Raw genomic sequence first — 72,089 nt, 5'->3', positions numbered from 1 at the left:
GTAGAAGAGCTTTTGGTGATTACAACCTGTTGGTGGGTCGTAATATTTCCTGATTAGATGTGTCCTGTAAGTGAGTCCACACTGTGTATATTTTTGTTTAACAATATATTTTTTGAGATATCCAAACATGATATGGTGCATGGCGCAGTCTGGGAATGTGATTTTGATTGCGCACTCCTTGTTGGAGTCCACTTTTGCGAGCCCCCAAGCGTTGGGGCTCGTCGGTTGTTTTTTTGCGACTTGTAATCATGTTTGGGTCACGCTCGTATGTGCGAGCGACCTCCTATAGTAGTGTGCTATTTTAGTGAAGCCGTGGAGTGCAACTTTAGTTTTCAGGCGACATCCGGTTTTGGCTTGGCCTGGATTATCCCTTTGACAGACAGACATTTTCTATTTGGAAAACCAATGACTTGACGACACATATTTTTGGTGTTTCGAAGAATGACCATGATTTTTAACTTGCTTTTTTTTTTGAAAAGTGTACATGAGCGTTTTCTGAGACGAGTCTAAGTTTCGACCAAGTTTTAATGTTATTATTATTTTTTGCTTATTTGGGAGCTAAAGGTGCTTTGGGCTTGATCTTACTTGTAATAGGGCCTCGTGTTTTAGCAACACGGTCTTAAGTCCTTTCCTATTCAGTGTTTTGTGAAATCTGGGCCTTGGGCTGCATTTTCAGCGCCCAAGCTCAGGCGTTAAAAATTTCGGCGCCCAGAGGTGGGCGCTGAAAGTTCTTTCCTGGTAATATTTGATTCTCGGATTCCTAAACACGTTTCCGAATGGGATCAGGATGTTATTGGGTGCGTTCAGCTATATATAGGGGCTAGATACGTCCTTATTTTCCACCACTCTCAAATTCTTTCTCTCTTTTTGCTGTGCTCTAATTATTTACTGCTTTTGCCATGTCGACCCCTACTTTCTCACTCCAACGGACTGTTAGGCGTTGGCTACGAGCCCTTACTCCCACAGAAAAAGCTTTGTTAAAAGAATACCACTTAGAGCCACTTTTAGGCTTACAACAAATTAATATTGATTATAATTTTCTGCATGCTGCCCTAAACTTTTGGGACTCCGATCATCATGTTTTTTCCTTTCGGGGCAATGAAATATGTCTTTTGCCTGATGAATTTGCTGCGATCCTTGGTTATCCTACTAATGCTACTCCTGTTACCCCTGGCACTATTGAAGAGGGTAAAACAACCATAAGGGCTTTCCTAGGGCTAGATGATAACATGTTTGCTGAACTTGTTGTAGACGATAAGGTTAACTTGGCAAAACTCGTAAAACATCATTTTAGGCCTAGTAAGAATATGACCGAACAAAAATTGAACATTCGAGCCCTTGTATTTTGCTTGTTGAATCATTATTTGCTGTCGAATAATAATGGTGAGTTCGGTGACATAAGGCTGATCCCCTTGATTAGCCAGATGGAAAGTTGTTATTCTATTATGCCGTTGGTTGTTGCTGAGACTTTGCTGAGTGCGGATGAGCTAAAGAAGGATGCCAAATCCGAAATTTTTAAGGGAAGCCCCCTATTACTGCAGGTAATCTATTTTTTCTTTGCGCACACATACGCCACTTTTATATATTTCTTTTTGCCTGGGGCTGAGTTTCAGCGCCCAGGGCTGGGCGCTGGAATATTCGGCGCCTGGTCCTGGGCGTTGAAACTGCGCCCCAGGAACCCTTTTTTTTCTTTCTTTTCATTCTTTTGATTCGATCGTACCTGTTTTTGCAGATTTGGCTTGCGGAACGGCTTAGACTTTTGGAAGCTCCTGCCGATCCTAAACATTATCGCCCTATAGCTTTGGGTAACCGAAAATACTTGCACCAAGGCCAAGACGAGGCTGAATGGACCTCCTTTTTTACTTATGGCATTTGTTCTATTAAGTGGGTGGTACCATGGTGGGGTTTGACTACTATGACAGGGGGGTCTGATGTATCGGTTTATGTTTCTTTGTTGGGGCTATCTTGTCCCATTTATGTTTTCCCTTACCGAGTTATGCGTCAATATGGTTTAAGGCAGACTATCCCCTTTTCTGATACGGTACCACCTAAGGTAGCGGCCTTTTCACAAACACGGGTCTTAGCGTGGGCTAGGTATTATGATGGTCTCACGCGTTGGGCCGTAGCTACAAATGGCTTTGTGGGTCTTTCTGCAAACTATAAGTTGTGGATGAGTTCCGATGACAAAGATGTGAGGACCGAGGCTCGAAATGGGGAGCCGGCTGAGCTTTTGATACCTCGTATTCGTGTTAAGTATGAGGGTCCTGATTCTGCCAGACCTCGTACCTATAGTTTTAAGACTGTGAAAGCTCGTCCTGATCGAAAGCGAAAGGAAGTTCCTCCCCGTTCCAGTGTCAGGCCTAAAAAGATGCCTAACATGAAGGGGCCTGCTGTTGTTAAAAGAAATGCAAGCTCTCGCGGAGATCGTCGCCGGAACAATGTATGGGTTAGGAAGGCTCAGCCGCCTGTAGAAACAGTGGCTAGTCCAGTTGATGATAGTAGTCCTTCTCCCACCATTGCCTATGCCTTCGAGGTTGAGCGGGCTATAATCGAGAATGTTTCTGAAGCCTTGACATCTTTGGAAGTTAGTGTCCAGGAGCCGGCTCTTATGGAGATTGATATTGGGGCAGCGCAGAAGACTATGGGGGTGGATCCTGCGAACATTGCTCTCTACAAGACTTTATTTGATGATCCGGAAGAACTAGAGTAGTGTAGTTCTTGCTAGGGTGTAGGTGCCCCTTTATTTATTTCAGTTGTGTTTGTTTTTTATTCCTAGCACTTTCTTTTCCTTCTTATTATATTTTAATAAAGGCGTATTTTTAGTTTCCATTTAATTTTGTTTATATGTCTAACACTTTACACAAAGAATATAATTTTTTTTATTATTATTTGGACCGAATCCTTGGTAAGGATTGCCTACGTATCTTGTCAGAATCAAGTCTCGCGTAGTTCTAGCTTTAGAATAAGTTCTAGTATGCCAGATTTCGGTAGTTATGTCCTGAAGTGGAAACATATTACTTAATCGGTCAAATGAGTGAAGTATTTGCCATTTATTTTCATATGCCGTTTTTTATAGGTTGCGTAAAATTCGACCAATTTGTTGGTAAACCTATTTGGATACGTATTGTACCCCCCAAGTGTTCGTTGTTTTTCCGTTGTGTGCGGATAAAATGACGAGCACTTTCGAAAAAGAAAACTTTTGGCAGGCAGAGAGTTTCAACGCCCAGGCTGGGGCGTCAGAAATTTCGGCGCCCAGCCCTGGGCGCTGAAAATGACTTGGGCGGTCAATTTTGACGCTTTGCTTCACATGTTCTTGCGTTTATTCCTATTTCGTTTTTTTTGTGCCTTGATATTTTTCTTTGTAGTTAAAGTTAATTTTGAGGTTATTTTGGAGGCTTTTTTTACTGTTAGCGTGAAACGCATTTTTGTCCAGATTAATTTTTTCTATTGGTGACTCAAAACAGTTTTGAAAATGGAGTTAGGGTGCGGAACTTATGAAGATCTTTGTGTAGGCTTTGGAGGTAGGTTGGTAGTGAAGGGTATGATGTAATCTATGTTTTATGAATCTGTTTTTTTGGTAACATTTGCATTGTTTTGAATTTTTGATTTCCTTTGATTTTAGGTTGCATGGATTGGTTCTGACACTGGTTGGCTTTTTAGGTTTTGGGGATGTGAATGGGATAGTATGGTTTATTTTGTGGGTTTCGAGAATGGCATTATTTCAAAACCGAGTGGGTTTTGTTTGTTGGGCCTATAGTGGGCCGCTTCTTTATTAATTTTTTTTATTTTTTTATTTTGCAAGTACATTTGGTGTTTATTTAGTGTTAGAATAAAAAATTTAGGAGAAATATTACGCCTTTATTGATTCGGAAAGTAAGGAAAACACACTGAAATAAAACTGACCCATATTCTAAAGGGCCTTAGGACCATCTAAAGTCTTTATTATTTTTTCTATCAATCTTAAAGAACTACTAGGCGCTTTTTACTAATGGTGCTCTATGTGGCTCAAGCCTGGGGTTTAGTCTCATAAAACTTCGGTCCTTCACCGGTACTCATCTTGAATTCCATTCCTTTTGCGTTGACCCACTGATATGTCTTCACCCATCCGTTCTCGACCTCTTCTAGTGTTGATGCAGGAGAGATTAACCGGGTTGGATCGAAACTTTTATCTTGTAAAGCTAGGGTAGTCATCGCAGTCTCGTTCTCCATAGGACTCGATTCGTTAAACAATGTCCACAGAGCCTGGTTGTCCAATATTTCAGCTGTTTTAGCCTTGGCGAGGTGGGGTGCCTCATCCAAGGTGTGGCAGTCATGGAAAATTTCAAATCCGGGTTTTAGCAAGCCATCCTGAACGAAGGGTTCAGGGAAATCACAGCATGGGTGTTCTTCTCCTTCCCGAACGAACATCCCGTTAAGGGTCCTTTGATATGGGGGAAGGAGGGTGGTTTGTTTGGTTTTGTTAAGGCGTAGCCTAGATAGGCGGTCAGCAATTATCTTCCTCCGTTGGTTCATAACCTAAGCCAAAGGGAGTAGATTTGTTGGGAAAATGATGGAATGTGTATTCCTTCTTCCTTATGCCCAATGGGGTTCCTGGGAAATAACCTTGAGCTAACAGCATTCTAGGGATGACTCGGGATGCATGCGGGTCTAGGAATGCTGGATCATAATCTTTGATGAACTGGATTGTTTCTTCCATTTGAAACCCGTAAAGGTCGTCTGCAGTTTCGGCCGTTCCGAACATAGTGCAACTGACGTCAAGAGGAGGGGCGCGGATTTCTAGTATTACCCCGTTATGGTTAAGTTTAACCATTTGGTGCAAGGTCGAAGCCACACCTCCTAAGTCATGGAGCCAAGGTCGCCCCAAGAGGAGGTTGAAAGTGGGCTTGATGTCGATTATTTGAAACTCGGTGGTGCGTGCCATAGGCCCAGTTTGTATGGTAAGGTTGATTTTTCCCAATATAGGCCTTCGGGAGTTATCATAAGCTCGTACCCCTTGTGAGGAGGTTTGGAAGTCATCGCTTCCTAGCCCCAAGCAATGGGCGGTTCGCAATGGGCAGATATTAACTGCCGAACCATTATCTACGAGCGCTAGGGGGATGTTTTGTCCTTTGCACCCAACCACTAGGTAAAGGGCTTTATTGTGAGCACCCCCCTCTTTGGGTAAGTCTTTATCAGTGAAAACTATGGCCTTTTCTCCGGCATTTCTCGTGACATGGCTAACCAATGAGTCAAGTGTGATATCTGTAGGTACCGAGATGAGGTCAAGTGAGCGAATAAGCTTTTCGCGATGTTCCTTTGAAGTACACATAAGATCCCAGATGGTAATCTCAGCCTTGGTTCTTTTTAGTTGTTTCAGGAGAGGATTTTCAATGACTTCCGCGACGGTGGCGTGCCGCCCATTCTCAGGAGTTTGTCTGACAGGGATGTCGTCCATAGGAGGCGGGTGAATATCCGGTTGGTATATCCTTCCGGATCGGGTGAGGTTGTCGACCTCGGGCTCCTGAGGGGTGGTGTCAATGAGAGCATACCCGAGCCAAGTTTCAGTGAAGAGGTCCTGGCCCGAGACTTGAGATAGGTAAATATCTTCAGCATCATCGTTCCACACACCGCACACTTCCCCCTCGATTCGATCCATAGGTACCACAGCGAGTGGTGCACCTTGAGGTGTAATATACACCGTGGGGTCGAAATTCTCTAGTTGGTCGAGAGAGATGTGACAAGAGCCGAGTGGGCTCTTGTTGTTGTTGGGTTTGCCAACGTTAGGGAGAGGTATTACTTCATCCTCTATCATGTCCTGGATCGTATGTTTTAGATTCCAGCAGTTTTCAGTGTCATGCCCATTTCCTTGATGGAATTTGCAGTAAGTACCTTCGACCCAATATTTGTTTTTGACAGGAGGGTCACGGGTGGGGCCTATAGGTCTCAACTTTCCTTGATTGGTTAGTCTTTCAAAGGCTTGTACCAAAGTTGACCCGAGTGGGGCAAACTTTCGGTCTCGGACCCATCTTACAGGGTATCTTCGGGCGGGAGCCTCTTCTACAGCATGGACTTCTTGGGCTTGGGATGTGTTACCCCGATTATAGGTGTTGGTCTTATATGTAAGTCTGCTCTGTATGGTTTTGGCGAGGTCGTCCTCGATTTTTATTCCCACATCATAAACTCTTTTGAAAGTGTCGAGTCCCAGGTACCTAAGGTGTTGTCTGTAAGCTGGGTCCAGATTGTCAATGAATTTTTGGACCAATTCTGTTTCGGGAGGCCTATTGATTAGCTGGGCCGCCTGGTCCCTCCATCTAGCAAAGTAGGTTGTGAAACCCTAATTTTTCTTTTGGAAGAGAACTTCCAGCTCGCGCATGCTGACTTGAAAGTCCATGTTCGACGAGTATTGCTTGATGAAGACATTGACAAAGTCTTCCCAAGTGGGGAAGAGCTTAGGACCCTGGTGATAGTACCATTTGAGCGGCACAGGTTCCAAGGATAAAGGAAAGGCAGGTAAGTACATGGACTTGTCCACGCCTTTCAAGTTCATGGTATTCACAAAGCTCAGTAGATGATCACGGGGGTTATCCGTGGCCTTGAACTTTGGTAAGTCAGATGAACTGAACTTTTCTGGTAGTTTGCCAGGAAAAGGTTCAGGATCGAGGGAGAAGTATTTGCTCCCCATGGTTTGCTGTAGGACCATTTTTTCAATCCTCTTCTCGTTTTCGAGATCATTTTTAGCTTGCGCAGCCGCTAAAGCTTCATTTTCCATTTTCAGTTGGCCCATAATTTGGGTCATTTGGACCATCTGGTCTCGTAAATCTTCGATGGACATGTTTGAAGGTGCGAATCGAGATTGGGGAAGCGGAGATCCTTGAAATGAGGGACGACGGACGGAGCTTGGAGTTACTAAACCTAATGTTGGTGATGTATCTTCGAGACGCACTAGCCGTTGATTCCCTGATCGGCACCAAGTGGCAGGACCAGTCCTAGGCATAAGATAAGCTAAAGGTTAGGTTCCCAAAGTTTCAAGCATTACTTAGTCTAGACTTCGACTCTCTAAATTGGTTTCTTTTTTTCGCTCTTAATTTCTTCTGTCGGTACACTCTTTGGTTTTTTTTTGATTTTGGTCATTCTTTGAAACACCTGCCCGTGTGACGTTCATAGTTGTTAGCATGTTCGGCTTTGGTGCCGAGCATTGCCGTCGTAGGAGGCCTAACAACGACACAAAGAGTTATTAATTTTTCGCTAGTCGCTTTTGAAATCGAGTGCTTTTCTTACGCCCTCGTAGCAATTCTCTTTTTTTATGAACATTTTTGCTACGTATTTTCCTTTCGCTCAGGCACCGAGGCTGCTGCGCCTGACCAGAAGGCCAAGCAGCAACTTCAGTGCCCAGCGAGGGGCGTGAGAATTTCTGGCGCCCAGCCAAGGGCGTTGAAAATGCGTCCCTGGCTGGTTCTCGTTTTTCTGTCTTTTGTTTATGCGACTTCGACTTGTGTGCTTGCCTAATAACGTCCTTTACGCGTAACAGAGTTTTGTGGGATTCGTTACACGCCATCCCGAGCGTCGCTTATTTTGTGGCGATCACTCGGGTTTGCGGAACACGTGTTTCGGTATAACTCTTTGGCCAATTAGTCTATGAATGTTTGGGCAGTTTTTAAGGTCGTTGGTTTTCTAGGATAGTTTGTCACACACAATCACATATTTCGCTACACATAACTACATTACAAACATGGATTTGAAAATTAAATACGCCATGTAGTTTATGATAGGCTTCTATGGGTAGTTTATTTGTGCCTGGCTTGGTACCGCTTCTATCGTAGATCCAACACATGCCCCGGTCGAGGTAGTGTCTTCAACAGACGAATTTCGCTCAAGAGGCCAACCCGCAAGTGCAAGCCAAGGGGGCATGCAGGCGAGAGGGACCTAATGAGCGAGCGATTGGGTTCGGGATAGGTGTACTACTTGCACAAGTACCGAGTGGGAAACATGCGCGGCGTATGCACCCCCCTATTGGCGAAAAAAGGTATCCTTAGTCCCAACTCCCGAGGGAGCCGAGATTCGTTATGATGTTCTGCCCGTTCACATTAATATGCTGATTTTCAGGTCGTCCCAACTTGATGGGGAAATAAACGCGGGGTAGGATCGTTTCACCCTTCGGCTATTTTGATTACCTACCCTTCACTTTCCCCAGTGGAGTCGCCACTGTGAGGGGGTCGAAAAAGCGCGAGGCTAATGCGTGACCTTGTCCCTCGTGGGTGTGACGATTCTTTTTATTCAATCAAGTGTAATTGGATTTCCTGTGAGTATACACCCAATTGACTAGTAATATAGGAGTCGCCATTCAGTTTTTAACGACAATGAGAAAAACTGACAAAACCCGGTTATCGTGACATAAAGGGAGTGCAATTATGTTTCACCACGACGGCCGTAGGTTCCCTTGTGATCCCTGGTGTGGGGATCTCTCAATATACACCCGCAAGATAGAGATTGAGGGTTCGGGGGACTGTAACTACCGAGAGGAGTAATTCGCTCATCGATAACTCCAGAGGCATGATATCCTTACTAGCTCAGCATAAATAATTGAAGGGACATGCGTTAACTATTAAACTAATCTGAATTGATTTTAGCAATATGCAACATATAATACTAATTCGATCGTGATTATCTGATTTAAATAGCATTAAGGGACCTAGCATGATAATCCGATTTCCCAAAAATATTATATTTGTTAGGCGTGATAGAACAATCATATTAGGTTAGTTTAACAGTTCATAAAAAGGGCGAGGAAAGCAGTTAAATCATCAAAAAGGGACACATTACGACGCACTCTTGAGAGATGCGTCACGGTTCTCAGAAAACTAACCACTTTGACTTTGCTATTTCTCCTTTTTATTTAACGAATCTCAATTATGGGACAGGATACGTTCTGTTCGATTTATGGATCGATTGCGACAGAACGCGTGAACAGTTTCGCAGCGAGAGGCTTAGGCTAAGGGGTTTAGAGTCAATACTCAGAATATATTATGTGTTGTTGTGTGTTGTTTCACGTCGAAACTAGGGGTCTATTTATAGGGAAGAGTTCGTGGAAAGATAGAATTGCAGAGTTCTAATCCACAAAGAATTAGGAAAAGAGACGTACCCAGGTATTTTCAGCGCCCAGGCCTGGGCGCCGAAGATTTCGGCGCCCAGAGCCAGGCGTTGAAAATAGGGTCTGGGCAGTTTTGTTTAGTCAGATTCGGATTCCTAAAATCCGTAGAGTTTGAGATTAATTCGAGTCTTTTAGCGCGTATCAATTTTGTGACGGAATGCGTCTGGGCCCGTTACGAACTCTAGGCTCGTTAGGATTTTAATTAATACGTAACTCTTATTTCCGAATCCTATTAGGAATAGGATTCTCGCAGTTTTCTATCTCATTTAGGATTTATGTTGGGATGCAACACCTAATTCTGACAGGTTTCTATCTTTTATGATTTGCCACTTTTAGAAGCTACCTTTTACGGCAGTTACTATTTTTAGCAGGTTTCCATAAATAGCAGGTTTCGGGTGAAATGAAATGGGGAATCGAGATTCGTTTATTTTATAGGAGATGCGTTGTCAAGTGGAGTTTTTATGCTTTCATCATCGAACCTTTCCCTTGCGGGAACGGGGACAAAAGTAGGGGTCTACATTAGGGTTCCTGCAGAAACGTTTGAAGTGCCCTTTCTTTCCACAATTGTAACAAACAATTTCAGAAATATCCTTCTTTTCCCTTTTTGTTCGGGTTAGAAGAATTAGGATTATTAATTATTTGCCTTTCTCTTACCCTTCTGATTCTTCTGACTAATATAATTCACTTTAGAACTAGAAGCAACATTCAGATCCTTCTCACGAATACGAGTTTCCTCTTTAATTCGTAAGTGTTTCTGAATCTGTTCCAAAGTAAATTCCTCAGAAGTATGCAACAACATTTTCCTGTAATCATTCCAGGATGGTGGTAACTTAGCAATAATCCCTTCCACAATCAGTTTCTCATGAATGGTTATCATCAGATCTTTAAACTTAGAAATCAATATAAGAAATTCATGCACTTGATCAAGAATAGAAGTGCCATCAACCATAGAAAATTCAAAGAATTTAAAAGTAATATACTTATATGCCCCTTGTTTTTCAGCATCATACTTAAACTCCAGGGATTTCCACATCTCTTTTGCAGACTGAATTGGAGTGTAGAGATCATATAAATGATCAGAGAGGGAATTCAGAATATAACCTCTACACAGCATCTCATCTTAAGTGCGCTTCTTACGATCCACAACCATCCCTTCCGTGTCCTTGTCTGACGGTTCTGGTAACGGCCCCAACTTCGGATCCAGAACATAGAAAATCTTCAAAGCAGAATGCAAGAACGAAATCTTCTCCTTCCAACGCAGAAAGTTGATTTCATCAAAACGATCTAGTTTCACAGTATCATTACCGAAGATCTTCATCGTGCTCTCCAGAATATTATCCTAAGATTGTTAAATACTATACTTTGAATGATAAAAAACGTAAATACAGAAAACTAGATTAGGACGAGATAATCTCTGTCCTTAGGATAATATTAGCCCCCACTATATTGCTGATGGGATTCAAAGCTAATCTACCCCCAGGATTCCCTAATCACGAATGGAATACAACAAATTAAACCATTCTCCATGAACATGTATTTTGGAAGAAACTGACATTGTGAGAGATGTAAAGAACGTAATTAACATTAACCTAATGCATTGGATTAAATCGGAAAACCAATATGACAGTTACTAAATAACTGCCCTTGGTATTATCCTATTTAAATAATTAATTAATTAATACCTAAATATTAATTAATTAATAACCGCAAAAACAATTAACGTTAAGTATGTCATTAAATGGACCGTGCGCGTGCCACGTGCAAAGTGCTAAGTCTTGATTAATAATATGTAGCTATATTACTAACCCAATACTAGCAAACCAAGCCCAATGCTCCACTAGGCCCAATAACCCATGTCATCTCATATTCAATATATGAGTGACATGAGTATATTTAAAGACAACCAAAACATCATTTCTCTTCCATGTGGGAGAATACTCCTACTCACACAAGTTGAAGACTAATATCTAACAATGTCATCTAAACATCTATGATTTTGCTTTTAAAATATTAGGTTTAGATTAAACATCTATGCCACATTTCTATGGTTTTGCTTTTTAAGTGGATGCCTCTCGGCGATATATATTAGTTGGCCCGGTTGACTAGGTATGTAAATGGGTCAGGTTCGGATGGGGTGGAGCATTATTCGTATCCATCTGCTCCACCCATTCTATCCGTCGCCCAATTTACCCATTGTCCACGTTTTGTCCAGCCATCACCCATGACAACAATTCAGTTGGCCTGGCTGCTTTCTTTGGAGTATACCTTAAGGTTGGGGGAGTGGGGATGGGGATCCATGACTGTAGGGATCGAAGCTCGCAACAAAAAAAAGGATGTTTATTTCCGTTTAATAACTTATCCAATAAATTATAAGGAGGTGATAGAGCGTGTGAAAAGATTTGAACATATATAATAATAGTATATAAAATGACAAACGTCGCAACATGTGATATTTAAGCTGTGTTACAATGACGACATAATATGCTTATGTGTCATGACTTAAATTGGAAATTAAAATATTTAACTTATATAACTTATTATACATGTTATAAAAAATGTAGGAAAATCTTAATATTCTAATTTGTTTCCTTCTTTGTATCGACTGCATTATTTACAAATTTTCATAGTAAAAATATTGCATTGATAGTAAAAATATTCTGAAGACGCATAGTCTACGTGGCGCATATATGTATCAATTAAACTCTGACACGTAAGATTGAGACATATAAACGTTGTCGCAACTTACGACCTTTATTATCATCTTAATAGTATTATATTCAATTTCATGATCTAATGTACATTACAAATCCAAGGGGCTTTATTTATTGAAAAGCATACAGTAAACACGAAATAAGTTGCATAATAGAAAAAGTCTTAGGTGCCCCTTAGACTAAATTTCAGACAATCGAGTAATTAATTAGCGACGACACGATCGAAGTTGGCATCAACGAGAGCCGCATTATTGCCAATGTACCTAAGTTCAGCAGAGGCTGAAGCACTTGTGTCTTTGTCTAAGAATTCACTGTAGGTGTCTGATTTATTCATTTTTGTTTGAATATCACTCCACTCCATTTTCATCAGCTTGCTAGGGTCACCAGCTTCCACATACACCTACAAACAATACACACATTTGTTAACCATATTGTCCACTTAACAAAACCGTAGGAGGTTCCACCTTAAAACCATATGGAAATAAGGAGAGTTTCCCCTTTGCCTTATTAAATGATTAACTCTCTACTCTTTTATCAATGTGGGACTTTCACACGTGTTATTTCATGGGTCAGATCTTAAGAAATTGGTATTTCTTTTACCTTGTTAGTTGCATGGGAATCGTCAGGTCTGTCCCAAGCTAAGAGATATCCAAGACCTGGAACCATCTTATCAATGGTACCATATATGACTGCACCCTTGGAGCCTACAACTACTTGAAGCGGTCCTTCCGAATAAGCTCCTTTATGCACGAACGACCCACCAGCTTCTCCACCTATCATCTTAGTAGGGGTGGCATTGGCCATGAATTTTCCTTGAATGTCATGGGTTTTCATATGCATTATTGGTCGAACCTGGATATTCTCCATACAACATATTACTACAGCCAAGTCATGTTCCTCATCCTTTGCACTCTTGTTGTTGTTTACCACATTTTGTGCTTTCTGCATCGCCTTTTCGATCGCTGCTTTTTGCTTCTCATTGAATTTTCCATTCACCAGAGCTTGTTGCAGTGAAGCCATTGTTACGCTTAGCTTAATTGACTGCTGCTAGAAAATCAACATAAACAAAAAAATTAGTCAAGATCGATAACACTTCTACGACCTAGAAATTTAACATCATTGTCCATTGATTATTTTACCTAAAAGTATTGCAATTGATAATTACGCCGCATAAAATACGGAATTTTGAAAAAAAAAACAATTCTATCAAAAATGGAAAATAGTATTTCAAGAGTAGAAAACAATTTTATTTCATTTACCAAGAGTTCCTTCCCTACTCCTTACATAGTTACGTATATTTTTTTCTCCCCTCCCGACCACCCATATATAATATCCCATGCACTTGCATTTCTTCGCTCCGATTCACAACTTTTTTTAAAAAAAAATCAAATAATATAACAATTGAAAACTAATTAACAATTGTGTTTTCTCTTAAAAGTTATTTAACGTGAAAATCATGAAACCAAACGGCCACAACTCAGAGGATAGAAAAAAAGTATATGTACCTTGAGTAGAAGTAGTTAAAAGACGTTTATGGTTTGCAATGCACGGAGAACATTGGTTTCACCAAGTTTGTATTTATTGATGGAGTTTAGGCCGAAGAGTTGTGTACTCTTATGCATTCATACATTTCTTAGAATAAACGAATAAGAAATCATGCATAGTTAAAGCATAATCTTCTTTTACAAGCTAGATAGAATCAAGACCAAAATAATCCGTGGAACAAAACACCATAGAAAGTGACAAATAAAAATATCAGTAAATGTCAATTAACTTAGTTGGAAAATCATGAAATAATATCCAAAACCTTGAGATTAAATCTCGTTTACATCGTCAATAAATTAAGAACTACCGACAAATTAAAGAAAATGAATTACTACTACGTGGTAGTACGATTTCATATCCAATTGTGTGTTCTAACTCTAAAAATATATATTCTTATTTCTTGGTGTCTAATAAAACGGAGATAGTACTGCGACTCTACGAGTATAAGAGGCCCCAATATAATACGGATAATGAATTACTAAATACGTAAGAGTAATAAACTAATAATTCAAAACCTTAGCATTTGTCAAAAAAAAAAATCATATCCAATGTGTTCTTACTTTGAACACACATATAAACGTTTATCTATCTATTACTATATACTAAAAGTGACACCATGAATGACACGTGTCAATTTCTGATGCGATTTTTTCCCATCAAAAAGTTTTATTTTTTCCTTTATTTCTCTAAGTTACTAAAATTACTAAAACAAGGTACACCAAAATATAAAACAAATATTGCAATGTTTCATAATTAATTAAAAAGTTGACAACTCTTAATGCATTTAATTAATTCTTAATGCATTTAAATTGGTCATAACTTTTTTCCTTTATTTTCCTCTTAAAATCCTTGAAATGGGTATAATTATTAATATTTGACTTGAAAATAAGATTTCAGCGACCTTGTATAAATCTACGGTTGAAAATTCTTATTGCATTTACATTGGTCATAATTACAATGTGAATAGATAAAATTGTGAACCGCCAATAAAAAAGGAAATAATTTATAGAATCGTGAACTTCCAAGTAAAAGGAAACGATTATGGAGAATCGTAATATATGATGCAGATTATAGAAATTACCTATTAAATAAAATATTTTACAAATATTATTTACATACAAAATAAAATTTATTCATATTTAACCATAATTAAGATTTTCAACGACTTTACATAAATAATAGGTTATCAATTCTAATTGCACTTGAAATGGTCATAATTACAATAGATTTGATAGAATCGTAAATTGCCAAAAAAAATAATGTAATCATGAACTGTCAGAAAAGAAAAAGGAAACAACAATGGAGAGTAGTAATCAAAGATGTTATGGAAATTACTTATTAAATAAAATAATATACAAAAATTATATACATACAAAATAAAAATAAAAAACAAATCTTTGATAAACATCCGAAAATTCTGCTACACCTATATTACTTTCAACTACATTCTTCAATTAATGTATGTCAAAAATCTATTACCCCCTCTGTTCCGGAATACTTACATCGTTTTCCTTATAAAGTCATCTCGGATTACTTACACTATTTCTATAAATGGTAAACTTTTATTAATATTATATCAACTACTCCCTTCACATGTTATTTTGTGGTCTCGTTCACCCTACCCCTTACCCCCTTACCCCCTTTAAAATGTTGACACATACCCCCTATATATATTAAAAAATTTCTCAATATCAACTACTATCTATTTAATAAATAAGTCAATTACTTTGTATTAAACTATGTGCCGGTCAAACCGGTTCAAGTATTTCGGGACGGAGGGAGTACATTATCTAAATCAGACACCAGAAATGACACGTGCCACTTCTTGATGAAAAATTTACCCACCAAAACTTTTTTTTATTCATTTATTTATTTCAATAACTTTTTATGGAAAAGACTCAGTATATTTAACTAAAACTTAATCTTTTGAAAATCTATCAAAAATCTTTCGTACTTAATACTGATGTATTTTCGAACAATTCTCTGTTAGTCAACTACTAATTTATAATTAATGGTCAAATTATAATTTTATAACAAGCACGAGGCCTAATCTAGTAAGAGTAAATTCTTAAGTAGAACGAAGGTAATACTACAAGTATAAGAGGCCCCAATATAATACGGAATACTTAATTGTACTAATCTGATATTTCTCCTATTTGCCAGTAGATGTCAAAATCAACCCAACTCATCTTTTAAAGAGGCAACTAGTGTGTGGTTCGGACGATGCCCCGATTACTACATTGATGAGTTAAATTTATATATATTTTTCTTGAGCACAACAAAACATGTGTATTCCATATTGTGAAAAATATTCATTAAATTCGTCAACTACACAAACACGCTACATTATTTATCATGCCAAATAATGTTTCAATTAGATCATCTTAATTACAGTTTGTATAATTTGTTTTGTAGTGGAAAGCACCAAATTAGATACATGAATGTCATTTATATAGTTGATATTTATGAGACTTATGACATCTTTTTTCATGGTGGTCTTAATGCTTTATCTATTATTTTTATTCCAAATAGTCATAGGAAATAAAGTCACATAAAAATTTAGTGGTTTTATACTTCATGTTAATATTTATTTATAAATTAAAGTGAAAAGATAAATCAAATTGATGGTTGGTTAAGATGGTATTGAGTGTTATCATCCACGCTTAAGATCTAATGTTTGAAGCTCCTTATTCACAACGTTTTTTAATATATCACTACAAAAATTTATATCTTTAATGACAATTTAATTACGACGGGTCAAAAATTCTGTCGTAAAAACCTTTTGCGAAGGGGCTAACATACAAACAAAGATAGGAACAACCGCTGTAAATGTATTTTACGGAACAACGGGATTTTTCATTAACAACGGCCCCTTTTATGACGGGTTCGCGACAGAAAATCCCGTCATTAATCAACGATTATTGGCATTTAGCGACTGGATTTTCCGTCATTAATGATACAATTTCTTGTAGTGTATTACTGTATTAGTATAGATTGAACAATATTGTGGAGTTAATACTAGGTCAAAAGTTAAGAATGACAAAACAATTAAAATATTTCATCAAAAGAATAAAAAGAAAAAAAGAACACAATGTTCTTGATATGACATCTCAAAGAAAAATTTTCTTAATTGATACGAAGCACCAACCATTTTTTTGGGTCGAGTAATTATTGAGTAACAATATATTGAAAAGGAAATAATTCTCACAAAATCATAATTTTAATTTTATGTTATTTTAAATGGTAGAGTAATGTACAATATTGCACATGGTGTGTGGGTTCAAGCCCCAACCACGTATCCTACTACCTATATTACACTTGTGTATTGGTGTATTCTCATTGTTGGTGTTGTATTAGTCATAGTTATAACTTGTAACAAACATATCACTTTTGATCAGAGCCACTTCATTGTTTATTGTTAGGATTATTCATTGGTTAGGGTCGCATTATTCTTGAGTAAGCTAGGTTAATTTAGTTCTCGGATAAAGTCACTTATATCTTTGGTCGGGTTCACTTTTATCTTTGGTTTGGGTCACTTTTTACCTTGAGTAAGTTTTATTTTTCACTTTTTACGCGTTATGTTGGAAGTATAGTAAAATACCATAGATTGGGGGCACAAAAACTTTTCAGAAAGGACGATCTACGATAATATATTGTGTGGCAGTCCAAAAGAAGAAGGTTATGTGCACCTGTTCTGTTCTTTTAGTTACCCTTATTGATGTTATTAGTTTTCCTTATATTAGTTATAAGTTACCATATTTTCAAGGCTATTAGCTCAATGGTAGAGCAATGCACAATATTGCACATGGTGTGTGGGTTCAAGCCCTACATAGCCTACTGCCTTGTGTATTACACTTGTGTATTGGTGTATTCTCATTGTTGGTGTTGTATTGGTCATAATTATAACTTGTAACAAACATATTACTCTTGATCAGGGTCACTTTATTGTTTATTGTTAGTTTCACATTTTTAATTGGTTAGGTTCGTATTTATCCTTGAGTAAGGTAACTTTAGTTCTCGATTAAAGTCACTTAATCTTTGGTCGGGTTCACTCTAATTTTTGATTTGAGCCACTTTTTACCTTAAGTGAATTTTATTTTTCACCTCTTACACGCTAGATTAGATATACAGTAAAATGTTGTAGATCGTGAGCACACAAAAGTTTTTTTAATTCACAATGGCGTTACAAATTACTCCGTACAAACAAAGGATGATGGATAGAACCGATGATTTAGAGGACACGTACTCCCAATTTTTTCTTATGCCAATAAAATCTCATTGGTATAAATTTTAATTGAAAAAATGATATTTATGTTTTTCGTAATTTTGTGTGCTTTCGGTGTAAAATAATTTATTGTAGGTTTGGATAACTTTTACTCAATTTTTAGTAATTTTTAAATGTTATGATTAACTTTTATACTATGAAATTATACCACTACAAGAATTTGTATTTTTAACGACAATCTAATTACGACGGGTTAAAAATCCCGTCGCAAAAGCCTTTTGCGACGGGGCTAATAACCAAACAATGACGGGAATAACCGTCGCAAATGTCTTTTACGACGGATTTACGACGAATTTACGACGGATTTCTATTAACGACGGCCCTCTTTTATGACGGGTTCGCGACAGGAAATCCCGTCGTTAATCAACGATTATTGGCCTTTCGCGACGGGATTTCCCGTCGTTAATAGTAAAATTTCTTGTAATTACATTTTCGATGAATACGGTTTTTAAAGTGCTACACGTTTGCTCTTATACAATATAAGTGATTTTTGAGGGATGGTTTTTATAAATAAGAAAAAATTATCACAACAAATAAGTAAATTTTACACTATATCTCGGTAACTTTTAAAAACTTCAAAAAATTTATATTTACCTTACAATATTTATTGTAGTAAGACGCTCGACCATAGGGAAAGGAATGATTCGTTGGTACTCCCTCCGTCCCTTAATTCTCGCACCGGTTTGACCGGTGCGGAGTTTAAGACACTTGAATTGACTTACTCCGTATTAATTTAATGGGTGTTAGTTGATAGTGGAGTATTTTTTTAATATAGTTAGTGGGAAATGTGTAAGATGTGGGTAGTGGTGAGTGAGGGGTGTGAATTTTTAAATGATTTTTTGTAGGGAGTAGGAGTGTAGGTGGGTTAATAGGTAAGTGTGAGAAATAATATAATATTGGTAAAAATTTCCACTTATAAACCCAAATATGATGGTGCAGGGGTGTGCACAGTGCTCTTGGTGCACTGGTGTCCAAACGACATGCAATAAATATAAAACGCGGATATCTTGTTGAATCCGGAGAAGAAAAGAACAAACGTTGTTTTTTTGATAAAAAAAAAAAAAAAAACAAACGTTGTTCTTTTGTTAAAAAAAAGAACAATGACTACTCTGTCCCTTTTTTTTCGTTCTTTTGTTTTTCACTCCATTTTTCTGATATATATACCTTTTTTTTTTATAATTTTCGAATCAGAATTTGTGAAGAGGAGAGAGAAAAACTATGGAAAGGAGAGAGAAACTGTGAAGAGGAGAGAGAAAGTAATGAAAAATTCTCAGATATTGGTTGATTTTTCTACTTCAATATCAAATTCTATTGATTCTTCTTCTTCAAATTTGAATTCCTCTGCTGATAATCCGATTTGTGAAGGTAATTGTTCAATTTTTTTAAAACGAATTACTTATTTATGATGATTTTGATTTCCATGTTCATTATTTTCATCATTTCAATTTATTTTGATTTTTTTGATCATTTCGATTTCTGCATTTCTCAATAACCTTGATTAATGTATTTTGATTCTATATTTTGATAATTTTGATGATTAATGTATCTTGATTATATATTTCTGATGATTTTGATAATTTTGATGATTAATGTATCTTGATTATATATTTCTGATGATTTTGATTTCTGTTCTTTTTTCGATTTTATATGTTCTTTTAGTCTTATCTTTTGTTCTTTTATATATTGGTTCTCATATATGTATTAAGAGATTGTAATAATACAGAAAATAATTATTGAACATGTTGTTCTTTTTTGCTTTAGCTTGTTGTTCTTTGTTCTTTTTTGCTTTAGCTTGTTGTTCTTTTGATATTACACACTTCAGATCAAATTGTTCTTTTACCATTTTTGTTGTTCTTTTATCTTTTTTGTTGTTCTTTTTTCACATGGTTAAAATAAGTGTTCTACATGATATGTTCTTTTCTGCTATTTTTAATGTTCTTTTTCTTTACTTTATTATGTTCTTTTATGCTCTATTGTTGTTCGTTTTTTTATTGGTAATGTTGTTTTACATGGTTAAAATAAGTGTTCTACATGATATGTTCTTTTCTGTATTTATAATGTTCTTTTTCTTTATTTATAATGTTCTTTTAGGTTCATCCTCTTTTTGTTCTTTTGAGGAATTGCTCTGTTTATTCAGCCTCTCTTCTTGTTCTTTCAGCTGTTTTTGAAGATTTAACATCATTTGTTGCTGGTCAAGTAAAAGCTTCCTTTGCTCTTCAATACTGTACTTTTTGAAAAAAGAACAAACATAAAAGAACATTAAGATTTATATCTAATAAACATAAAAGAACAGAACAACAAAACCCAAAAAAAAAACAAACAAACAAGTGCATTGTTCTTATCATGAACATGACTTGTATTTCTTCTCCTTCCCCCTCTTTTTATTATTTTTTTTATTTTTATTTTTCATTTTCTATATATATAATATTTCTCCTATTGGATTCATAACTTCTCATTTTAGAAACACATTCTTGAGAGAGAAAGAGGAGAGCTTTTAGTTTCTCCCAACAAAACAGAGATTTTATGAGAGAGAAAGTTCAAAACAAATTTTCTCCTCCTTTCTCTGAAATGTGATTTTAATTGGATTACGTTTACAAAAAACTAGTTTATTAAGCGAAATACTATTTCAATTTCGCTATTTTTTGAATTTTATTATTCATTCAAAGAGGTTTATGAAAGAAATAATGCCCTTGGTCCAAGTATGCATTCTATGTTAAGTCTAATAAATGCGGTTCAGTATTAATTAACAAGTTAATAATTCAGTGAGATCAAGTGAGCTGAATGCCTAGCTAGAGGCCGCTTCAGTTCAAGTGGAATTAATGATATTAATCCACAGCTTACTCTTGACTGAACCCGTAGGGTCACACAAATAGTACGTAAACGGATCAAGTATTTAATGGCATTAAATACTCCATCTATGAATATTCGGAACCGACGGATCTTGGTTTCAGTGGGAGATAAGATCGTCACAGGCAAGAAATGAATACTCCGGAAACGATGATATTGCCGGAAACGGAAATATGGATCGTATCGGAAATATGAATATTATCCAAGTCGTAGATGTTGCCGGAAACGGAAACATGGTACGTATCGGAAAATATTATTGGAAATGGAAATATTACCAGAATCGGAAATATTGCCGGAAACGGAAATATTGTCAGAATCGGAAATATTACCGGAATCGGAAAATAATTCCGGAAACGGAAATATTAAATATTTGTTCGAAACGGAAATTAATTCCGGAATCGGAAATATTAAATATTGTTCGTATCGGAAATAAATTCCGAAACTGGAAATTTAATCGGAAGCGTGTCGTACGAATTAGCATCGGACGAGGCCTGCCGGACGAAGGCCCAGCACGAAGCCGGGCCATCGCCCAGCAAGCACGCGCGCGCCACAAGCCCAGCCAAGGCAGCGCCCAGGCCTACCACAAGGCAGGCCCAGCGCGCGCCAAGGGCACGGATGCGTGGGCCGCGCTGCGTGGGCTGCTGCTCGCACGCGCATGGGCAGCCCTTGTGGCTGCCGTGTGTGTGTGAGTTTGTACTCATGCGTGATTCCTAAATCTACAAGAGTCAGTGTATGATTAAATTTCTATTCCTAATTGGATAAATTAATTAAATAGAATTCATGTAGGATTCTAATTTCAATTAATTCGTATCCTACTAGGATTACAATTCCTTTTCCATAACTCTATAAATAAAGGCCTAGGGGTCATAATTTATACACAAGTTTCAAAGTATTCAAAAGTGAGTTTTTTGAGAGAAAATTAAAACACACATCTTGCTCATAAAGTGCCGAAATTTTCTAGTACCTTAAGGGCGATTCTAGTTGGTCAATCTTAAGGCGGATCCGGACGTGCTGTGGACTATCTACGGAGGGACGACACTTGGAGTCCTAAAGACTTGTTCTTGTTCGGTTCGGGCGCAGCTAGGGAGGGCACGCAACAAAGAGTATGCATCTAAATTATGCTATATGATTATGTGTAAATAATATGTTGTCCTGGGTTAATGGTTGTTTCCGCATGATCTATGTAATGTCATATGTATCATAACCTAACAGTGGTATCACGAGCCCCTTATTATTTTCATAATCTAAATTGCATGAACATGGTTAAATATTACAAATTTGCAAGAATTAAAAGGGGTGATTAATTTTCGTAATTGTTAATTAATTGCAAATTGCGTTTATTTAATTATACGTACGCAGTTTTTCGGCAGTTTCTTCGTTACTCATCCGAATTGAGTGATTTTTGTGTCAATTCCGCATGTAAAAGGCATTCTAAAATTTTGACAAAAATAGTATTTTTCTGCCGAACCCAGAATTCTCAAATTCGAAGCCTAACTATGACTTTTCGAAGGTTTTAGTTTTTCGAATGCAAAATTTCGTAAATTTAAGATGTTAAATTAAATATTTGCGATTCTTGTTGATAAATCTTGAATTTTTGATTGACCTACTGCATATGTTTAACAAGTTTGAATGCCTAGTCTTGTTAATTATGCAATCTAATTTGTAATTATGATTAATTTGTTGAAAATTAGAATAATTTAGAATTAATTTGATTTTCATAATTAATTGTAATTTAATTAGAAACCTATGATTAAAAACCACCATAAAAATTGTAAATTTACGATAAATTTTAAATTTTTATGACCTAGACTTGAATCCATAACAATCGGAAATCAATTGGATAATAAATTTTCGATTTTTCGCCCTAAAATTATGAAATTAATAATATTTATTAATTTGTCATTAATTTTAAATATAAATTTTAAATTTTTATGCGATTCGTTCATATAACTTGCACGCACGAAGCAATGGACGCTTCGTGTTACCCTTAAGGGGTGTTGTATAATGCGGGCATGCGACGACGAGCAAGGGAGCTCGTCGCCCGTGCGGCACGAATGCAATGAGCAAGGGCGTAGTGCACGAGCACAAGGCAGCAGCCCTGCCTTGTGTCGTGTGCCACGAGCAATGAACGAATGGGCATGGGCGAAGGGCGAGCCAAGGCAGTCGCGTGTGGGCAGCAAGCGAGCTGCGCCACAGCGCGCGCTGCCTCGCACAAGAGCGCGCAGCCTCGCGCGCAGCGAGCGCAAGCTCGCGTGCCACGAGCGCTGCGCCCAGCATCACTCGCGCGCACAGCGCGCGATGTCGCGCGCCCAGCGAGCGATGGCTCGCGCCAGCGAGCGATGGCTCGCGCCAGCGAGCGATGGCTCGCGCCAGCGAGCGATGGCTCGCGCCAGCGAGCGATGGCTCGCGCCAGCGAGCGATGGCTCGCGCGCACAGCGAGCGATGTCGCGCGCCCAGCAAGCGATGTCGCGCGCCCAGCGAGCGATGTCGCGCGCCCAGCGAGCGATGGCTCGCGCGCCCAGCGAGCGATGTCGCGCGCCCAGCGAGCGATGTCGCGCGCCCAGCGAGCGATGTCGCGCGCGCGCACTGCGAGCGATAGCTCGCGTGCGATGAGCGCTGGCGCGCGCAGCGAGCACGATGTGTGCGGAGGCTTGCGATAGGGAAGCAGCAGCTATGCGACGAGCGCATGGGCTGCGCGCACATGGCCAGCAATGGCTGTGTGCGTACGGTCCATGGGCGTGCAACGCGTAGGGTGTTTGCGTTACGATTAGATCGTTTTGAATGTTTAATTTGATAATTTCAGTTCACGTAATTTTAATTAATTTTAAAATTAATAATTTGAATTATTTTCTTGGATTTTAATTTTGAATATTATAATTATAATAAATGTTATTTATTCTAATTATTTTACTAAAATTAAAATCATGAATTAATTTAAATACGACTGAAATTAAATTAAATTTTTGGATTCAATTATAAATTGATATGAGCTTTAAATTTTAATTAAATTTGTATGTTTCCGGTTGGACTAGAAATACATTTTTATGTTTAAAATTGGTAAAGCATATGAATTTATTGGTTTAAGTGGGAGCGCTTTTTAGTCATAAACTCTTGATTAGGTCTACAAATCCTTAAGGTTAAAACAACTTGATTAGAATTAATAAGGACTGAATAATTGGTAGATTATTGGTGCCCTTGATTAATTGCTGCAAATGTTTACGTGATGCATAATGTGTTTTACTAACCAGCTATGTGGGCCATTCATGATAATGAATGGGTGAATGGTATATATTGTATATGTACTGTTTTGCAGGTTATGAAGTGACTAGTATGGCCCAAATAGGATAGAAAATATGGTCTGCGTACCATTAATTTGAATGTAATTGGTCTAAAGTACCAAAGTTATTTTTCAATTCAAATATGGTCTGCGAACCATCAAATAGTTGTAATTAGTTATAGCTTATCCTATTTGAAGAAAATGGTGCCTCCCACGGAGATTTTCAAGACGGACTTTGAAGTCAAAGCTTCAAGATGAAGTCGGGCCATACTAGATCACAAATATCTTATGCATGTTTTAAGTTATTTATTGCTTTAAATATGTCTTAAAATGCATGAGATCAAAAGCTTGATTATGTTGCATGATTAAGGATTTTAGTTCACTTAAAATCTAACCAACATAGTAAGAGCCTTAAGTTCCAAACTTAAAAATTGAGTTAAAAGGTGCCATGCCAAAATATACACTTGCTTGGATATCCTTTACATCAATCTAGTAATAGTTTTCGCTCAGCGAGGTGTTACTTATTGGTCCTAAAGGGGCAAGGTACACAAATAATTGTGAGTACATGTTAGTTTTGGTGAAACTCAACGATATAAGTAAGGAGTCCTTTTATGTCGTGGAAAATTCGATAGGTTTACCTAATAAGTTCTTAGACGTACCTATCAACCAAGAATAGTTTCTAGACTATTAGCAAAAGGCTTTTGCTTACCTAAGATGTTCTAGGATTAAGTCGACAAACTGTGCTTAGTTCTTCAATGATTTTAGGATCTTGGAATTATTTTATTCACACCTGCCGGAACACATAACTTGAATAAAATGCTTAATAAACATTGAATTATGCATGTATGCTAGAATTTAAGTTTATTAAGAGAAACTGTGAATGGTTATTTATTTGTTTATTCTTTTCAATTGTAGTTTTTAATATGGCAAACAACAATTCATTCAACATTCGATCAATTCTCGAAAAGGAGAAGTTGAACGGGAAAAACTTCCTTGACTGGCAAAGGAACTTGCAAATAGTTCTTATGCAGGAAGAAAAGGAGTATGTCCTAGATGAGGCGATGCCCGAAGCTCCTGGCGACGGGGTCACTCAGGCTGCCCTCAATCGTTGGATTGATGCCAACAAGGATGTGAAATGTCTAATGCTCGCCACCATGAGTGCGGATCTGCAGAAAACGTTCATCAACTCAGATGCTTTCACAATCATCAGTGAGTTGAAGAACATGTTCCAAGATCTGGCTCGAGTCGAAAGATTCGAGACTCATAGGCAAATTCTTGAGACCAAGCTTAAGAAAGGCGAGCCCGTAAGTCCACATGTTCTCAAAATGATTGGACTCATTGAGAATATGAGTCGGCTGGATCAGCAATTTTCTCAGGAAATGGCTATAGACACCATCCTCCATTCTCTTCATAGCGGGTATGATCAGTTCAAACTGAACTACAGTATGAATAGTCTGGACAAAACGCTCACTGAGCTTCACGGTATGCTGAAGACCGCTGAAAAGACGCTCAAAAGTGATAAGCAGGATGTGCTTATGGTGCGTGGGGGCAAGTTCAAGAAATCTGGAAAGAAGAGGAATGCTAAGAAAGGTGGCAACAAGGCCAGCCCAACTAAGCAAACTGGCGCCAAATCTGCAAAGAGGAAGGTCAGTCAACCCACTTCTGAATCCGAATGCTTCTACTGCAAGAAGAAGGGGCATTGGAAGAGAGATTGCTTGAAGCTAAAGGAAGATCAGAAGAACGGAACAGTCGTTCCATCTTCAGGTATTTTCGTTATAGACTGTATACTTGCTAATTCAACTTCTTGGGTATTAGATACAGGTTGTGGCTCACACTTATGTTCCAATCCACAGGGACTAAGAAGAAGTAGAAAGTTAAGCAAGGGTGAAGTCGACCTACGAGTGGGAAATGGAGCACGGATTGCTGCATTAGCCGTAGGAACTTACTATTTGTCGTTGCCCTCCGGGCTAGTTTTGGAACTGGAAGAATGTTTCCATGTTCCAAGTCTTACTAAAAACATCATTTCAGTTTCTTGCTTAGATGCTAAGGGATTTTCCTTTATAATAAAAGACAATAGTTGTTCGTTTTATTTTAAAGAGATGTTTTATGGATCTGCTAGATTAGTCAATGGACTTTATTTATTAGATCACGACAAACAAGTATATAACATAAATACCAAAAAGGCCAAAAAGGATGATTCAGATCTCACCTATCTGTGGCATTGTCGATTAGGCCATATAAACTTGAAACGCTTAGAAAGACTTCAAAGGGAAGGAATTCTAGAACCATTTGACTTAGAGGATTATGGTAAATGCGAATCATGTTTACTTGGCAAAATGACAAAGCAACCTTTCTCCAAAGTTGGAGAAAGAGCAAATGAACTATTGGGTTTAATCCATACAGATGTATGTGGACCAATGAGTACAAATGCTAGAGGTGGTTTCAGCTACTTTATCACTATCACTGATGACTTCAGTAGGTATGGTTATGTCTACCTAATGAAGCATAAGTCTGAATCCTTTGACAAATTCAAGGAATTTCAGAGTGAAGTAGAGAATCAATTAGGCAAGAAGATTAAGGCACTGCGGTCTGATAGAGGCGGTGAATATCTGAGCTATGAATTTGATGACCATCTGAAAGAATGTGGAATTCTATCAGAATTGACTCCTCCTGGAACACCACAATGGAACGGTGTGTCAGAACGGAGGAACAGAACCTTGCTAGACATGGTCAGGTCAATGATGGGTCAGGCCGAACTTCCATTAGAATTTTGGGGACATGCACTAAATACAGCTGCACTCACTATAAATAGAGCTCCGTCTAAAGCTGTCGAAAAGACTCCATACGAATTATGGTTTGGAAAGCCTCCAAATATGTCTTTTCTTAAGATTTGGGGATGTGAAGTTTACGTCAAACGATTAATTTCAGACAAACTACATCCAAAATCTGACAAATGTATCCTTGTGGGCTATCCAAAGGAAACAAAGGGGTATTACTTCTACAATACATCTGAGAACAAAGTGTTTGTTGCTCGAGATGGTGTCTTTTTGGAGAAGGATCACATTTCCAAAATGACAAGTGGGAGAAAAGTAGACCTCGAAGAAATTCGAGTCGAACAACAAACTCTAGAGAATGCTCAAGATGACATTCAGGATGAAACTCAGAGATCTTTAGAAGAATCTGGTGAGAATCATGGTCAATCTAGAAATGTTACCCCGCGTAGATCGCAAAGATATAGATCTCAACCGGAAAGGTACTTAGGTATTTTGACGAACGAGAGCTATGACGTTCTATTACTTGAAAGTGATGAACCTGCGACTTACAAGCAAGCTATGACGAGCCCTAGCTCCAAGCAGTGGCAAGAAGCCATGCAATCTGAATTAGACTCCATGTCTGAAAACCAAGTATGGGATTTGGTCGATTTGCCAGATGGCTACCAAGCCATTGGAAGCAAATGGGTTTTCAAACTGAAAAAGGACAAGGATGGGAAACTTGAAGTTTTCAAAGCTAGATTGGTTGCAAAAGGTTACAGGCAAGTCCACGGTGTGGATTACGATGAAACCTTTTCACCAGTTGCAATGCTAAAGTCTATTCGAATAATGTTAGCAATCGCTGCATATTACGATTACGAAATATGGCAGATGGATGTCAAAACTGCTTTCTTAAACGGCGTTTTAACGGAAACTGTGTTTATGACACAGCCTGAAGGTTTTGAGGATCCAAAGAATGCTAAAAAGGTATGCAAGCTAAAGAAGTCAATCTACGGATTGAAGCAGGCATCCAGGAGCTGGAATATACGTTTTGATGAAGCAGTCAGTGACTTTGGTTTCATCAAGAACGCGGACGAATCTTGTGTATACAAGAAGGTCAGTGGGAGCAAAATTGCTTTCCTAGTATTATATGTCGACGACATATTGCTTATCGGAAATGACATTCCTATGTTGAACTCTGTCAAGATTTGGCTTGGGAAATGTTTTTCGATGAAGGATCTAGGAGAAGCACAGTACATATTGGGCATCAAGATTTACAGAGATAGATCTAAAAAGATGATTGGACTTAGTCAAAGCACTTATATCAATAAGGTGCTTGATAGGTTCAAGATGGCGGACTCCAAGCGAGGCTACCTACCCATGTCTCATGGAATGACTCTAAGCAAGACTCAGTGCCCAAAAACACTTGATGAGCGTAGACGAATGAATGGGATCCCATATGCATCATTGATTGGTTCAATAATGTATGCTATGATATGTACACGCCCGGATGTTGCGTACGCACTCAGTGCTACGAGCAGATACCAGTCAGACCCAGGAGAGGCGCATTGGACTGCTGCCAAGAACATTCTGAAGTACCTGAAAAGGCACAAAGATGACTTCCTGGTCTATGGTGGAGATGATGAATTAATTGTTAAAGGCTATACGGACGCAAGTTTCCAAACCGACAAAGATGATTTCAGATCACAGTCTGGGTTTGTCTTCTGCCTCAACGGAGGAGCAGTAAGCTGGAAAAGTGCTAAGCAAAGCACCATTGCGGATTCTACAACTGAAGCGGAGTACATTGCTGCACATGAAGTAGCAAAGGAAGCTATATGGCTAAGGAAGTTCATAGGAGAACTTGGTGTAGTCCCCTCCATTAAAGGACCAATAGCCCTGTATTGTGATAATAACGGAGCTATTGCACAGGCAAAAGAGCCTAGACACCACCAGAAAGTCAAGCATGTACTTCGTAGATTTCACCTTCTACGAGAGTTCGTTGAAAGAAAAGAAGTCGAGATAAGCAAAATTGGAACTGATGACAACATATCAGATCCATTAACTAAACCTCTGCCGCAAGCGAAGCACAACTCGCACACTGCAGCTATGGGAATCAAGCATATTGGAGAATGGCTTTGATGTCTCTGTTTAATGTTTTAAAGTTTTAGAGTTTAAATCTTTGTAAAACATTATTGGTTAATCATTCACAATAAATGAAAGGAATTCATTTTTCCATTTAATTTGTGGTTTATTAAATGATGAGTCCCTTCAACTTGACGATATATTCAAGATAGACTGTCAGGACCAGTCCTGTGACTAAGAAATGTCTATCAAGTGAACTTGAATGTCAAAGGTTGAAAATGGTCCCTAATCGGAGTTTTCTATAAAATTGGACGCATAGAAAACGTTAGACGATTAGAATGCAAGATGACTAGTAGTTCTGTTTCTTGAACTATGTGGACATGGCAATGTCATAATCATTTGCATAGATACTTACTTTGGGAAGACTAGTATCGGACAAGACCTATGAAACTTTACTGTAAGAGATGAAAGTCTGTCATAAGTAAATTTCATTAAATTATTAGACACTAAATCCTCAATACCTGAGTGATTTGAGATTACTTGTTTGAGAACTGGTTGCTTTGACGTTGACCAACCGTCGCACCGTAAAAGGAGGCTATAAAGGCAACGCTCAGGTAATCACCTATCAAACGAAGTCTAATCTCAAGATCGCAAGATTGGGATTGTCCTCCCATAAATCGGGATGAGATGCTTAAAAGTTGTACAAGGCCACTCGGAGAGCTAGAAACTGTGAAATGCATGGCCGTGCTCGGATGAATCATAGGCTATGATTATCTGTTTATTTGATCAGTTGAACTCTGAAACCGAGGAACACCTCTGGACATAATAAGGATGACAACTCTTACCTTATGTTCAAGAGCAAGCATCGAGCGACAAAGGAATTAGGAAATGCACACTTGTCCCTAAGGACAAGTGGGAGACTGAAGGAAATAATGCCCTTGGTCCAAGTATGCATTCTATGTTAAGTCTAATAAATGCGGTTCAGTATTAATTAACAAGTTAATAATTCAGTGAGATCAAGTGAGCTGAATGCCTAGCTAGAGGCCGCTTCAGTTCAAGTGGAATTAATGATATTAATCCACAGCTTACTCTTGACTGAACCCGTAGGGTCACACAAATAGTACGTAAACGGATCAAGTATTTAATGGCATTAAATACTCCATCTATGAATATTCGGAACCGACGGATCTTGGTTTCAGTGGGAGCTAAGATCGTCACAGGCAAGAAATGAATACTCCGGAAACGATGATATTGCCGGAAACGGAAATATGGATCGTATCGGAAATATGAATATTATCCAAGTCGTAGATGTTGCCGGAAACGGAAACATGGTACGTATCGGAAAATATTATTGGAAATGGAAATATTACCAGAATCGGAAATATTGCCGGAAACGGAAATATTGTCAGAATCGGAAATATTACCGGAATCGGAAAATAATTCCGGAAACGGAAATATTAAATATTTGTTCGAAACGGAAATTAATTCCGGAATCGGAAATATTAAATATTGTTCGTATCGGAAATAAATTCCGAAACTGGAAATTTAATCGGAAGCGTGTCGTACGAATTAGCATCGGACGAGGCCTGCCGGACGAAGGCCCAGCACGAAGCCGGGCCATCGCCCAGCAAGCACGCGCGCGCCACAAGCCCAGCCAAGGCAGCGCCCAGGCCTACCACAAGGCAGGCCCAGCGCGCGCCAAGGGCACGGATGCGTGGGCCGCGCTGCGTGGGCTGCTGCTCGCACGCGCATGGGCAGCCCTTGTGGCTGCCGTGTGTGTGTGAGTTTGTACTCATGCGTGATTCCTAAATCTACAAGAGTCAGTGTATGATTAAATTTCTATTCCTAATTGGATAAATTAATTAAATAGAATTCATGTAGGATTCTAATTTCAATTAATTCGTATCCTACTAGGATTACGATTCCTTTTCCATAACTCTATAAATAAAGGCCTAGGGGTCATAATTTATACACAAGTTTCAAAGTATTCAAAAGTGAGTTTTTTGAGAGAAAATTAAAACACACATCTTGCTCATAAAGTGCCGAAATTTTCTAGTACCTTAAGGGCGATTCTAGTTGGTCAATCTTAAGGCGGATCCGGACGTGCTGTGGACTATCTACGGAGGGACGACACTTGGAGTCCTAAAGACTTGTTCTTGTTCGGTTCGGGCGCAGCTAGGGAGGGCACGCAACAAAGAGTATGCATCTAAATTATGCTATATGATTATGTGTAAATAATATGTTGTCCTGGGTTAATGGTTGTTTCCGCATGATCTATGTAATGTCATATGTATCATAACCTAACAGTTTATGCTGTTGATGAAGGTGCATCGGGTGATTAAGGTAAATTTTCTCGTTCTTAATTCTATGTTCTTTTTAAAATTTAATGTTCTTTTCTTATAACTTTCTATTTCTGTGGCATCAAAACACTGTGTTCTTTTTTAGAATCAGCAATTGTTCTTTTTACATATTTATAGTGTTGTTTTCAGATATCTTTTGATAAATAAAATAACGGAATTAGAACATAAATTGGTTGAAAAAGAACATTTTCAGAACTTAAAAGAACAAGAAAAAATATAGATCTGGTTTTAAAGTTCATCAAAGGTTCGTCGCTTTATTTTTTAATTAGAACATAAATTGGTTGGAAAAGAACATTTCCAGAACTTAAAAGAACAAGAAAAATTATAAATCTGGTTTTAAAGTTCATCAAAGGTTCGTCGTTTTATTTTTTAATTAGAACATACTGTAAATTGGTTGGAAAAGAACATTCACAGAACTTAAAAGAACAAGAAAAAATATAACTGCTTTTTATATTTGTACCTTTTGTCTGATTTGTCAATATTAGTGTTCTTTTTGTTAGTGTTCTTTTTGTTAATGTTCTTTTTGTTAATGTTCTTTTTTTTTACGGTTTTTATTTTTGTTGCGTTTTATTGTTATTTATGTGCGTTTTGGGACAGGTGCACCAAGAGCACCATGCACACCCCTGCACAATCTGAGCGTTGCTTATAAAAGCGGTGCAAGTATTAAGGGAATACCAAAAAGAAAAGCGGTACAAGTATTAAGGGACGAAGAGAGTAATATAGTCTTAATGTTCTTGCTAAAAAAATAATAATTATGTCCTTCTCATAATGTTCGTATTTGCCCTCACAACAAGGGCAAGGGGGACAAAAGATTATTCTACCTAATTTATTTTATGGAAAAAGATTTGATGCTCTTGTTTCCATTTTTTTCTATTTCAAGTATAATATTCTTGCTTCCACTTGCACCCTAGAGTATCTCATCCGTCTACAACTTACGGAGTACTTCTAAGTTGTTATTCGCACGTGGGCTAACTCGCAAAAGGGGATGAATTAAAGGAGTCCGGATCCTCTAGAGTTTTAATAAAACTTTACAAGGTAGAGTTGTATCTAAACCATACATTTTTAAATCAATGACTCATATTGATGAGAAAAAATAGGGGGAGTTTTGGAAAGATAATATAAAAACTATTGATTTTTTATTCAATGGTTGATATGCTCAAACTCTACCTTATTTTAGAACTCTAGAGGATCCAAAACCGAATTAAAGGAGGATTAGAGGAGGAAGTCTTAATCTATACTAGGTATACTATTAAAATGGTTTACTAATATTCTGCATTTTTATTTAGTACCAAATCACATAGTTTGGTACAAGAAAAGTAGTTGTATTTTCTCATGCGATAACAAACAACATAGTTTGGTAACGTAATTTTATTTTTATTTGGTTCCAAACAACATAGCTTGGTACACACAAATCAAAGATAAATGTTATTTTTCGTGGGGTAGACTTGAACTTTACATTTAGCCCTTAATATACTAACTGAAGTTACTATTTAACCCTTAGTATACCATTTTAATGGTTTACCCAGTATAGATTCAGAAAACCTAGGATTAAAGGCATGAGTTTTAAGTTTTCACTATCGAGTACGAACAAGCGTCTCTTTTGATTTAACTTTTTGCACAATGTACACCTATTTGTAAACTTTTTGCACAATGTACACCTATTTGTAAACTTTTTGCCCAATATAAACCTATTTGTAAACTTTTTTGCACCAAATATCCAAACTGATTTTAAACTGCAGAATTTGAATCTAACGGCTAGTTTGCATTTTTAATTTTCCTAGCAATGAAGTAGAGAAGTTTGTAACAAATTTTCAGCAATAAACAAGGATTATATTCCATAAAAAACTGATTAATTTGCATAGTAGCTTTACAAAAACTATTGCCATTGATATGTACATTTGAAAGTCTATAAACGCTCTTGCATATTCACAATGCAGTCAGTAAGTAAGCAAATAATAATACCTAACATTTTGAGATCCTAACATTGAAATCAAGCTATCATTCGGATAACACTTGACCTCCTTGCTTCAAGAGGAAAAGCTGATATTTACAGCAAAAACAACTCATAAATCATGCATTAAAAAACAACAAAATTAAACTGAAACCATACACACAAGATATTATCTCAACACCTCATCAAAGGATTCAAATATGTCTATGGTAGGTTGATGAATGGTGTAAATGACTATTCTCCCAATGTTTACAGTATTTCTGACAAACCTCATGACAATAACAGTTGCCCTTGCATCGAGACCAGAAGTAGGCTCATCCATGAACAATATGGAAGGGTTAGCAACCAACTCTACTGCTATGGTACTTGGTAAGCCTTTTTCTCCGCTATGGTAGGCCTTTTTCTCTGCTCTACTGACATACCGGCCATTTACATTTGGGAGTCCTACTAGCGCGTCTTTTATTGGAAAAAGCTCTATTAATTCCATGATTTCATCCACAAAATTCTAAGGAAAACAAAAAATATTAAAACATTTAAATCTCAAAGTAGGAAAATGTGGCAATACTTGGTACACAAAGAAGAAAAGGAGAAGTACATGCTTAGCCTCAGAGCTAATATCCTACGATAACCGTAGTGATGCAGAAAAGATGATTGATTTATAAACAATCATGACGGCAACATGAAAATAAGTAGTCAGCACCCAAATACTAACTTCAATACTCGAAAAAATAATCCCAGGGAGCAATGTTAGAAACGAGTATGCCCATGAGGGGAAAATTTTGAAACTTTGCTAATGGTCATGGTTAGAATAGCATATCCTGAAACAATGAGTGTTACTAGTCCAACGAAGAGAGCCCCCATATGAACTACCCCATTTTGGATTGTTTCATGATGTTTTCTATCTTTTTAGAAAGAACTTGCAACAATAAATACAAGAATCGCGAGCTGCATTAAATCCACCCCGGAATAAGGAACATAACACCCCCAAGAAATCAAAGCTCAGTCACCTCCCCCTCCACCAACAACAACCACAAGAAGAACAAGATCAAACCGCTCTCAAAACCCTAATTTCTCCCTTCGAAATCGTCGTCGAATTCTCCCACCATGACCATGCCATTGCTCGCGTCAACAACGGAAGTTTCGGGTGTTGTCCCTCCTCCGTCATTTCCGCCAAACAATGGTGGTATTTCCGCTTCTTCCGCCAACCCGCTTTGTTTTACTTCTCTATCCTCCACACCCGTATCGACTCCTCCCTCCATCTTCTCCTCCCCTTAATCAACGCCTCTCGCCTTGACGAAATCTCACTCGTCGACAACAACAATGGAGGAGATAGAGAGTTGACCAGGTCACCAATGCCATCGACGGTGCAACCGAGGAAGTCAAACCCTGGGTCGAGGTTGGACGACAGTAGCGGGGGGCGAAGATAGTTACAGCGGTGAGGAGTGGTGTTGGTTCAGTGGAAGGAGAGATAAAGTTTGGGTGGGTTGAGTGGGAGGAGAGAGAAAGTTTGCAGATGAATGGGGATTTAAGGCACACAAGGAAAAAAAACGTAAAATCCTGTTAATGGAGAACTAACGGACGTTAAGTCCAAGTTTATGAACAGTACGGGAAAATAGGGGTATATCTATACTAATATATTAAAAGGCTGTTGGTCCCTGAGTTTTGATGATGACAAGCTTAAATGGTGCTTACGTTTTACATCCTAGAATTGGCAGATCAGAATAAGCTGATTACCTTAAGCTAGTACAAATGCAAGTGAGGAAGCTTCGAAGGAAGGAATTCAAGTCAAACATCTCCTGGACGCAGCATCAAATAAATGTAACAAGACAAGAAGATTCAAGTATGGAAGAAAGGTCTAAGCTTCTATGAAGGCTTAGGAAGTAATTGATTAAATACGCAAAGGTATAAGACTATTATCTCGATCATGCTGCTAAGTCTGGGAACAGTGGTTTTAAAGAGTCATCACCTAAGTTCTTAGAGTTAGCATAATTCACTAGGTTTAAGACCAAATGATTATCTGTATTAAAAGAAGTTTTAATATGATTAAATTAATTCGGTAATAATTAAAGATAATCTTTGGAAAGAGTTCGAGGAGGATTAAAATGTTTAGGTATATGGTAAGTAGAATCCGAATAGGTGTAAAACCTGTTTAAAGATTAAATAGTTTCCTAATGGAATTCTATCTTTAAGAGAGTCCTAATTTGATTAGAATTGGGAGTCTAGGATTCTAGGGTAAATCACAGAATCACTATAAATATACCAAAAGATCATCTCGTACTTTTTTATCAGACTCATAAGCATCAACCGGAGCTTTCACGTATCACCTTTAAAGTCTTTATTTTTAAGAGTCTGTTCCTGTTCCCAGTTAGAGCAGTATTGGTTGGTAGGTCTTGTATCTTCGTATTTGCTTTAGTGTTATTTATTTTGTATTTCATTAAAGTTGAATTGATGTATGTTAAGCCTGAGTCAGGCTTACTAGAGCAAGAGTGAAAGATCTCAAGAGAGATCTGTGAGTTGGAACAATTGAGGGATTGTTTCATAGGGAGAAGGGAACAACGTGGGGTTGTTCCTAGTCATCTGTAATCTGAGGTGTTTTACAGATTGTGGCCCGAGTAGATTAGACTTGTAAAGAAACTGAGTTGTTTTGCCTAATTAGTAGAAGTGTTTAAGTCCCCAAAGGGGCCGTGGTTTTTTCCTCTCTATTGGGCCTAGAGAGTTTTCCACGCTAAATTGTGCTTGCTCTATTTTGCTGTTTCTGTTCCTTATCGCGTATAATTTATAAAACTGCAAAAAATCAATTCACCCCCCCTCTTGTGAAACTCCACGAAACTAACAATTGGTATCAGAGCCAGAACCCTTTACTGCAGGTAACTCTGACGGGAAAAACTATTCTGGAACAATGAATACTACGGAGAAACTGAAAGAGGGGTACTCTACCCAAAGACCACCCATGTTTAGTGGAAATTACTACTCCTACTAGAGGAATAGGATGGAAATTTTCATCAAGGCTGAAAACTACCAAGTTTGGAGAGTCATTGAAATCGGAGACTTCCAAGTCACCGAATTGACCACCTCTGGAGAAACTGTTCCTAAACCGATAACAGAATTTGACAAAGCAGACTACGAGAAACTTGAGCTTAATGCCATGGCTGTAAAGATCCTTCACTGTGGGCTCGGTCCAAACGAGCATAATCGAGTAATGGGTTGCAAAAATGCAAAACAAATTTGGGATCTGCTCCAAGTTACCCATGAAGGAACAAACGAAGTCAAAAGATCAAAAATTGATCTCCTGATGCACCAATATGAATTATTCTCAATGAAGACTTCTGAATCAATTCAGGACATGATAACTCGATTCACAAATATCATCAATGAACTGAATTCTTTGGGAAAAATCATAACTCCTGAGGAACAAGTAAGAAAGGTACTAAGAAGTCTTCCTTAAGACCCTTGGATGGCCAAGGTTACTTCCCTACAGGAAACTAAGGACTTTATAAAGTTCAACCTGGAACAACTGGCTGGATCTCTCTTAACCCATGAGCTACAACTGAATGCTAGAACCTCTGAGAACCCAAGGAACAAAGCACTGGCTCTAAAAACTGAAAATGATGAAAACTCAGAGGAAGATGAGGAAACTGCTTTATTTGCCAGAAGGTTCAGAAGAATGTTTAGGAACTACAAAGAGGGAGATCATCGAGGCAAACCAAATAGAAAATTCTCCAAAACTGATAGTGGATGTCACAAGTGTGGGAACTTGGAACACCGTATTAGGGACTGCCCACTATGGGAACAGGAAAAAGGAAAAGGAAAAGAAACTCCCAAAGAAAGATTCCGAGACAACAAAAACTCCTTTTCAAAGACTGACGTAAGGAAAGCTATGATTGCTGCATGGGGTGACTCTTCCTCAGATGAAGAACAGGAACAACCAAATGAGGAAATTGCTCACCTGTGTCTTGTAGCTGATCATGAAGAAGATGGCTCAGATTCTGAGTCAGACAAATTCCAGGCAAGTCTTTTTCAAATTAAAAGCAAACTTGATTCTATGTCTAAATTAGAACTATTTGACTTACTTTCTTGCCTCACTTGCGATTATGAGGATCTCTTAAAAGAAAAACTAGATTCTGAAAAAGAACATAAGTCTACCATTAAGAAACTCACTAAAGAATTAGAATGGACAAAAATCACCAACATAGATATTGACAACCGTTTCTTCAGCCTGTTTGATCAAAACCTTCAAATAAAAGAAACCTATGAGGCCTTGCGAAACGAGAATTCCTGGCTAAAACAAGAACTGATTGATCTAGAAATTTCTAAGACTAAAACTCTCTATAAAAAGGAGGTAGAAAAAACTCAACTAGATCTAGTCAAGGTCCACCAAGAAAAAACTTACCTAGAGGGGGAATTAGCTAAAAAGACCAGACACAGAATAGAAGGAACACCAAAATGGATAGAGGAAGCCAGAACCAAACGCACCGAAGGTTTGGGTTTCAACCACAAAAAACATCACCATAGAAAAACCAGAGTAGATCTTTACAGTGATATTGTTTGCACCTTTTGTGGTCTAATTGGTCATTATAGACTCTCATGTCCTAAAAACCAAAGGGGCTTGGAAAAGAATATAAATCTCGTCAAGACTAAATGGGTAAAGAAAAGCGATTTGATTCCAAGCAAGGAACCCAAGCTATGTTGGGTTCCTAAAAACTCTAACTAAACTCATTATGCAGGTCGAAGTGAGGGGGAACAACACATGGTACCTAGACAGTGGTTGTTCCAAGCACATGACAGGAGATAGAAACATATTTCTCTCACGCACGACCTATGAAGGTGGAACTGTGACCTTTGGAGATAATAAGAAAGGTAACATTATTGGCATTGGTAAGGTCGGTAAGTCAAAGTCTCACTCCATCGATAATGTATTTTTGGTTGAAGGTCTAGGACATAGTCTGTTAAGCATTTCTCAATTCTGTGACAAAGGAAATTATGTAAAGTTCTCTTCGAATAAATGTAAAATTATCAACAGTAACACTGAAGCAGTAATCTTAGAGGGACAAAGAAAAGGGATCACATATGTGGTTAACCTTAACTCTGTTCCTCACTCCAATCTGACCTGTCTCAGTGTTATTGAAGATGATCCATTGTTATGGCACAAAAGATTTGGTCATGCTAGTTTTTCTCTAATGAACAAGCTAAGTTCGAAAAATCTAGTCACAGGTCTTCCGAATACAAAGTTTGCAAAACTGTCAGCTTGTGACGCCTGTATCAAAGGAAAGCAAGTAAGAACATCTTTCAAATCCAAGGGAGTAATCAGCACAACAAGACCACTGGAACTGATCCACATGGATTTATGTGGACCAATGAGAACTCAAAGCAGGAGTGGAAAGAAGTATGTGCTAGTAATCGTGGATGACTTCTCAAGATACACATGGGTAATCTTCCTAGCCAACAAGGAAGAAACATTTGAAGAATTCTTGGCCTTCGCCTCTAGAGTCCAACGACAAAGCAATCATAAGCTGGTCCACATCAGATCAGATCATGGTACGGAATTCCAAAACAAAAGATTTGACGATCTATGTAAAAACTCAGGAATAGATCATAATTTCTCTGCTCCTAGAACACCACAACAAAACGGGGTGGTAGAAAGAAAGAACCGAACTCTTGAAGATATGACAAGGACGATGCTGATTGCTAGTGGACTCCCCAAAAGTTTCTGGGCTGAAGCTCTAAATACCGCATGCTACATACTTAATCGAGTACTAACTAGAGCCATCAAAAATAAAACCCCATATGAACTGTACAAAGGAAGAAAACCATCAATAACACATCTAAGAACCTTTGGATGTAAATGTTTCGTCCACAACAATGGAAAGGATCAATTGGGAAAATTTGATGCACGAAGTAATGAAGCCTTATTCCTAGGATATGCCACAAACAGCAAAGCATATCGAGTATTCAACAAGAGGACCATGTGCATGGAAGAAAGTATTCATATTATATTTGATGAAACTGACTCCCAAAACTTTGCTACAGGTACAGCCACTGATGGAAACTTTGAACTGGGACTTACAAGAGAAACAGAAGACGAAGACATAAGAAAAACTTCTCAAATAGAAGAACAAGCTCAGAATGATGAAACACCTGAAGGTGACACAACTGAAGTGGAACAGATACAAACTGATGATCATACAGAGAAAAATGGACAAGAGGAGCAGCCTACTGAAGAAGTCACTACACCATTCCAACCAAGACCTTGGAAACATCAAAGCTCACATCCACTTAACCAAATAATTAGTGATCTTGGACGAGGAACAACAACGAGATCACAACTTAAAAACTTTTGTGCTTTCTATGCCTATTTATCCATGATTGAACCTAAAAATTATAAAGAGGCACTAACTGACTCTGATTGGATCATTGCCATGCAGGAGGAACTAAATGAATTCGAAAGGAATAAGGTATGGCACCTTGAGCCCACACCTCTGAACAATCGAGTAATAGGATTAAAGTGGGTATTCCGAAACAAACAAGACGAACATGCAACTATAACCAGGAACAAAGCCAGATTGGTTGTCAAAGGGTACAATCAACAAGAAGGGATAGACTTCGAAGAAACTTTTGCTCAAGTAGCTAGAATGGAAGCAATACGCATACTCATAGCATTTGCCTCATACATGGGTTTCAAACTCTATCAAATGGATGTAAAGTGTGCGTTCCTAAACAGATATCTTAAAGAAGAAGTTTACGTGGAACAACCACCTGGATTTGAAGATCCAGAATATCCCTCACATGTGTATAAGTTAGACAAGGCATTGTATGGACTAAAACAAGCCCAAGAGCCTGGTATGAACGTCTCTCTCATTTTCTATTAGACAATAAATTCAATCGAGGTAAGGTTGACAGAACCCTGTTTCTTAAATCAAGAGACACAGATATATTAATTGTACAAATATATGTTGATGATATTATATTTGGTGCTACTAATGAGGATCTTTGCAAAGAATTTTCTGACTTAATGCAGCAAGAATTTCAAATGAGCATGATGGGAGAACTAAACTTCTTCCTAGGTCTTCAAATCAAGCAAACGGAACAAGGAATCATGATTCACCAACAGAAATATATCAAGGATCTCATAAAGAAATATGGAATGGAGTCAGCAAAAAGCAATCATACACCTATGGGAACAACCACAAGGCTAGATGAGGATCAAGAAGGTAAAAGCGTAGATCAAACGAGGTACAGAGGTATGATTGGTTCACTACTTTATCTTACAGCAAGCAGGCCAGATATTGCCTTCAGTGTAGGTGTTTGTGCTCGCTTTCAATCTAACCCTAAAGAATCTCATCTTACAGCAGTCAAAAGGATTCTAAGATACTTAAAAGGCACTGACGATTTATGTTTATGGTATCCTAATTATGATCATTTTGACCTCAAAGGGTACACAGATGCTGATTATGCAGGTGATCTAGTTAACAGGAAGAGCACATCAGGAATGGTCCAGTTCCTTGGAGCATGTGCAGTCTCATGGGCATCTAAGAAACAGAACACTGTTGCTCTATCTACAACAGAAGCCGAATATGTTGCAGCTGCATCATGTTGTTCCCAAATGTTATGGATCAAGCAACAACTAAGGGACTTTGGCATGAAACTAAAGTGTGTTCCCATATTATGTGACAACACAAGTGCCATCTGCATATCCAAAGATCCAGTCCATCATTCAAGAGTGAAACACATACACATCAGACATCATTTTCTCAAAGATTATGTTGAAAAGGAGCTGGTAAAACTCGAATTCTGTCCTACTGAGGATCAAGTAGCTGATATCTTGACAAAACCCTTGAATAGGGACAGACACGACAAACTAAGGTTAGAACTTGGTATGATTAAAATTAAGTGATACTCGAGCCAATTTCTTTTCTCTAAACTCACTTGGATGATTTTTTCTGACAAAAAAAAAAAGTTTTATTCTCTTTACTATTTTAGTTACTTATCTTTGAATGGACTAACAAATACAATCTTGTTGCAAAACCCAGCTGTGCATTACCACAGTCACGTCTGTGCATCACCAAGGTAATTTGCACTACTTACTAGACTTGTACTTATTTTGCATTTGTGTGGGAAAATAAAAAATGAATGGAAAGCATTTCTGATTCAATGAATCATATGAACCCGGTGCATGCATGACCCTTCACTTTGTTCACTTACACACGCATACCACACTCCAATTCCCAACTCAAAAACCCTTCATATTCCAAATCCTCACGTATAAAATCAATGGGCATCTGATCAAACGTCTCACACTTCCCGGAATTTTGAATTTCAAACCTCTCAGCCTTATCACATCCCTATTTATTCGTCAACTACCTCCTATTTAATCATGACACTCTATCGTCTCACTTTTCCAAATCCCCAAAACCCTCATTCTCCCTCAATTCCGATTATCACCGCCGTCCCTCTTCAAACTTTACCACCACCACCCACTAACACCATGGCTCCCAAACCTCCAAACAAACAACCAGTTACGAAATCCGCTACAAAGTTAACAACAAAAAGAAAGTTTCTGGTGAAGAAGGAGCAGCTAGCACCAGTTCAGGGGGAACTCCAATCGCCCATGGAAAAGAAAGTCAAACCTGACGAACCTAGGTATCATTTCTTTCCTAATGATCGCATGCTTCAGGGTTTAAGTGTCGATTTTGCTTGGTGTAAGGAGGTAGGGTTTGTCGAACTTTTGGAATGTCTAGAGTCATAGGGGTGGACTTTCTTGTTTGAGGTCTGTTCAAATTCATGCATGTTTCCGGAAGCTATGGGGGAATTTTGTTCGAATTTTACTTATTCAGAGGGTGTCTGTCTTACTATGGTCAATGGGACAAAAATTAGGTTTACAGCTGAGAAATTGGGTTCTTGGTTTAAAGTTCCTGTTTTAGGGGAAGAAGTCTATTATAAGGGGAAGGGTCAAATTGAACTTGCTAGTACCACAATGAAGGATGTTTATTCGTACTTTGGGGGACCAGGGAAAATACCAAAGGCGCTCAATCAATCCTCTCTCACTCCTTTTCAAAAGGTCCTGTTCAATGTGGTCCGTCGGGGTCTGGTTCCTCGCGCTGACAAAAGGGCCTTAGCTAGCAGACTTGACCTAATCTACATCTACCTCCTTGAAAATCAACATCAAATTAACTTTCCTGCCATTTTTATCGCTCATCTCACCCACTGCATCTCTCAAAACAATTTCATTGGCTATGGGTATTTATTAACCTTTATAATGCGAAAAGTGGGTGTTGATCTCACCTCTTACACCTCCGAGCCACTTAGCCAAGCCCATATTCTGTCTCGAGCCTGTCTCAATGGGATTAGTCTCAAAGTCGTTGATGGTGTTGTGTGTGTGGGAAAGATGGGACCAGGTGACCAAGGTCCGCTAGATGATGATGAAGGTGATGAGATAGAGGACGAAGATGGTGTGTCTGAAGAAGAGGGTGAGACTGCATTTCCCTGTATGGTCAAGGGAGGGACCTCTGAGGGTGGGGCTGTTGATTTGGGACCAAGAGAAAAATCCCCCCCCCCCTCTGGTTCCTGCAAAATCAAATTCACTTCAGCATTCTCCTGTTTCTCAACCACAAATCAGGCGCAGTCGCCGTATTGCTAGCTCCTCCAAGACTGTGCCTCCATCCGTCTGCATGGTTGATGAGTCGGAACCAGACCACGATGCGGAAACTCAGTCAGCTCCTTCCCAAGATGGTATCCTCACTAAGGTAATGGACAGGTTGGATCAGTTGCAGAAGGACAATATCGCCATCCATGCCTCACTCCAGTCCTGGCCTGTAGGAGCTTGGTTCAAGTGCAAATGGAAGAACGTCAATTCTTCAATGATCTGACTGAGCGTCTTGCTGACATGATTCAGGAGGTGGAGGTCCATACTGATGCGGATGCTGCAACCGGTCCTGTCTCCCCTCAAGCCTGATCCTGCCCAACCCTTGCTACAAATTATGAACCCCCCCCTTCCTGTTCCTATAAACAATTTCTCTGTTGGTTTTTGGTGTGTAAACATTGGTAACTTTGTGTTTTGACCTGCTGTGCTGGGTTTATCATGGCTAATCCTATTTAGCGCGCTTTTCCTACGTTCTGATGATTTATTCCCACTAACTTGCAGGGTTGTTATTTGTCTTGTTTTTATGCTGCTATTGCCTAGTTTTGCTTGCAGGGGTGCGGTCAAACTCGTTGACCGACTTGAGCTGCGATGAGGTTCCCTGTTTGAGAGGGCAACATGATTCATAAATTCCCTTTTGCATAATCGTTTTTCAAATTCCCTTTTTGATCATTCCAAAGGGGGAAGAGCTTATAGATTTGGCAACTTGTTTCATTCTGTTTTACTCATACATGGTTCTATCTATGTTTTAATGGTCTGACTCTATGATTGGAACTAACCATGTTTTTTCTTTTAAAAAGAATGCTGGATGTCATACAAGTTGAAAGGTTGTCATCATCAAAAAGGGGGAAATTGTTGGTCCCTGAGTTTAGATGATGACAAGCTTAAATGGTGCTTACGTTTTACATCCTAGAATTGGCAGATAAGAATAAGCTGATTACCTTAAGCTAGTACAAATGCAAGTGAGGAAGCTTCGAAGGAAGGAATTCAAGTCAAACATCTCCTGGACGCAGCATCAAATAAATGTAACAAGACAAGAAGATTCAAGTATGGAAGAAAGGTCTAAGCTTCTATGAAGGCTTAGGAAGTAATTGATTAAATACGCAAAGGTATAAGACTATTATCTCGATCATGCTGCTAAGTCTGGGAACAGTGGTTTTAAAAAGTCATCACCTAAGTTCTTAGAGTTAGCATAATTCACTAGGTTTAAGACCAAATGATTATCCGTATTAAAAGAAGTTTTAATATGATTAAATTAATTCGGTAATAATTAAAGATAATCTTTGGAAAGAGTTCGAGGAGGATTAAAATCTTTAGGTATATGGTAAGTAGAATCCGAATAGGTGTAAAACCTGTTTAAAGATTAAATAGTTTCCTAATGGAATTCTATCTTTAAGAGAGTCCTAATTTGATTAGAATTGGGAGTCTAGGATTCTAGGGTAAATCACAGAATCACTATAAATATACCAAAAGAGTACTTTTTTATCAGACTCATAAGCATCAACCGGAGCTTTCACGTATCACCTATAAAGTCTTTATTTTTAAGAGTCTGTTCCTGTTCCCAGTTAGAGCAGTATTGGTTGGTAGGTCTTGTATCTTCGTATTTGCTTTAGTGTTATTTATTCTGTATTTCATTAAAGTTGAATTGATGTATGTTAAGCCCGAGTCAGGCTTACTAGAGCAAGAGTGAAAGATCTCAAGAGAGATCTGTGAGTTGGAACAATTGAGGGATTGTTTCATAGGGAGAAGGGAACAACGTGGGGTTGTTCCTAGTCATCTATAATCTGAGGTGATTTACAGATTGTGGCCCGAGTAGATTAGGCTTGTAAAGAAACTGAGTTGTTTTGCCTAATTAGTAGAAGTGTTTAAGTCCCCAAAGGGGCCGTGGTTTTTTCCTCTCTATTGGGCCTAGAGAGTTTTCCACGCTAAATTGTGCTTGCTCTATTTTGCTGTTTCTGTTCCTTATCGCGTATAATTTATAAAACTGCAAAAAATCAATTCACCCCCCCTCTTGTGGAACTCCACGAAACTAACAAAGGCATTCTTAAGAACGTATATGTGTCACGTATACCTCTCATTATTACACCACGTCACCCCTAATCAGTATCATGACATGTCATTGACAACCAAAAACCTGTAGCAAGGATCGAACACCAGACCTCTTTGTTAAAAGTTCAACATCCATCCATCTTAACCAACTACAACTTATGTTATATATTTCTATATAAACATTTATGTTCTTTTTACAATAAATAACAAATTGAATAGAAGTGAATGCAAAAAAAGAGAATGGTTACTTAATTTATAAATGTACAGTTATTACTAGCTTTTCTAGATCACTAGTAGAAAAAATGTCATTTGTAGCGCGCGTAAAAAGGGGCTTTTTGCAGCGTTTTTGAGCGCTGCAATTGTGATGGCTGCAAATAGTGGAATTTTATTCGCAGCGAACAAAAGCGCTGCAAAAACCAATTAATTGCAGCGCATGGTGTTTCACGCGCGCTGCAATTAGCGTCTATTTGCAACTTTGGTCTACCATCACGCGCTGTAATTAGCATCTATTTACAACTTTGGTCTACCAGCACGCGTTATAATTAGCGTCTATTTGCAACTTTGGTCTACCAGTACGCCCTGCAAATAGTGCGTTTATTTTACAAAAAAAATAAATTCTTGCAGTAATACATTGGTACTACTACTCGGTACTAGCCTCCATAATTATGGTCTAACATCCATAAATAAAATCCATAAATAATATCCATAAATACATAAATAAGTAATACAGATGTACCTTCTCAAACCCTGCAAATAAAAGGAATCTACATCTATACCAAGAGATGGCGATTGTATCAAAATGTCATTTGTTTTCTCGGACAACATTTGACCCACCGCCATTCAGGTCAATCAACCTAACTAAGAGACTAGAGAGGCATGTTTCTCAACTTCTAATCCAGAATATTGCATGCGACGATGGTCTATACAAGTCCAAACAGCTAGCATGTTAATCTGCCACGACTAAACACCCCTAAAAGATGATTAAACTTTGTATCGGTTAATCTCAGCAAGAATTCAGCAGTAGCAATATTCCCGTCGATTCGCCAGGTTGATTAATAAGATCTCCAGTCACACAGATGGGTCTTGGATGCCTAGAGAACTGTGGTAAAGTGAGAAAAAGTTCCATTCGTACACTTAAACTTCTTTTAGAAGTACAAGCTCCCAAATTGCCTATGATTATGAAACCTAATAATAATAGTCATCCTTTGATAATCTAAATGATACAGACAAGCAGCTAGCGAATATACAAATAAGGAGAGAGGAACTAACTGTCAGTGGGCTCAGTAGACAGCAAATTTACCACATGCGTTACTGTAGCATCCAGTCCCTCCTGATCATCTGGAGCATCTTCAGATAGCTCTTGTACATCAAAGCCTGATTTAATTCGCATTGCAAATAATTATGTCAGCATTGCAGAACTGCAAAATTTAAGCTCTGGTCCGTAACAGCTAATTAGCAGTTTTATTAATTGACATATAGACAGAATTACATAAAGTGAGAGCATGCACATAAGCCTCCATTGTGCACAACTATACAAGGTAAAGACCTTGTTCAACCCACTTCACAAGGTGATATCCAAACAAAATAGCTCCCAAACAAGGAACACCAACGTACGGTTCGACTACCAAAACTCCAGAATTCAATCTTTCTGAATGATTCAGGTTAGCACAAAATAGAAAAATAGTGCTTGACTGGAGTACAAGCAACAACACATACAGACAGAGAAAAGATGCAGTCTAGATACTTTTACTGAATTCCGTACCTTGTATATTAGTAGAGAAATTGATTTCATCAGATCCCCAACAACAATGAAATCACCACGAGTCTGGACATACAACTGGCAAGAATGTGCCCATGGTGTCCACATTCAGACTGTAACTCGTGAGTTCCATCATCCCGAAGCATCCACTTATAAAGCTGAATTTTCTGATTGATGGCAGCAAGCAGCTTGCCGTTGAAGGCATTAAGTGAGTACACTGCACCTTTAGTTTCTTTCTCAGCAATGAGTTGCAGCTTTCCGTCTTCAACAACAAAAACCAGAATTCTTCCCTACAACATTTACATGATAATATGATAGATTAGATATCCTTAACAGAGAAAAGTGACAAAAAAAAACTCTGGATTGCAAAATGTTTATAATCATTTAAGTAATTCAATTTTCACAAGGAAACTCCATAATGCTGTGCATAGATGGAAGGGGTTCGACATTTCATGAATTTCGATTCGAAACCCTTCATTCCTTTCAAGCCATTATACTGAGTAGAAAATTGGAACATCGGAAATAACTCTAATGGAGCAGCTTTAAATAAGTTGTATTCGCCACCAGAAAAGCCTTTCTTCCACTACAACATGCCAAGATAGTTTCACTACCATACCACTGAATGTTTATATACTGTTTCCCTTTTTTTGACAGATATCATTAGAAGACAGATGCATGAAATATGAACTCCATGAAAATCTAAAACTCTACCTTGGTTGGCTCATTTTCCTCAGGTAAAACATATGTTGTTCCAACACAGTAGTAAACTTTGATGTCATCTGAGAATGAGCAACTCAGTATGGAGCAACCACATTCATAAGTATCAAGTGCATAAGTAGATATGATCTCAAAGGTTTGGTCATCTAACAAGCGTACAAAATGCATTTCAGATTCCTCTGCACTAGCTTGGTTGTACTTCAAACTACAAATGGCAAAAGTGCAAGTTTGTTCCTGGTGGCAGATACGCCGAGCATGTTCTCCCAAAGGAATAGATCGAATATGAAGCTTCTGAATATCATCAATGGTGCCTATTGTGAGTTCACCTTCTTTTGCGATCGCAAGGCTGTTGACAGAGAAAACATAGGATTATTAGCACAAAAGCACCAAAGTTTATATTACAGAACTTTAGATGGTTAGCTCCATTAACATGCACAAGAATAAAAGAGAGCAATAATGCATTAAATGTCTACAGCTTCAAGGAAAACATCATGTTTCACATTTGGAAACTAGCATATTGCAAAAAAGAGTGGCATACATGAATATAGAAGCAACAAGGAATGCAATGAGCATCAACAACGAAAATTACCACCAACACCTCATTCGTCAGTTTCATGAAGTTTTTCTAAATGTACAAAGAACTAACAATGCTTAAAAAGAAAATCAATTGTATACTATGTTAAGTATCTTTCTGTTTCAATTGATTTAACTGCAGGAACAAAAAAATCTGTTATTTTACGAAGCATGGTTTGCTCTCCTGGTGAAGAAGAGAAGAAAGAAGGCACGCAAAGTTTAAAAAAGAAAGACCATGTAAGTTAATAAACAAAAGAATTAAACAAACGAAATAAAAGACAAGAGAAGTTCAATTTTCATTGACTAGATAAAAACACTAAGCATTTGAAGGAGCTGGCTAGCTTTCTTTTCAGAGGGTCAGTAACTTAGATAATGCACTTGGTGTTCACATCTATGTAGTTGACACTAAAGACAGCTGTTGACTGAAAAGGGTAAGCATAGCTCATGATTCATAGCTATATACTGACAAATAACTCTTAAACATCCACCATCAATAGTAAACTAGATAGGTGATCTAAAACCATTGTTTTTAATTCTGAGACAAGAACAGAGAAGATAAAAAATAGCTGACTCGCTTCTCTGAAATGCAGAACATGAATTATTGATAAGTAAAAAGCGGTTAGATTCAGATCATCAATTTATACGTGACTTACAAGAGCATGTCATACCCGTACTGACAACAAAAAGAGTACAGGTGCACAAAATACAGCGTGATTCTTGGACAACAGAAAATGAAGGATAACACAGCATCAAATAAACCAATTCAATGACAACTGCATAGTAAGCTTCGAAGATTTTTTCAGAATGCATTACCATATTGAATATTTTTGCTAAAGATTCAGAAAATCTACTTAGAATGTGGGCATAGAGAATCCTTAATATTCCACATTAAGCACGACAATAACTTAAATAATTTCTATTAAAATACCCTTAAACATGAAGACAAAGACTGAAACAACTTGAAAAATGCAGGAAATTAAATATATATATACAGTTAGAGAATGTAGTTGTAAAAAGTTCCGCCACGCAAATGCAAATAAGCTTCCATGGGCACGTAATCAAAGACAAGAAACCTCATTTTCCCTACAGAACAAAAATTCACAAGAGCTTAAAGTTGGATAGTAAGAGTACTTTTGACATCGACCTACCACTATTGCAATTAGATTGAAGACAACAATTAATTTAGATAATCCAATGCCCCTAACTTCTATAAAGCAACCTTATTATGTTATGTCCACCCTTTTAATCAATTGTATACAATCATCAATTACCACTGACTGAAAAAAGAAAATTAAAAACAAATGATTACAAGCACTCTGTGATTCTTTATTCAGATAATGAAACAACCCAATTCTATAATTAAGGCAAAAATTACTTCTCAGTTGCACGGGATTCAAAATTTAAGACGGACAGAATCATACCTTGAGCCAGAAGGAGAAGGAACAACTTCACCTAATCCGTCTTCCTCCAATGCTAAGATGATAAAATACCGGCCCTTTCTTCCAATTTATCCCAGCCAGTTCCCAAACCAGCGCCCCCTTTGAATAACTGAAGAGTTCTGGTACTGTATTTGGTGATCTTTTGGTTCCCTAGACTTAACTGGTACGACATTGTCATCTCCAAAGTTCTTCTCAGGGACACTGAATTCCTGCTGCTGGTTATACGACGGCTCGCAGAACTGATTACCTGCACTTGAATTATATTCAAATAGGTCTAGGTACTCATGAACCTCTCCTCCCGTTAAAAACCCATTTGTATTTAGGTTGTTTCTGTTCTTACCTGGGTTAAAGTAGAAACCATGAAGCAGCTTCATTCTCATCTGCTTCATGATCATTGGTCTGATCATCTCCCTTAGGCAGGTCCAGGAATCCGAGTAAATTCCAAAAACTCAAACCAATTTGGCCAGAAAAATTCCAAAAAGAAATGAAATCGAGTAAATTCCAAAAACTCAAACCAATTTGGCCAGAAAAATTAACAAAATCGACCTAAATAACATGAAAAAAACAAAAACAAAATACAAAATTAACCAAAAAATGACCCGAATCGGTCTTCCAGTCAATAAAACCACCCAAAATTACATCAAATCAAACGAAGAACAATCAACCCTAAAATCAATCAAATCACCCAAACATCATAAACCAAACAAACTTCCAAGAACAAATAGAGATTAAGGCTCGAATCCATACCGCAAAGCCAACAACGAAGTTTGAACATCGAGCCGCAGAAGGTCGAATTCTTTCTCTCTCTTCCGCCCTCTTTTCATCTCTCTGTAGACAGCTATTGAAATCTTGATGTAAAATCGAAAGATTACGAGATCTTTGGAGGAAGATTGAAAGGGAGATTCACAATGAGATTTACAAAGAGAGATGAATGCTGGTTAGGGTTTCAGAGATTGGATTTGCGATGGAGTAGATCAAAGATAAAGAGGAAATAATAATCGCCGGTGAGATTTGCGAAGGAGAACTGTAAATGAGTTTTGGAGATTTGATAATTAGGGCTGAGATCTGAGAATGGATCAACTCATAAGGAAAATGTCGGTTGAAGTTATATTGCAGCGAACACTAAAGGGCAGAACTACAATTAATTGCACTAATTGCATCTTATATTACCCCATACGCACTGCGATTATTTTTTTTAAAAAAAAAATATATTTTTCTTAGCGCGTTGTTCATATAATCGCTGCGAGTAATTCATTTATACCTTGACCCGCGTTGACCAAATCCTTATCGCAGCGAGTGTAACTTGTATGAGTTGTAATTGGTGAGTTGCAAATGACGATTTCTCTACTAGTGATATTAAGCCTCAAAAACATAATTCAGGGTAATAGAATGTAATAACGAGTAAGTGGTTGAATAATCATATAACATATTACATGCCCTCGGCGTAATAGAACGTGGATTTTAAGCTTAGGAAGGTTGTTAATCGGTCGCTAATCTTGTGCGTAACCCCATAATTCTATGACGACACCATCTACATGGACACATATTTACAACAAATAAATCTGAATAAAGTCGAAACCGGGGGGAACGCACGGCCCACACATTAGTTATGTGATATGAAACACGTAGGGGTATTTGGTGAATTTCGTGAAACCTCTGGGGCATTTCATGAAAAAACCGAAAAAATACTCCTTTCGTATTCTATTTTTATTACAATTTGAATGCCACAGAGTATCAGAAGGTTTGTGTTGAATTTAATAAATGAACTAGTTTTTGGGTCCAGACGATGTCCCGCGTTACTACATTAAAAACATTCAAATTTTACTTATATATATATATATATATATATATATATATATATATATATATATATATATATATATAAATATGTTTTTTGCAATGAAAACATATAATAGCCTAGCAGTAAAGGCTTTATTGTTTAAACTCAAGGTCAAGGTTTCAAACCTTACGCAAACCATGTTTGATATTTTTTTTAATGTATATGAATGTTACATGGAGCGAACGACCGATAAGAAGAGTGTCACGTGTCATATAAACTTTCTTTTGAACGTCTTTTAATATATAGTATAGATTACATGGATAGGTAGTTAATTAATTATTTATTATAAGAAATTGATAGTGGTATAATTATTTATTGTGGCAAAATGATGGTGTGAGTAAGTGTGTGCACAATGAAAGAGATAGAAAAATTAGTATAATAGTGAGTGGGAACCATGTGGTACGAAAGAAATAGGAGAAAAACATATACATTAAAGTACGACCGTTATAATAATGGTAACTCATATTAAAATATGAAGAGAGTACTCCATAAGGCCTTTTTTTTTAGAGAAATGAAAAAAGTACTTCATATATTAATCTTTTCTACAACGTTTGTACTTCCGGCCTCCTTTCCACAATGATGTTCCAATTCGGATTTTTAACACTATTCACATTAAAGAGAATTTTCAAAATTCTTTCACATACTCGTATATAAGAAAAATATGCAAGATCGTGTTAGATTGTCTGAATAAGAATATCAAAACTTTATAATTTTTACTAATGAAAATATAATTAGAGATTGCATCTTGATTTTTTTATTAAATTCCCTCAGCTTCTTCCCGGCATCCCCAGGTTTTCTATGAGCTTAATTTTCTCTCTGCTATCCAAGCAATCAAATATGGCAAACTCAAGCACACAAAAAATTATTTGCGGAAGTACTTTTTGAATCAAAATCCAACAGCAATCAAGAAAAATAACATGAAAAGTTTCGGGGGATTCTAATTTCTTTGTCATTCAATCTCTTTTCTTTCTCTCACTCCATCAAACCACCACCTTAGAGTCTGTTGTACCGTCGGGACATCCACCATCGTTGGAGGCAGAGGAGGAGCAACTTCGATTGAATTCGTCGTTTCCCACTTCTCCCGTGCCGATAAAATAATATTTGTTCATTTGATTGAAATGAGCAAAGATAAATTGCTCATTTGAAGCAAATGAGTAAAGTGTTTTGCTGATTTGAAGGAAATGAGCAAATTATTTTGGTCATTTAACGAACTGAGCAAATTATTTTGGTCATTTAACGAAATGAGCAAATTGTTTTGCGCAATTACAAAAAGTGAGCCATTTTCTAGATCTCTCCTCCCTTCTCTCTCCTTCCAGACCAGATTAACGTTGAGAGAGAGAGAGAAAAAGGCATACTTTTCTTCCTTTCTTGTTAAGATAAGATAGAATTAGAGCACTAGAATTAGAGTACAAGTAGTACGTAGAGTTTGAATAAGGAAACTATAACTTATGTAAGGAGTACGGAGTACTACATATTCTGGGATGCAAATAATGAAATATCAATAAGATTATGAGTCGAGATTAATTTAACATTTATTTATTTTTATATTTTTTTATTTTATAAACTTTCCTCCTTTAATTTTAGAAGTATGTTTGGGAAATGCAAATGAAGTTGGAATTCAAATGCAAATGAAATGAAAATGGAAATTGGAATTTAAGAGAAAAAGGGAAATTCAAAGATGGAATTCTATCAATCCATCCCAGCCAATGAATGAAATCACCCACACTAATTGCTCCGAGCATTTCCACAATATCTCAATTTTCTCTGGTATGCTTTTTCCCAAGGTAGCCCGACCCTTGATTTGTGCCGAAGCCCTTGATTTTTTCAACCATTACAACACAATCCTCTTCTCTTATTGTTCAAAAGGATAAAACCTTCCTATTACTCAAAATTTTTAAGGACACAATTTGAGCTTGCTTTCCCTCAAAAAGTAAAATGAAATTGAGCTTTAATACGGTGCAGCAAGTTGATTTCGGAGGTATCGATGAAAATAGAGGTGTTTTTTATTTAACTCACCATTAAAGTACAAAAAAGGTGAGAGAAAATGCCCATTGTTGGTTTGTAAGATGAGCTGAAGCGGAAGGAGGAGAGAGAAAGGGGTAGGTGGAGTACTGTAGCGCTCTGGTTGGTTGGTCGGTTCAAAGGCCTGAAACGTCTGTTGTTTTATTTTTATTTTTAAGCTCTGTATTTAGTAATTGCACGCGAAACTTTAGCTGTTGGATTAACTTGTTTCTACGGTGGAGATCCCTTCTCATTCATCCCATTATAAGGATATTCTCATTAAAGGGGGACCCTATATATATATATATATATGTATATATTTTGCATTAACCAGTGTGAAAGAAGAAACTGAAACATTAATTATTATGGAATGAAAAAATTATTAAATAAGGGGTTTTCTTACAAATTTCAAAATTACCTATTTTAAGGTAAATAAGTTTAAGCTTAATTTTCTCGCTTTTTTTAAATCTAATTTTTGACAAGGTCCAAACAAGTTTTATTTTATGAGCCAAGTACTTTAAGTTAGTGTTTATGTCCTTGATGGTTCTTTAACAACGGTGCACATAAGACTGGCAAGTGTATCTCTTAAATAAATACGGTCGGAATAAGCAAGTGTATCCCTTAAATAAATACGGAGGGAGTAATAAACAATTGAAAAAACAAATGAGTGAAAAAAGGGGATGTCACGTGTCATCCAAACATCTATGATTTTGCGTTTAAAATACTAGATATAGATTAAAAGCTTAAGTGCCCGACCTCTCGGCTATATTAGTTGGCCCGGCTGACTAGGTATGTAAATGGGTCAGGTTCGGATCGAGTGGAGCATTATTCGTATCTATCTGCTTCACCCAGTCCATCTGTCACCCAATTTACCCATCGTCCACGTTTTGTCTATCCACCACAAATGGCAACATTTCAGTTGGCCTGGCTGCTTTCTTTGGAGTATAACTTAAGGTTGGGAGAGTGGAGATAGGGATCCAAGCGTTGTAGCATCGAAGCTCGCAACAATCAAAGCATGTTTAAATAACTTATCTAATAAATTATAAGGAGGTGATGATAGAGCGAGTGAAAAGATTTGAACATAGATAATACTCTCTCTGTTCCTTTAAGTTCTTTCTATTTGAGGTTTGGGGTGAAAATTAAGAAAATGAAATCTTATAATGATTGGGTGTAAGAGAAATTAATAAAGAAATGAAGTAAAATTATAAAGAAATGAAGGAGAGAGAATATATATTTTTAATTAAATAATAAAAAATCATAAAAGTGGGGTTGAGTTGATAAATGGGGAAACGTGAATGAATTAAATAAGGGATGGTGGGGAAATTGATGGTAGAATATGAAAATATTCTTAGGTATTACACTACAAGAAATTATACTATTAACGACGGGAAATCCCGTCACGAAAGGCCAATAATCGTTGATTAACGACGGGATTTCCTGTCTCGAACCCGTCATAAAAGGGGGCCGTCGTTAATAGAAATTCCGTCGTAAATTCGTCGTAAACCCGTCGTAAAAGACATTTGCGACAGTTACTCCCGTCATTGTTTGGTTGTTAGCCCCGTCGCAAAAGCCTTTTGCGACGGGATTTTTGACCCGTCGTAATTAGGTTGTCGTTAAAGATACAAATTCTTGTAGTGTTATATTGTGTGTGATTAACTTGAAATATAAAGGTATTTTAGACAAAAAACATGTCCAAAAATAGAATCAAGAACTTTTAAAAACGCCAAAAATGTAAAAATGAAGAACTTTTAGAAACGCCAAAAAAAAAACAGAAAAAACTTTTAGGAATAGAGGGAGTTAACCATATTGTCAATTTATTCACTACCTACGTACATTCCTTAACATTTATGAAGTAATTGGTATTTCTTTTACCTTGTTAGTTGCATGGGAATCGTCAGGTCTGTCCCAAGCTAAGAGATATCCAAGACTAGGAACCATCTTATCAATGGTACCATATATGATTGCACACTTGGACCCTACAATCACTTGAAGTGGTCCTTGCGAATAAGCTCCTTTGTGCACAAATGATCCATCACCTTCTCCGCCTATCTTTGTAGGAGGGTCGACGAAGAATTTTCCCTGAATGTCATGGGTTTTCATATGCACTATTGGCCGAACCTGGATATTCTGCATACAACATATTACTAAAGCCAACTCCTGTTGCTCATCCTTTACACTCTTGTTGTTGTTTACCACATTTTGTGCTTTCTGCATCGCCTTTTCGATCGCTGCTTTTTGCTTGTCATTGAATTTTCCATTCACCTGAGCTTGTTGCACTGAAGCCATTGTTACGCTTAGCTTAATTGACTGCCGCTGGAAAATCAACATAAACAAAAAAAATAATCAAGATAACTAAAGTCAAGATAACACTTCTACGACCTAGAAAGTTAACATCATTATCCCTTGATTATTTTACCTAAAAATATTACAATTGATAATTACGGCATAAAGTACTGAATTTTGAAAAAAAAAAAAAACAATTCTATCAAAGATGTAAAATAGTATTTCAAGAGTAGAAAACATTTTTATTTCATTTACAAAGATTTCCTTCCCTACTCCTTACATAGTTACATATATGTTTTTTCTCCCCTCCCGACCACCCATATATAATATCCCACACACTTGCATTTCTTCGCTCCGATTCACAACTCTTTTTTTAAAAAAAAATTAAATAATATAACAAATGAAAACTAATTTACAATTGTGTTTTCTCTTGAAATTTATTTAACGTGAAAATCATAAAACCAAACGGAACCACAACTCAGAGGATAGAAAAAAAAGTATATGTACCTTGAGTACGTAGAAGTAGTTAAAAGACGTTTATGGTTTGCAATGCACGGAGAACATTTGTTTCACCAAGTTTGTATTTATTGATGGAGTTTAGGCCGAAGAGTTGTGTACAGTGTACTCTTATGCATTCATACATTTCTTAGAATAAACGAATAAGAAATCATGCATAGTTAAAGCATACTCTTCTTTTACAAGCTAGATAGAATCAAGACCAAAATAATCCATGGAATAAAACATCACATAAATTGACAAATAAAAATATAAGTGAATATCAATTAACTTAGTTGGAAATCATGGAATAATATCCAAAATCTTGAGATTAAATCTCATTTACATCATTTATTTTTTGGTTCTCTTTACTATAAATTAAGAATTAAGAATTAAGAATTACTGACAAATTAAAGAAAATGAATTACTAATACGAAGTAGTAAGAATTCATATCCAATGTGTTCTAACTTTGAATATATATTAACTTATTTCTTTGTGTCTTAGTGTCTAATAAAATGGAGGTAATACTACGTACGACTCTACGAGTATAAGAGGCCCCAATATAATACGGATAGTGAATTACTAAATACTTCGTACGTAATAGTAAGAATTCATATCCTTAGCATTTGTAAAAAAGAAAGAAAGAAAAAAAATCTAATGTGTCCTAACTTTGAACACACAAATATACGTTTATAACTGTATATTCTTAAGTGTCAAATAGAACGGAGGTAATACTACGAGTCTACATGTATAAGAGGCCCCAATATAATACGGAATACTTAATTGTACTAATCTGATATTTCTCCTATTTTCCCTTAGATCAAAATCAACCCAACTCATCATTTAAAAAAGTCAATTAGTGTGTGGCTCGGGCGATGTCCCGATTGCTACATTAACGAGTTAATTCTACATTTTTCTTGAGCATAACAAAATAAGTGTATTCCATAATGTGAAAAAAGTTCATTAAATTCGTCAACTACACAAACACACTACATCATTTATCATGACAAATAATTTTTCAATTAGATAATCTTAATTACAATTTATTTTGTAGTGGAAAATACCAAATTAGATACACGAATGACATTTATATAGTTGATGCTTATGAGACTTATGACATCTTTTTTTATGGTGGTCCTAATACGTTAACTAATTTTTTTTTTCCAAATAGTCATCGGAAATAAAGTCACGTAAAATTTAGTTGTTTTAGACTTTTTATGTTAACATTTATTTATAAATTAAAGTGAAGAGATAAACCAATTCAATTGGTGGTTGGTTAAGACTCCGTTCTATTGGATTTATTTTGACTGAACTTATATTATATGAACTTATCTGAACTTATCTTATCTGAAAAAAACTTATTTTGTATGAAATAAACTTATTTGTTTGTGAAAATGCCTAAAAAAAACTTATTTTTGCTGAACTTATATTATCTAAACTTATCTGAACTTAACTGAACTTATCTGAACTTATTTTGTCTGAATAAGTCAAAATAAGTCGAACAGAACAGGGCCTAAGATGGTATTGAGTGTTATCATCCACGCTTGATGTCTAATGTTCGAACCTCCTTGTTAGAGCTGTAAAAAACTAACCTACCCGAAAAATCGACCTAAACCGACCTGTACTCGTAAGGACCTGGACCTGGACCCGACCCGAGACCTAGAATATTATTGAAACAGGAAACCCGTATCCCGACCGTATCCAACCTCTTAAAACATGCGATCGATTTTGACCCGTTAATGCATGACCCAGACCCGAATCCGACACTTGACCGGAATATATTCGAAGTGTGATTTTGATACGTTATTTATCATTTATAAGAAGTATTTTTGGAAAATTTATAGTTTTGGAGTATCAATAACTTATAGTTACTCTTTTGAAAAGTTTATACTAGTATTATGATACAATTTCAAAAATAAATTATTGAGATCGATACGAATCGAAGTTCCAATGGCTTTGAGAGAATATATATGTGTATTGGTATGAGAGATTCAGTATGGAGAATCATTAGTGGCTATTATGTTCGAGATGTGTTTGTACTTAGCTTATGTTCGTCATTAAAATCATGAGAGACGAATTGTGAATCCATGATGGATACTTTTCCGGTATGTGTTAAGGTTTGATTATGTTGAATTGTGGATTTGAAGACTTCTTATGCTATGAACATCTTTTGAACACCTAGTGAATAAGTCTGAAACCTTTGTTTAATTTATTTAATCAATCACGAATACTATAGTTATGATTAAAGATTTTATGTGAAATGATTTAAGTTCTTGCACATTTGAAATATGATTTTTGATCGGATCAAATCGATTTTACCTTACAAATAAATAACTCACTAAATTATGTTTTAAGCCACTAAAATGAGTTTCAGGTTGGGCAATGTGTACTAAGTTTCCCTGACTTTGTTCTTTGAAACTGTCCTGGTGGGGGCAGATTCCTATTCGTGATTTTGCAGGTTTAGTTAATGCTGGAAGTTGAATCAGGGATCGCGAATGCAAAAAAAACGATATATTAGCTGAATTTCATATATAAGGTTGTAATAGTTTTTGTGTGAATATTCTTAAGCTAAATATGAAGAGTTATTGAATTTCATGGATTAGTTCCTTGTTGGTTAAGAGCTAAGTTTGATTAATGCTATTAAGTAATTTTACTTAGCAGTTCGTTAAGAGCGGGCTGTTACAGGTGGTATCAGAGCCAAGGTTGATTTTGGGTTTGCTATGATCATCATATCATAGCATATGAGTTGGAAGTGGGTTTATTGGATTGAATAAGAGTCCGTAAGTATGTGAGTTATGTTTGGGATGTTAAACCTTAAAAGTTTTATGCCTTAAACCGAGAAGTCTAGAATTGAAAGATTTAAAGTGATGATATTTGGTTTGTAAAATGTCTTACGAACATGAAGGTTGAAAGCTAAAACATATGTTTTGGGAGTTAGTGAAACTTCATTTTAATTATGTGGGAAGAAGTGTCGATGAATGAAATTGGATTTATAAATATTAGTGTGGTTATGAACTTGGAGATGATGGGTTGAGGATTTTAGATTTCATTGCTTGTTTTGAATTACGAGAATTTGAGTTTGGAATAGATCGTTTGATTTAGGTGATTAGAGTTCTAATGTAAAGATTGGGCCCATTGAAAAACATATAGTTAAATTCGTTATTATTGGATCAAGAGTTTCAATATATTGTCATCATCAATCCATCTAGTCACCTTCTTCCTAAACTGGATTGAGTACCGTTAATCTCCAATCCATCCATTGTTCCTCAAGATCCAATATTAATATTCGAATCATATCTGTCAAGGGAATCGAGATATCTTAGATTATTTCCTACACTGTGATTTCAAGATGTCATTTCAAAGTAATATGTTTCAAATGATCTAAAATTTGCATTCTGAAATTTCGAGGACGAAATTTATTTTTAAGGGTGGTAGTATCTAATAGCGTAATTTTTCCAGGTGTTTTTTAATCAGAGGCTAACTACATTTTATTATCTTAAAATAGATTAAAACAGTTTTAATAAAAGATGAGTATTATTATTGTATTTTATCTTTTCAATGTGTAAGAGAGGAAAATCTGTTTTTATTTTATTTTATTTTAAATGTAAAATTACAATTTTGCCCTTGGTGAGAAAAATAAAATAATTTCATATGCCTTGCTCTTCCATGCTATGTGTCACTCATGGGAGTTGCCACACACAAATATTGGTGTCATTTTCTTGTTAATTCTTCACAATTGAGTGGCAAGTAAGGGAGAAAATAAATTTGTTTAATGGTTTCTCCTAGGTGCAAACACTCACAACCCAAAAAAATCTCTCTCCTCTAGCTTGATTATCTGCTGCTGCTTCTGTTTCGTTCGTTTTCTACAACACGAGTTCGGATTTTTCCAATAGTTTCTTCAGGAAAGTTGTAGCCCTTGAAAAGCTAATCAATTTACCCTCAAGAATCACTCAATTTGGAGTTGTATTGTGGGAGATACGCCATCTTCTTGTCACTGCTGCTGCAGTTGTTGTTTTCAGAACTAGCTTCTGTTTGTGATGTTTTGAAGATCTTACGCTAATTTTTCCCTTCTTGTTTCTAAACAAAAAATTTAGATATCTTTGCGTAGATGAATTTAGGCTCAAACGTCACTCAATTTGGAGCCGTATTTTAGGAGATATGCTCTTCTGAAATCAGTCGCTGCTGCTGGCTACAAGTTGTTGTTGATACCTCAATTTATTGTTGTTGCGGCCTTGTTGTTGTTGATCTTTCCTCTGAGTTCCCAACTCTGATTTGATTAGCAAAGTAGAACCCTTGTTAAGATAATATATGGAGCTTATTAAAGAGTTGAGTTCATGCATATATTATGAAGATTGAACTATGGATGTATAATTGGGAGTTCAAGCAAAGGAGTGATGGGTATCATGAAATTGGTGTTGATGATCGGATTATGAACCTGAGATCGTACTCTTGGAGTATTATTGTCGTATGCTTAAGGTACACATTGTCCATCCACTTTGATGAAAATTTATGGCTTGTGCTAATTATCTTTACTTTAAGAATGTGATTTACGTATAACAATATGAATTTTGATTTAGGTTTTACTTATACTATTGTGATTTGGAAAGCCCAAATATGATGTGAATATGAACATTTTTAGAATTTCAGTGAGTTTAATAATTTGTGTTTTTAATTTATATATCCCAATTGATTTAAACATGTGGATTGTGAAATCTCGATTTTTGAGACTTGAAATTTTGATTGTGAGACATTTTGATAGATTTGAACATGAGACTTGTGCCAACTCGATTGTGAGACTTGTGAAGATTTGGTAGCAAGATTTATTAAAATTTGGTTACGTATTGGAGAATGTGACCAATGTGAGATTTGTAAAGATACATATACTTGTTAAGAATGAAATGGGTTGTATTGTGATCGCAATTCCATACTCTAAGTCGGCTTATGTTAGCTTCCTTATATTTAGTACATTTCGAGAAATACAATTGAATATCATTCTGGGTAATCAAGTTATAGATATGACAAATTTTGAAATAAGGTACGGAGTACAGAGAACTATGAGTGTGACTCATATATATATTAACCTATGTTTGGATTAATAAAGTTTAGCAAGAACTATCGTTTGAATCGTAAGCGACAGACATATTTCCTTTGTATTCTTTTGTTTTTCTTGAACTATTATTTGAGCCATATAATTTTATAATAAGATCTATAAATTATCTTTATGAAATAATTACTTTCTTTATGTTATAGTTAACGTTATCACTAAACGGTAGTTTTACCAACATACTAGTTATTGTATAATTTTAACTCGGATATGACGATAAGGATTGGTTACAACGGAAAAGGGCTTTTTGAAATAAGTTTTATGAATTGGGTAACCATAAAAATAAACTAATTTATTCTTCTAAAAATCAAGTTTTGAGCAACTCATCATATAATGTATTTTGATTTTCCGAATTATGATTTATGGCCTATATTTACCAAGTTATCCTTTGTATAGTCGTGAAGCTCGTCGTTTATTAAATTATTTTATTTGAGATCTTTATATGGTTTCTGTAAAGAGTATGTTTGAATTTAAAAGACCAAGATTATTCTTTGACTAAGATGAAATAATATAAATGATATATATTTTTGATACGATTAGAATGTGTATTTATACATCATTTTATACTTTATTCTTAATGAGAATTAATTTTAAGATCTAAATTACAGTGTTGGGTCTGTAACCACGTACGATCAAGAGAAAATTAAGTTCACTAGTCTTAATTGAGCTATTAAGCTAACTTGGGTATAACCTATATGCATCTGGAGTTACTTATAAGGGAGATTTTGGGTTATTATACTTGGAGTTATGAAGGTTACGCATTAAAAGGATATGAGCTTATTATGCTATTGTGATTATAAGCTAATGGTTTGGAGGCGTGATCTTTGTGTCACAGATCAAATTGAATGCGCAATTGTGTAATTCAGATTAAGGATTTTGATGGATTAATAGTGAATTGGAAATTTGAGCTGGAGAATATGATTTGTGATAAGCTTAAGAAATACGATTTGCCTTGAAGTATCTGTATTCGAGAGTTTCGTTAAGAATATAAACCTTATATATATATATACTATGTTAAAATTGTTTTTCAAGAATCGTGTGTACGGAATTTGTGAAAAGCTATGAGTAATACATTATGATCTTTAAGCAAATATTTTGGACAAATTTATCACTTTGTATAAGTATGGTTTGTGCCAAGATTTTCAATTGTGTTTATGATTTCAGATGAGGTTTTGTTGTGACACACGACTTTGAGTAAGTGTGATTATATATATTTCCTAAATTTATTGGATAAGTTTTCAAATGTGTTTTAGTGGGGAAGAAGCCGTTAACAACGGCCATGAACAACATTTGTGTATTTGTGTGTGATCTGTGTATATGCACATTTGTGCATCTGTGTAAATGTACATATGTACATCTGTGTGGGGACATGTCCTAAAAGTCTTGCAAGCATGTGTGAAAAGGTGGGTGACGACCACTAAAAGTTTGGAGACAGTGGTTCTTCAACCCATCTCTATTCGTGTTCTCTTCCCCTAGTTAGTTTATAAGTTTTAAAGACAAACATGTTAGAATTTGCTGGAATAAGCAAATATTGTGAAAGAATAAGTATGTTTATGTGTTTTGAAATATCAAGCATATATTGTTTGCGAAATTCGAAGTGTGATTTTGATACGTTATTTATCATTTATAAGAAGTATTTTTGGAAATTTTATAGTTTTGGAGTATCAATAACTTATAGTTACTCTTTTGAAAAGTTTATACTAGTATTATGATACAATTTCAAAAATAAATTATCGAGATCGATACGAATCGAAGTTCCAATGGCTTTGAGAGAATATATATGTGTATTGGTATGAGAGATTCAGTATGGAGAATCATTAGTGGCTATTATGTTCGAGATGTGTTTGTACTCAGCTTATGTTCGTCATTAAAATCATGAGAGACGAATTGTGAATCCATGATGGATACTTTTCCGGTATGTGTTAAGGTTTGATTATGTTGAATTGTGGATTTGAAGACTTCTTATGCTATGAACATCTTTTGAACACCTAGTGAATAAGTCTGAAACCTTTGTTTAATTTATTTAATCAATCACGAATACTACAGTTATGATTAAAGATTTTATGTGAAATGATTTAAGTTCTTGCACATTTGAAATATGATTTTTGATCGGATCAAATCGATTTTACCTTACAAATAAATAACTCACGAAATTATGTTTTAAGCCACTAAAATGAGTTCCAGGTTGGGCAATGTGTACTCAGTTTCCCTGACTTTGTTCTTTGAACCTGTCCTGGTGGGGGCAGATTCCTATTCGTGATTTTGCAGGTTTAGTTAATGCTGGAAGTTGAATCAGGGATCGCGAATGCAAAAAAAACGATATATGCTAGCTGAATTTCATATATAAGGTTGTAATAGTTTTTGTGTGAATATTCTTAAGCTAAATATGAAGAGATATTGAATTTCATGGATTAGTTCCTTGTTGGTTAAGAGCTAAGTTTGATTAATGCTATTAAGTAATTTTACTCAGCAGCTCGTTAAGAGCGGGCTGTTACAGTTATAGTGTTATACTATTGCAGGCTTATACTCTCAATAGTCGAACTATGAATTTAATCAATTGATATCTTAATAATCTTAATTATAAGTATTTTTTGCGTGGCTTGATCATCATTATCAATTTTAATGTACACTCGAACTTTTATATCCTATATTCAAATAAAATCGAACCCATGTTTTCCCAAGAAGAAACTAACTTAAACCTATTTGATAGTATTTAAAATTGTACAAGATGTGTTTCGCCCATGTTTAATTAATACTCTGTAGTATAATTATACATTTACGGTTTAAAATGTTGAGATGATCAAATCGATTATTTACTCGTAATCTCATATTAACTTTATATATGTATTAACTTGACAAAAACACACGTTGACTTGGTTTAAATAAAACTCAAATTTGAAATAAATGAATCATTAATTTTTACAATTTAAGAAAAATTAATTATAAGGTTAAAACTTGACTAGACCTGATAATTTTGAGACCTGATAGTTATCAGACCCGTTCGTAACCCGTATCTGAGAGTGAAACCGACATGAATTTTGACCGACCCGATAATTGTCCGATCCGAACTTGAGTCGAACCCGAAATTAACTGCTACAAGCCCCACTCAAACCCGGCTCGATAAGACCAGAACCCGAAATTGTACCTGACCGGAATAAGACTCGACCCGACCCGAACCCGACCTATACCCGAAATGAAAAAATAACCCGACATGACCCGACAAAAAAATCAACCTGACCGAACCTGACTTGAACCCGGGTGATAAAATGATCCGACACGACCCGACCGAATTATGACCCGAGACCGAGATGACCAGACCCAAACCCGACTCGGTAACCGTTTTGACAGCTCTACTCCTTGTATTGATTTTTTTTTGATAAGCAAGTATTGGTATATATATGCATCAAAGATTTACAAGTTTGACAAGCTAGTGGACAAACTCCACTACAGCCACAAAATGAAGGCACAAAGCCAAAAAATACCCTTTAAAAAAGGGCTAAAAACCAGTTATGATCACTAGAGATTATAGCTTTAGGAAAAACTGAACTAATTCTAGTACTAACATTCCGCTTTACAAGATTGCACACTTTATCAACGATTCCAATTTGGCTGTTCCACAGGGTATTATTCCTCTCTCCCCATATGTGATAAACTGTACACCACACAAAGGTGAAAATCACCTATTTCCTGAACTTTGTGATCTTCTTCCTATGAACCCATCTGATCAGATTAGGTAAACTTCGAAGTGCATTGCTAATGTTTAAACAAGAAGCAACATGTTGCAGCATCTAGAGTTGTACTGACAACCAAAAAATAAATGACTATGATTCTCCACTTCAAGCCCACACAACAAGCAGAGCTTATCAGTAGACACTCCAAACTGCATAAGTCTGTACTTAGTATTCAACCTTCCTAGAACAGCTAGCCGAGCAATAAATCTGTGTTTCGGCTGGGCTAAACGACCCCATACTGCATTAGTCCAGTGCACCCTAGCATTAGCAGGTACTAGCTCACAATAAGACTTTTTAATGGAATATGTTGGAAGAGATCTTAGCTGGTTCTCAGATAGGTATGTCTTCATCAACTCCTTAACCTGGCATATGACTTTCCAGTACCAACTATCACCTTTTTTAGGGAAATAACCCCACCAGTTCTGGTCTTTGAGGTAGACAGAGTGAATCAACCTCACCCACACATTCTCCTTTTTTGTAGCAATCATCCATACATGTTTTCACATGACTACAATGTTCCACATCTTTAAATTAATGATCCCCAGGCCCCCCTCCTTCTTTGGCTTACGAACCTTATTCCATGCCACCTTCCTAAGGCCACCATAATCAGCAACACCGTTCCACTAGAAGTTCCTGCAGATGTTGTTGACAGTTTTGAAGACACATTTTGGCACTACCATGATCAGAGCCCAGTATGTTTGCAGAGTCCTTAACACATAATTAATCAAAGTTAATCTTCTAGCAAAAGACATATTCCTGGAGCTCCACACCTTGATTCCAACACACATTTTTTCCACAATTTTCTCACATTCAGCCACACTTATCTTTTTAGAACAAATTGGAATGCCAAGATACCTAAAAGGGAAGCACCCCTTAGCAAAACCAGTCATGTCAAGTATTCTCTGTACTGCACCTCCAGTCATACCAGAACAGTATACAGAGGTTTTGGAGGGACTTGCTTTCAGACCAGTAGTTTGAGAGAACAACTAAAACCCTTGCATCATCAGGTGAACATATTTAAATTCACCTTTACAGCACAGAATGAAATCATCTGCATAACACAGAATATTCAATTTTGAAGCAGAGCACCTTGGATGGAATTTGAACCCTTCTTTTTCACCTACCATCATCAGGATTCTAGATAAGTATTCAACACATAGCACAAATAACAGAGCTGATAAGGGATCACCCTGTCTAAGGCCTATTTTTCCCTCAAAAAACCCATGAAAAGTCCCATTTATAGATAGTGAAAATCTAGGCGACCTCACACACTGCATGACAAGATGAGTGAAATGTGTAGGAAACTTGAGGGCTACCAACATTTCTTCTACAAAATCCCACTATACAGAGTCATAAGGTTTCTGTAGGTCCAGTTTTATGAGACATCCTGCAGAGTTGTTCTTCCTCTCATACCCTTTAGCAAGGTCTTGGAAAACCATGATGTTATGAGCAATGAATCTGTTGTGGACAAAGGCACCTTGATTCTGAGCAATCACATCAGGTAGGATACTTCTAAGTCTGTAACATAAGACTTTAGAGATGCATTTGTAAACTACATTACAGCAAGAAATGGGCATGTACTCTTGCACACTTTCAGGGCACTTCCCTTTAGGGATAAGGGTAACACTAGTGGTATTGATCTCTTTCAAGAGTTTTCCAGTATTGCGAAAGTCCAGGATATCCTTGCAAACATCATCCCCTATTTCACCCCACATTCTTTTTTAAAAAAAGTACTCCCAAACCCATCAGGACCAGGAGCTTTCCCTGAAGGAAATAATGCCCTTGGTCCAAGTATGCATTTAATGTTAAGTCTAATAAATGCGGTTCAGTATTAATTAAACAAGTTAATAATTCAGTGAGATCAAGTGAGCTGAATGCCTAGCTAGAGGCCGCTTCAGTTCAAGTGGAATTAATGATATTGATCCACAGCTTACTCTTGACTGAACCCGTAGGGTCACACAAATAGTACGTAAACGGATCAAGTATTTAATGGAATTAAATACTCCATCTATGGATATTCGGAATCGACGGATCTTGGTTTCATGGGGAGCTGAGATCGTCAAAGGCAAGAAATGAATACTCCGAAACGATGATATTGCCGGAAACGGAAATATGGATCGTATCGGAAATATAAATATTATCCAAGTCGTAGATGTTGCCGGAAACGGAAACATGGTACGTATCGGAAAATATTATCGGAAATGAAAATATTGCCGGAATCGGAAATATTACCGGAAACGAAAATATTGTCAGAATCGGAAATATTATCGGAATCGGAAAATAATTTCGGAAACGAAAATATTAAATATTTGTTCGAAACAGAAATTAATTCCGGAGACGAAAATATTAAATATTGTTCGTATCAGAAATGAATTAAGGAATCGGGAATTTAATCGGAAGCGCGTCATACGAATTAGCATCGGACGAGACTTGCTAGACGAAGGCCCAGCACGAAGCCAGGCCTACGCCCAGCAAGCCAAGCGCCCAAACACACGCTGCCAAACCGCGCCAGGCCCAACGAGGCATGGCGCGCGCGCGCGGGCTGATGCTCGTGGGCTGCGAGCAGCGCCTGCTCGTGTGGGCCGCAAGGCCTGCGCGGGTTTTGTGCGATGCTCGTGCTCGTGCAACGTTTGTGTTTCAATACAAATCCTAAAGCTAATGGAATTTGTTCTATGATTAAATCCTAATCCTAATAAAGATAGAATTTGTTTAATAGAGTTTTAATAAGATTATAATTAAACAAATTAGTATCCTAATAGGATTCCAAGTCTTTTTCCATAACTCTATAAATAGGTGCCTAGGGTCACATATTTACATTGTGAATTGAAGTATTCAAAGGTAAGATTTTCAAGCAAAAATCAGCCACAAACACTTGCCCTATTAGCCGAAATTTATAGTACCTTAAGGGCGATTCTAGTTGGTCAATCTCAAGGCGGATCCGGACGTGCTGTGGACTATCTACGGAGGAACGACACTTGGAGTCCTAAAGACTTGTTCTTGTTCGGTTCGGGCGCAGCTAGGGAGGGCACGCTACAAAGTGTATGCATCTGAATTATGCTAAATGATAATGTGTAAATAATATGTTTCCTGACTTTATGGTTTTTCCGCATGATTTATGTTTATTCATATGTATCATAACCTAACAGTGGTATCACGAGCCTCTTATTATTTTCATCATCTAAATTGAATGACATGGTTAAATTTTACAAATTTGCAAAGAATTAAAAGGGGTGATTAATTATCGTAATTTTTAATTAATTGCAAATTGCGTTTATTTAATTATACGTACGCAGTTTTTCGGCAGCTTCTTCGTTACTCATCCAAATCGAGTGATTTTTGTGTCAATTCCGCATGTAAAAGGCATTCTAAAATTTTGATAAAAATAATAATTTTCGGCCGAACCCAGAATTCCCAAATTCGAAGCCTAACTATGACTTTTCGGAGGTTTTAGTTTTTCGAACGCAAAAGTTTGTAAATTTAAGATGTTAAATTGAATATTTGCGATTCTTGTTGATAAATCTTGAGTTTTTGATTGACCTACAGTATATGTTTAACAAATTTGAATGCCTAGACTTGTTAATTATACAACCTAATTTGTAATTATGATTTTTTTTTTGATAATTAATTTGTAATTATGATTAATTTATTGAAATTCGAATAATTTAGAATTGATTTGTTTTTCATAATTAATTAATAATTTAATTAGGTATCCATGATTAAAATCCACCATAAAAATTGTTAATTTATGTTAAATTTTAAATTTTTATGACCTAGATTTGAGTCCATGTTAATCGGAAATTAATTGATTAATAAATTTTCGATTTTCGCCCTAAAATTATGAAATTAATATGATTTATTAATTTGTCAATAATTTTAAATTAAAAATTTTAAATTTTTATGAAAACGCCCATAAATGTTGCACGCACAAAGCAATGGAAGCTACGTGTTACCCTTAGGGGTGTTGTATAGTGCGGGCACGCGACGACGAGCAAGGGAGCTCGTCGCCCGTGCGGTACGAATGCAGCGAGCAACGAGCTCTGCGGCACGCAAGGCTCTAGGTCTAGGCATGCGCGCAGGGCGATGGGCGAGGGCAGTGGGCACACAACGCTGAGCACGATGTGTGTGGGAAGCAGTGCGCTGCGCCACGACGCACCAAGCTCGCCAAGGGGCAGCAGCCACGACGCAACACGAAGCTGCGCGCAGCGTAGCCCGCAAGGCTGCATGTGTGCGTGGCATGGGGCGGGCGTGCGTATGGCTGTGCAGGCTATGTGCAACGGTCAATGGCACGGGGCATGGGCCTCGTAGCTCGATGGGGCTTGGGCGCAAGCCCAAGTGCCTCGTCTTGCAAACTATTGATGCGTTTAGTTTTAATTTGAAATTTTCAGTTCGGAAATAATTTTAATTAATTTTAAAATTAATAATTTAAATTGTTTTCTCGGATTTTAATTTTGAATATTATAATTATTATAAATTTTTATTTATACTAATTATTTTACTAAAATTAAACCTTGAATTAATTTAAATTTATTCAACTGAAAAATAAATTAAATAAATGGATTTGATTATAATTTTATATGAGCTTTAAATTTTAATTAAATTTGTATGTTTCCAGTTAGACTAGAAATACATTTTTATGTTTAAAATTAGTAAAGCATATAAAGTTATTGGTTTAAGTGGGAGCAATTTTAGTCATAAACTCTTGATTAGGTCTACAAATCCTTTAAGGTTAAACAACTTGATTAGAATTAATAAGGACTGAATAATTGGAAGATTATTGTTGCCCTTGATTAATTGCTGCATATATTTATGTGATGCATACAACGTGTTTTTACTAACCAGCTATATGGGCCATTCATGATAATGAATGGGTGAATGGTAATATTGTATATGTACTGTTTTGCAGGTTATGAAGTGACAAGTATGGCCCAAATAGGATAGAAAATATGGTCCGCATACCATTAATTTGAATGTAATTGGTCTAATGCACCAAATTTGTTTTTCAATTCAAATATGGTCTGCGTACCACCAAATAGTTGTAATTACTTTAATTATAACTGATCCTGTTTGAAGAAAATGACGCTTCCCACGGTGAAATTCAAGACGAAGTTTCCAACCATTTTCAAGACGGACTTTGAAGTTGAAGCTTCAAGATGAAGTCGGGCCATACTAGATCACATTTATCTTATGCATGCTTTAAGTTTTTTATTGCTTTTAAATATGTCTTAAATATGCATGAGATTGAAGCTTGATTATGTTGCATGATTAAGGATTTTAGTTCACTTAAAATCTAACCAACATAGTAAGAGCCTTAAGTTCCAAACTTAAAAATTGAGTTAAAAGGTGTCATGCCAAAATAACACTTACTTGGATAACCTTTACATCAATCTAGTAATAGATTACGCTCAGCGAGGTGTTACTTATTGATCCTAAAGGGGTAAGGTACACAAATAATTGTGAGTACTCCCTCCGTCCCGGAATACTTGACCTGTTTTCCTTATCGGGCCGTCCCTTAGTACTTGACCTGTTTCTATAAATGGAAATATTCTAACAATATTATATTATTTCTCACTCCACCCCTATTAACCCACCTACCCCGTACTCCATACAAAAAATAATTAAAAATTCAATCCCTACTCTCCCCAACCCCACCTCTTAACCCACCTCCCACTAACTACATTAAAATAATACCCCACTATCAACTACTACCTATTAAATTAAATAAGTCAATTCAAGTCCCTTAAACTTTGTGCCGGTCAAACCGGGTCGAGTATTCCGGGACGGAGGGAGTACATGTTAGTTTTGGTGAAACTCAACGATATAAGTAAGGAGTCCTTTTATGTCGTGGCAAATTCGATAGGTTTACCTAATAAGCTCTTAGACGTACATATCAACCAAGAATAGTTTCTAGACTATTAGCAAAAGGCTTTTGCTTACCTAAAAGATTTTAGAATTGAGTCTAAATACATAAAGTGCGTAATTCTTCAATGGTTTTTAGGGTCTTGGAATCATTTTATTCACACCTGCCGGAACACATAATTTGAATAAAATGCTAATAACTTGTTTAAATTGCATGATTGCTTTAATTTTCAAGTTATTACTCATGATAAATGTTTAGACTTTGCATGCTTCAATGTATGTTTTAATTATTGTTAATAATTAAATATATTGCACTGCAGTAAATCCTTTTAGAAAGGTAACAGTAAATTTCTTTGATTGGTAATGAATCCAAGAACGATTCACGGAAATGAGAGAAAATGAGCAATTTAAAATGTACGTTTCTTTTAGCGACTATTATGGTTGTTTTCGAATATCAAAATCGAATGGCGAACCGATTGGTGCTTGTGGATTCAAAAATACAATGTAGTTTTAAGATCATAAAGCATTGAGTTTAAACGCTCAGCTTTACCAATGGTTAACAACCTAATATCTTTGTCCATTTAATTCTCGAATGAGTCTAGTCCCTAGACATTCGAATCAAGATCGATGTTTAGAGAACTTTAAAAGCTTCTGGTAAGATCATCTAGTTGAAACAAAACATTCAACATAAAATAAATGGTAAGAACTTTGTTGGAGTGACATGGGGACATGTCTAGACAACGTATAAAAGTCAATACTAAAGAATTCAATTCTTAAGACTATAAGAAAGGGTACTAGAAATAGGAAAACAAGGAACAAATGAAAGGCATTTACGATTCCGTTTCTACCTATAAGTTTATGTTTTAAGAGAAGTGACCTAGCAATCAAACTTCCTTGGTATCATATACCGCTTGAGTTTCTTACTTCGGTAATAACTCAAACAATGGAAGCTAGGCTACACTAATTACCTACAAGTGAACATTCAAAAGCTCTATTTTGATGGACTTTTGAAAGTTGATTGATTTCTAGATCATTCAAGACAAGCAAGTCTTACTTGTTGAAAGTAACAAAAGATATGAACTATTTTTAGAACACCTAGACAATAGAATTCAAAGCTAAAGAAAGGTTTTATGACTTTATTATTTCACACAGATTTGAGTGAATATAGGTTTATTTACTCAATGTGATATAAGTTTGAATCTGTTTTGCTAGTTCAAAGATTCAGAAGTATAAAATCCCACTTGACAAGAAATCATAAAGATCTAGGTTAGATCATGTTGATGATTACTTAAATAAAAAATGATCATCAATGATTGTGTGTTGTAATTTCACGATCTAGCTCCATTAGAAATGGCATATCTACGTTGGAATGATCGAAGTCAATTAGTACTTGATTCGATCAATGATGAATCATAAAGACTTTTCCTATAATTTCTAAAACAAAATGCTCAACTACCACCAAACTAAACCAAATTCGTCAAAGCCATTGAAAAGTAATTTCAAAATATCTTTTCATAATATATCTAAAGAGTTCCTAAACTCAGTGGGAGCTTAGTGTTTGTTATTCAACAAACTAAGGCCCCAAGTATAGATATATGTTTCATTGTGATTTATTCAAATGAAACACAAGGGTATTGTTTCTACCACGAATTTTTTGAGAACATAATGTTTG

The 72,089-nt window shown here is 36.7% G+C and overlaps 2 protein-coding genes across 4 annotated transcripts; both read right to left on the bottom strand.

Moving 5' to 3' along the window:
• Positions 1-11,859: 11,859 nt before the first annotated feature.
• Positions 11,860-55,835, bottom strand: LOC110796843 (uncharacterized). Of its 3 annotated transcripts, none has more exons than XM_056831152.1 (3): positions 55,738-55,835; positions 12,439-12,882; positions 11,860-12,238 (listed from the first exon to the last, which is right to left on the bottom strand). In XM_056831152.1, exons 2-3 carry the CDS (start codon positions 12,856-12,858, stop codon positions 12,041-12,043), a joined length of 618 nt encoding a protein of 205 aa, XP_056687130.1. In that variant the 5' UTR covers positions 12,859-12,882; positions 55,738-55,835; the 3' UTR covers positions 11,860-12,040. The 3 variants fall into 3 exon arrangements, with proteins under 3 accessions (XP_056687130.1, XP_021857622.2, XP_021857623.2); XM_022001930.2 differs by lacking the exon at positions 55,738-55,835 and adding an exon at positions 13,344-13,500; XM_022001931.2 differs by lacking the exon at positions 55,738-55,835 and adding an exon at positions 13,344-13,487 and having other exon boundaries at positions 12,439-12,885.
• Positions 55,836-64,590: 8,755 nt separating this feature from the next.
• On the bottom strand, positions 64,591-66,276 carry LOC130463100 (uncharacterized). The gene is made up of 5 exons (XM_056832138.1): positions 65,908-66,276; positions 65,589-65,832; positions 65,332-65,468; positions 65,134-65,184; positions 64,591-65,031 (listed from the first exon to the last, which is right to left on the bottom strand). The coding sequence occupies exons 1-5, from the start codon at positions 66,274-66,276 to the stop codon at positions 64,591-64,593; spliced, it is 1,242 nt and encodes a 413-aa protein (XP_056688116.1).
• Between the last annotated feature and the right edge of the window lie 5,813 nt (positions 66,277-72,089).

The sequence above is a fragment of the Spinacia oleracea genome, chromosome 6 (genome assembly GCF_020520425.1).
Source record: "Spinacia oleracea cultivar Varoflay chromosome 6, BTI_SOV_V1, whole genome shotgun sequence".
Taxonomy (NCBI): domain Eukaryota; kingdom Viridiplantae; phylum Streptophyta; class Magnoliopsida; order Caryophyllales; family Amaranthaceae; genus Spinacia; species Spinacia oleracea.
This window is presented reverse-complemented; position numbering and strand designations above follow the sequence as displayed.

What these genes read in the sequence shown, in the direction of transcription:
- LOC110796843 (XM_056831152.1), bottom strand. Translation starts at nt 12,858, where the DNA reads ATGGCTTCACTGCAACAAGCTCTGGTGAATGGAAAATTCAATGAGAAG. An exon ending in ATTCCCATGCAACTAACAAG is followed by an intron (nt 12,239 to 12,438) that starts GTAAAAGAAATA and finishes TATTGTTTGTAG; the next exon opens with GTGTATGTGGAAGCTGGTGA.
- LOC130463100 (XM_056832138.1), bottom strand. Translation starts at nt 66,276, where the DNA reads ATGTGGGGTGAAATAGGGGATGATGTTTGCAAGGATATCCTGGACTTT. An exon ending in TACAGAAACCTTATGACTCT is followed by an intron (nt 65,833 to 65,907) that starts GTATAGTGGGAT and finishes CTTGTCATGCAG; the next exon opens with TGTGTGAGGTCGCCTAGATT. An exon ending in TTTCATTCTGTGCTGTAAAG is followed by an intron (nt 65,469 to 65,588) that starts GTGAATTTAAAT and finishes CTGGAGGTGCAG; the next exon opens with TACAGAGAATACTTGACATG.